This window comes from Ascaphus truei, chromosome 3 (genome assembly GCF_040206685.1).
Source record: "Ascaphus truei isolate aAscTru1 chromosome 3, aAscTru1.hap1, whole genome shotgun sequence".
NCBI classification, from domain to species: domain Eukaryota; kingdom Metazoa; phylum Chordata; class Amphibia; order Anura; family Ascaphidae; genus Ascaphus; species Ascaphus truei.
This window is the reverse complement of record NC_134485.1, coordinates 33341624-33413712: the sequence shown is the minus strand read 5'-3', so window position 1 is coordinate 33413712 and position 72089 is coordinate 33341624.

Below are 72089 nucleotides of genomic sequence, written 5' to 3'. Positions count from 1 at the left end.
CCCCAAAAAGCCTAATCAGCCACACCTTTCAATTACTTGAAACAGGTGAAAATGGTGTGAACTAAGTTGACCCTAAAATGAGGCTGTAATTAGTGTGTGTGCTGAACCCCACCCCCTCTGTTGAAGTGTATGCTGTGATGAGATATTAATTGCAGCTGCTTTAACACAATGGTAGATGAGCTAAATAGTCGTGTGCAGTTTTTAAGTTATGAAAACAATGACATAAAATATGATACGTGTGCCTCATTATGCTGTCTGTATATGACTTAAAGCAAAAATGGACCTTTTCATAAACAACTATAGATGTGTTAGTGCAAGTGATGTTTGTAGGCCGTTGCATGCAATATATTTGATGCATGCTTAAAATAGGCAGTAATGTCATGTTTGTCGGAGTAAAATAAATAAAATACACAATAATATTATACATATTTCTGTTCTGTACCTGTAGCTACTAATAATTTCTCATTAACATGTGTTACACATGTGTACTACCCTGTTGTTCCCCATCTTCGCCCACCATCAATTGCTTCCACTGCAGCAATGCATTTTGGGAATTCACATGTAAATGAGCACGCAATGGCACGTGCTATATTAGTTACTGCTTTTAGTAGGACTACAACATATATGTCTATTTTGAGATATATATATATACAGAATCAGACATATACATATATAGATGCAGGTATGCTTATATTGTGAAGACAGTATAAAAAGCAGTGTAACTATGCAAAATAACTGTAAGCAACGACACGCCTAGTACAGTAATATTTCTCACCTGGTGGAAATTGTGAGGGGTAAATTCCTATATCACGGTCACCAGGTAAGCCTTCCACGACGACGGGAAGTAATTTTGCCCGAAGCAGCTCCTCCAATGGACTTAATATGAGACGTTGTGGTGTGGGCCCACCTCCAGTGCCAGTAGCATGCACGCGTTGGTGTTGTATTTTCTTTTTCAATTTGGACCTAATATCATCAAATCTCTTGTGACAATTCCGCTTGTCCCTCACATGATTCCCACACGCATTGACACCAATGACTATTGTGTCCCACATTTCTTTTCTGCTTGCTGAACTTGTCCGCCCTTGAAAAACATATCAAATATATGAGGTAAATGAATAATAATAGAAGCACCAGTTTCCTACACTGCTAGCTGTTCCAAGAGATAGCAAACATGCTGTTTTATGTGTAATATGTGAAGCACATGAGCATTCACTACTAAACCTATACATGTAAGCAAGGTTGCATTCATATTGTATGCAGTTATGGCAAATTGACCGCCTGTGTTTAGTTGTCCTTGTAAGGCATGATAAAAAGCTGTGTTTCCAGACTAATTAACATAGAAAGATATTGTGAACCCATATTTGCATATGAACAAAACTCAGATGACCTAGGATCACATGTATTTGAATAATAAATGTAAAGGTACACTTACCTAGTAAATGTCCATATATACTGTCATAGTGCTCCAGAATGCCAGTGACAAGAGCTGTATTTTCCTGGTCATTGAAGCGAGGATTACGTGGCTTCTCCACACGTTTCTTCCGAGCAGGTTTAGGGTCAGAGCTTGGCTGGTGCTGACTGGACTCTCCTTCTTCCAATGGAAGAGCCTCCAAAAGCTGCCCACCAGCAAGCACGCCACCACCATCCACCCCATCAGCAACTGCGCCACCAGCAGCACTCACAGCACCAGCACTCCAACTCCTAGCACCAGCACTCCCACTCCCAGCAACACCACTCGGTGCACCAGCAACATCACTCCCCTGAACAGTACGTTCACTCCGACGCGTACTCGCACGAGTAGCACTCCCACTCCCACCAGCATCACTCTTCCCACGCTTTGCGGGCATACTTCCAGCACTCACAAAAAACAGACAACTAATGTACAGCCAATCACACGAAACACTTCCACATATAAAACAAGACAAAGATGTAAACAAAACAACAATGGACAAAGCTCACCCAATACACAACAAGTCTCTCCGTCAATATGCAAATGTTCAATCAGCCAGCTCTGTGCGTCTCTCTCTCTCTCACTCCCAACAACACAGAGAATGATTAGCAGTACACGTTGCCTTTAAATATGGCGCGCAATCCAAAACATGCTTGTTTCGCCTGATTCAGCAAGATTTGTGATTGGGCAACCTATCAGCACCCCGCCACGCACGCCGATACACCTGTGTGTGATCGGCTAATCATCGTGAGAGTGGGCGGATTTGTTTTCGGGTTGATTTTGAATGTATTCGGCACTTACTGCATACGGAGAGGAAAAATCGCCATTAACATAACTAATCGGTAAGCTTGCCGATTTCACTTAATCGACGCTTACTGCATGAGGCCCTTAGACAAATAGGATGCTGGGTTCTATGACAACACTATGCTTGGTTCATGGAAAGTTAATTAACTTCCTCATATTGTGAATTTTTAACCGCTTAACATTAAAACATGTTATTTTTCTACTAAAATTATTAATGGTTAGATAGTTGGAAAGTTGTGTTGCTAAAGATTTATAGTATAGAAAATGCCAGAAGGCAATTGTAAGTCTTAATCAGAACACTTTGTATCCAAGAAGAACAGTGTGCTTTATTTCACCATCAATACAAGTTTCATCATCAAGGAAACTAACTTCCCTATCAGTCTCCTGTCTGTTTTTTCTTTGGCAGTCATCTTTGGCAATGCCAGTTCCTATCCACATAAAATGTAAACAGAAAAATGGGACATATACAGTAGTGATTTCAGATATGGATAAGAAACAATATTGCAGTCAAATTATACACAGATGTAGCATAGACTTACCATGGAAAAATAAGTGAAATCCCGTTGTTGCTGGTCAACAACCCATCACACCGGCTGAGCTGTGGCTGCCCCGGTGATGTCTTGTGGCTTCCGTAGTTGTTTGAATTAACGATTGTTTATGCTAGTGTATACTGTAGGTAAGTTAAATTAACTGGACACTAGTCTTAGTCTTTTTCTACAGTCATGAAAGCAAACACAGATTATTTTCTTATTCTTTATTCGCGTGCTACAGTACCCTGGGATTAGGTTTATTAAGTACAAAAATAATACTTATGTATAGCAATAGAGACAGATAAAGCAATCCCGTTGAGATACGGTACACTACAAGAGATAATTTGATACAGATGCAGTAAGATTTACTTTTTTTCGGTGCAACGAACCAACATCCTAAAATCAACGACTATCTATGGCACCACAAACAGTAAGGTCTGCAGCCCAGAATTTTTAACACGGTGGGGGTACATGCTTCTGATTGGGACCCAAACAGCATTAATACTTCACTTTATGGTCCATCAGCTGAGGAGATAAACCAATAATAACCTTGTGGAGAAGCAGTCTCCGGTCTTTCTAACCCCCGGTTGATGTAGATGCCTGAATATGGGCCTCGGCATCATAAGGGGGAGTACTGTAGGACCATATTCGGTTTTGTACAGGTATGTCATCAAGGAGAACAGAAAAAATAGGTGAAAAGTGCACAGCTAATAGAACTTCACTGTATTAGGACACAGTCAGTGACTGAAATATGGAGTGCATACCCATATACCCAAAACATATAATTGAAAAAGTGATAAATACACAACCGTAATAGGTGAATAAGTTTAGCGTCTGCAGCCGTATCAATAGAGTGGCTCACACCCTCTGCACTAATAAACAAAAACACAAGAAAACAGTGCAAAAACTCACATAGTGAAGTACATAAAAATGTGGTTTATCAATAAAAAGGTAAGTAATCTACGTACATCAGATAAATTGGATAAAAGCATTGACAGTGATAAACACAGAGGTTACCAATCAGCAGGTAAGTACACGACAGGGGGTCATCTCATAGCGATGGTAAGGGGATCATCACGGCTCGTCTGTGGTGGTGGCCTTTCTCACTAGTGGCACCAAAGATCCGTCTCAGAGCTGGCGTCACTTCTATCGAGATGGTGTCATTCCGGTCAGGTGTATACCAGGGAACAGGGGATGAGAAGTCCTTCCAGTGTGTGAGTCACATCCAGTGGCGACTAGTTCAGAATGTCCATACAGATGGGTTACCCGTGTGACACAGAGCAGTGGGAAACCCGAGTTGAAGCTGTGCGTGTAGTAGACCAGTCAATGACGTCACTGTTACTCGCACAACCTCCTCCCCGAGCGTCGCGTACACAGAGCGTCAGACCCGATATCGGTACACACCAAGTTCCTCAAGGGGATCACAGGGGAGATCACAGGCTAGGAATATACAGGTTAGTGGCAGTCCTACGCGTTTCGTAGCGGCAATGCTACTTCTTCAGGGTAGGTCACTAATGATTCAGAGGATGTTAAATACCCCGCGAGGATCGCACATTGGCTGGCACAAGGGGCGTGCACATCGAATCAAATGAGCATCAGAGGCAATCACATCAAGTGAAGCATAAATAGTAATTGGATGAGAAAATACATAAACGAGGAAAGAAATGTGTATATAAATAAATTCATACACATGAAATTTATACAGAGACAATAAAAATACAAAATAAAACCTAATTGGACCCTAAAAAAGTCGTGAGAGCACGAGTGAGACAAGCAACAGGGATGTGAACATAAGCTTGGAGCAGAGTTACAATGCCAGGAACTATTTATTCCTGGACTTAAATAGGACTCAACTAGGAAGTGGGATAATCATCATTGTCACTGTGGTAAGATAAGTCCACATCATCTTCCTTTCCTTCTTTCTTCTCCAACAGGTGCAGAAGATGTTAATCCACCAGCTTCTTGGGGTCAAATGAGACGTGACAGGCCATATACAAGAATTTTTTTGGAAGTTTTTGTTATTTATGTTCTTTTATAAAGTCATACATATTGTAATAAAACATTCACTGATGTGCACTATGTTTCTGTAATTTAAAGTAAAACTGTAAATTACAGAAACACAGTGAATGAATTTTACTGTATTTTAATGGGCAAAAGCACTAGTATCCTTATTGGGCTACTAGGACATTTGCCCATTCATTTGTAGGGAGAGTAGGGGTTTATTGGTGTAGAGGGTGTGGTTGAAGGGGGTAGTTGCCCTGGGGTGGGTGGTTTGATATTTCGGATGGATACTTGGATGAGGTAACCCCTAACTACTAAGTAACTGCTAATGTAATGAAGGGGATAGCCCCTCTCGCATCCTTCCCAGTATGCCTAACCACCTAACCTGGGCCTAACCTGGGGCAGCTACCCACATCACCCACCCCTCTACCCACATCCTCTGTGTTAATCCTGATAAACAATTAGTCTAGTCGCAGGGGATTCCATGAGCAGGTGGGTGACAGGACCATACTATTGGCAGATTTCGTGCTGACTATTCACTCTACCATCTGACGAACAGATACTGACATTTCAATTGAAATTAAGAAAATAAATAAGAAAACCGTGGGGATTTTGTTGCCATGATTCCCGTTAACAGTGAGTTATTCTACAACTGTAGGCCTGAACTGTTAATTGGATGTATATTGTGACAAGGTGTCAAAAGTAGGACACTTTCTTTATTACTGTACTACAGTACACTGATAATTGTCCACAACTTGCATAAGTACTCCGAAATGTACAATATAAAGTATATTTGAAATACCAACAATGACCTCTAATTTTTATAAAGAGACTAATTGGAAAATATTGCACATGTACATCAAGGGAGTCACAGCCACAAGAATACAATGGTGGCTGCAGCAAGGGGACATCCAAGTGACACTCCGTTGCATTAGGCATCATGCTCAAGGGAAGACAAATGTTGCATAGGATGGTCAGCGAGGTCAGAACTGAGTAAATACTGTACACTACAGAGCACTTTACTTCCTCTTATGAGCCTTTAACAGTTCTGCCTCCTATATTTTTTTTATAATCTTTCCATTTGGGGGTTTATACACACTGACGCTAATTGGCAGGTGGATGAGATCAGCTAGGAAAAATATGAATATTCTGCCGCAAAAGCATGATTTTCCGGTGTCTGAGTGTAGCATCAGACAAATGGGACATGATTTGGGCTGGACCTTTGGATGTGTGCAGTAATGTACAGTTTGTTTCTACACATGAAAATTAATATACATTAACCTTATAAAATATTCCTGTTCTAAGCACAATTATTTTTTTTTTATCATCGGAGAGACCATCCCATGATATAAAGTGTTAACAAAATGATTCAAATTCAACAAGCACCTGCCTGGATCAAGACTGGAGAACAGTTTGAGGATGTAATCTTTTTAGATTAAACCTCTTTCACCCTTTGAATGTTTCTCTACTCTGGCAGTCTGAAAAAAATTGTTTTTTAAACCAAGACCTAAGCATCCACTAAAGGTTCATGTGTGTGGGGGCAATCTGCAGACTTGGCCCAGGACATCTTGTTATATTTGAAGGCAACCTGTTTTTGTTTTGGGAACATTAACTGTATCTTAGTGTGAGCCTGTCTGTTTTGCCATCTACTCTAACAGTGTACCATTGTTTTGACAGATATGGATAAAAACTACATGTAAGAGATCATTATAGCTCAGGCAGCTGCACTTTTCATTTCCAAGCACTTCCCATCTGGTCACCAGTACTTTCAAGATAATGACCCAAACACAGTGTGTTTGCCACTTTAATAAAGGGCAGTGACATCAACTGGTCAGAACACCACCAGAGTAAGATTTTTGTCACTTGCACTGTATTTTTTATGAACTATTGTGTGTTTTTGTGTCATTAATCACATAAACTGTATTTGCCTTATTACTTAAAGTTCCCCTGATCTGAACCCCATTACATTGGGCTGGCATGCTTAAAAGAACCACCTGCACCAATATGTGAAGCAAGCTAACAAAGATGGCCTAGTGAAGGTGAAAAATAAATACTGAAAAGAATGTCTGAATTTTGAAACATGCAATAATTATATCAACTGTACTGTACAAGAAATATGTTACCGATATTATAACAATAAACAGGATGGTGATTGGGATGTAAAAAAAGCACTGCATTTCACTGTAAATCTTGATACTGTTTTATTTGAACAAAATAATCTGTATTCAATTCTGTTGTACTGCACCTATATCAAGTAAAGCAAACGTTGTTTTGAATATTTAGCGCCCAGTTTATTTGCTTAAGGACCTCACCGTGGTCTGCTTTGTTTGCTTTATTCACATTTATTTAAACACCGAATCCACAGACAGAAAGCTGACAAAGTGGTAATAGCTCTGTACAATGCATTTTTCAGTGTATTGTAGGAATATATTCAAATGTATTGTTTCATGATTCTTACACAGGCAGAAGACAATTCCTACACAGCTAAGACAGGCATTCTGGGGCCAGTCAGACCATGGGGGTGTTCCAATCTTTACTCTGACAACAGTGTCTGGTGTGCAAGCACTTGTTTGATGGGTAGAGGAACCAGCTGTCAAGATTCAAAGGAGAATGTACGAGGAGAACCTGTAATACCGGATCAATAGGGATGCTCATTGATAGCTGGAACAAGGAGTCTGTAATACCGAATCAAAAAGAAAGCTTGTTGATAGCTGAAACTAGGAGCCAGGATCCACGGTGCAATGTGAGCAGAGAGTTCAGGAAGGAGCAGGCAGATGGGATACTCATATGATCAAAAGTTAGGGCAGACCGTAAACAGAAGAGTAGTCATCAAGCAAAAGGTCAGAGAAGGAAGTAAGCAGCATTTTTTTTAAATGCTTTTTAGCTTGTACAAAAATATATATTTTTTATTTTAACAAGTTTTCTAAAAATTATTACAAACAGCTATTATCAACTCCTTCAAAATCCTGCAGACAGAGTGCTGTACAACTCTGTAAAGAAAACAGATTTTCCAGTAATGATGGTTCAAAAGCAGTACAATATCATGGTAAGCAACATCATCATTTAGACACAGACGGCAAGCAATGCCTTTTCCCAAGAAAAGAAAAGTATTTTGGCTACACATGAGAAAATGTTTGGGGTACACATACCGTATTGGCCCGAATATAGTGCGACCTCACAAATAATATGCAAGTTTTTAAGGTGTTCTACTTGAAAATAAACGGTGTTAGTCTGCGAATATAATACGAATACAGTTTTCGGAATTACATTTTTAGGGGGAAAAAATAGCACTACATTCAGGCCAATACAGTATTTCCTTTAAAGGGATTAAGAAGGCTATCACTGTTGAATCAAGACATATTCATAATCACATACATGTACACTATAAACATAATCTGTACTAATATTTGTCTGTAGACGAATCGCACACTCCTTCAAGTATTCAAACTTTTTCCTTTGCTGTTTCATTCTCCAAATAGGCTGAATAACCCGGGCTGGTTAACTCTGGTGAAAAGCAGACAAACATTCCTCCTCTATAGGCGGACTGTATGGCGATAGTTGCAGAGCATTTACGCAAATAGCTTGCTGTCGCCATCTTTCCTTGGATAAACCTTCAGTAGCATTTCCATTTCTGAAGTGTCAGAATGTTTTACTCTATTTGCAGCAGGTTTAGTTAATCAGCGAGAGACCTCTGTTTCTTGAGTGCATCCTGCAATTCCCCTCTCAGCTCTGCATCTCTTCCCTGTGCTTTTTCTGAGTTAACATCACTGCATCCTTCAGCATATTTTTTAGCTCTGCAGATTTCATCGCTAGGGTCGCTGATGCTTGCATTTTCCACACCTCTCCTGGGCGTACTGACTTTTCGGAATGGAGCAGCCTCACTGCTTTATTAGCTTTACACAGCTCAGTGATCCTGATTTGGTTTTGTGCCTGAGTTTCGTGGCTTTACCCATTTTCTTTTACTGACCCCCAGAGGCGTAGCATCCCACCCAGTTCTCGCTCCAGTTTCTGGATACTCTCCTGCAGGTTCACAGTCCTGTAAGCTCCTCCTCCAGTAATGCTCTGGTGACAGTCAGCGTGGCCTTCAGCTCCTCAAGCTGCTCTGCAGGGGGACACTGGATACTCAGATGCTCCTGCAGCACTTTTACTTCATTTACAGCCTGGATATTTTCTTCCTGTAGAACTCGCTGCTTCTCCTCAGCATCCGCATGTTTCTTCACGGCCTCCTGTAGATGCGTATGCAGCTCTTGCAGCTGGCTCTGCCATATGTGCTCTGCTTGTGTGTACTACTCCAGGGAGACACATAATTTTTGCAGCGCTCTTTCGGAATTCACCAGTGTTTCCTGCACATCTAAGTTTTCCTGCACCAATTTTTTCTTCACTTTTTCTCCTTGGTGAAGCTTCTCATTTCCTTCACTGACTTGGCCAGTCAAACATGAAACCTTTTCTTTTAGGTTTCTGTTCTCGCTTTTTACAGGCTTTATATCACTTAGGACCTTTTCATATTTCTGTTTCAAGTTAGAAGGCATTTTATCAGCTTGCTTTGCTTTTGCTCCGTTGTGGCAACTGCAGTATTTGCCCTCTCCAGACTTGTCATCATCTCCACCAACTCAATGCATAAGAGACTCCTGTTTTCTCCTAGCTGCATTCTCATGTAAATCTGGGAGTAGACACCTCTGTAACACATTGTTAACCTCTGTGACTTGGTGTTAGCCTCCTGTAGCTCAGCGTTAACCTCCTGTACCTTGGCATTAGCCTCCTGTACCATGGCGTTAGCTTCTCGCTCCTTATCCAATTGTTCCTGCAGGACATTATAATCAGATTGGAATGCATAACTTAAGGCATATTTATCCTAGTTCAAGTATTCAGCTTTCTTTTGACCCTCCTTTTTCTTTGCCGTCGTTCTCATGACTATTCTGCCTGCCACTCTGGTCTGCAGCACATCTTGATTCCTTTCTGACCCATGTTGTCCTGACATCACAGGCTGATCAAGTGTTTCGGTCACTTCCTCTGTGAGTTGAGACACACTTTTCAATTTTCTTCCTTTTTCTCTTGGCTTTAGTGGCTCCTTAGACATCAGTAGTACCGGCGCACACTCACTGTGACCAGCTTCTGCATCTTCCTTGCAGGCATTGCTTGCTGTTGCAGCTGTGGGAGACAATATTCCTCATGCTGGTCTTATAGCTCCAGTTTCTACCGTTTATATTCGAGAATTTGGGGACACAATTCTCCTGTGTGACCTTTTTTCTGACAAGCCCTTCCTCATAGCCGGCACGGCTCCGAATTCCTGGTCACTGGCTCGGTTTATGGGGTCCTGCAATCTGGACCCATGTCGCTATTGGAACTTTCATCTGTGGGTATGGCTCTCTTCCCAGGGCCACATACAAGTCGTCATCATCATCGTCTGAAGTGACACTGTTTCATATGTTTCATATGTTTACCTACATTGCAAAACAAACATTTCACGTTGGCCATTTTAAAATCCTTTTTTTTTCTCTCTTGAATCTGCTGGGGCAGACTTTACACTCAGCACTTGATTGTCGCATTTGCTCTACACAGCACAGCTATCTTGATTTGGTTTTCTGCCATTATTTACTTCTTCTTTTCACACCTGACAGGGCAGACTTTACAGCTAGCACTTGTTAGCCATGTTAGCTTTACACAGCTCAGCGATCCTGGCTTTGTTTTGTGCCTGAGTTTTGTGGCTTTACCCGTTTTCTTCTACTGACCCCCAGAGGCATAGCATTCCACTTCAAATACCACCTGTGGCAGGACAGCCTCGTGGTGGGGTCAGTAAGGGTCTTAGACAGTGGGTTAGGCTTGAAGCTACAGTGGTTTATTCTCTGCAAACACCAACATTGTCATTGTACACTGTCTTATAAAGGCATAACACAAACCAGAAAATAAAACCCTACTCCCCTTGGGAGTCATTCTAGATCGCAGAGGCCCGATCTACCTGGATGGCCAGCTATGCCAGATACCAGCCCCAAATCATACAATACAACATCAGGGAATAATATGAATGTCCTTATCTGTTAAATGGTGAACACTGAGCCAAGCAAGCTCAGGCAATCCTTCTGGGCATGTTAGAGATATGCTTCCTCCTAAAGTCAGGAACGGAACTTCTTTGGAGCAGAGCCACGTCCCGTGGCTTGTTCACACCCATGGTGCTTCTGTCTACTGGGTGTGATTCCCAGATGGTCCCAAGACCCTGCTCACTGTAGGCCCATGGACCAGACCAACCAGTATCCCCCTGTGAGAGGAAAATCAATATCTCATTAGGCAGCTCCTTTCCTGCCTCTTATACTCCCCCCCCCCCCCCCCCACCCCATGTATTCAGGAGTTCAGTCTTAATTGTCTGAACCTTCCTCCCTCTCCAGGAGGAATTCACTGCCTGCATGGTGGAAAGCACATCTACTGTACTATACTCCAGCATATAGAGACAGTGACACTGTCACAGCTCCAAAACAATGAAATTGGCCCTGTATGATATTGTTTATAAATAAACCCTTAAAAACTCTGCCGGGAATTATTAAGCTAATATCACAATTTTATTCTCTCTTAGAATAGAGATAAACTTTTAAAAATCAGAGGTTCTATTGTTAAGGGGGGGCAAGGCCGATACACAGGCTAGGAGAATACCATTTAGAGCAGCGAAGGACTCCATTAATTACTTAGGCATTGTCATCCCCACGATTTATCTAAATTATACTGTATATGCTAAACTTAAAGCCTATCATAGAAAATATCACGAAAGACCTAGAATCCTGGAATAGACTTCCACTTTCTCTATTCGGTAGAATTGCCTAATTAAAATTGAACTCTTACAGTTGCTTCATCTTTATTGAAGAGAAAGGACATTTCTTTTATCAATAAGATCTTCACAGATTTTGCCTAGAGAAAACAAAATCACAGAATCAAAATTGTCAAACGTTGGCCAGACAATGATATTAGAAGGACCAACTTTACTAACGTCAGAGATTTCAATATAGCCCAATTTATTGTAGCTTAGTACAGTATGTCAGAGACTGACTTTACAACACCTCAGTCTTCTATAACTATTCTCTTGAATTTGTCATGGCAAATCACATTTCTTTGCATATTAGCCGCATTTTCCATTAGTATCTTTGTCAAACAAGCATTTCATTATGATTTTTGCAATGCAGCAACTGCACTCTCAAGGTTTTTACTGAAACACCCGAATTATTCCAACTTGGACAACTTAAAAACCTCCAATTTTGAGTTTTGTCCACTGAAAGAACAGATGCCTCTTTGGACAAAGATACAAGGAGTAGCACATTTTTACAGAAATGGTAACCATTCATTCTGAAAACACAAGGGGAGACCAGAGATTACATTCTCAAATAATTTGAATATACAAAAGAGTTCACAGAGGCTAGACTACGACACGAATGGCAGAGACATCCAGTCTGAACCCCACCCACCTCATCCCAGTCAATGGCATCACATCTCATTCCATTTTTAAAAGGTTACAATCAACAAAATATATGTCCCTTGGAGACAGTAATAGTGATACTACTACCCATAAGGTTTTTAAGCTCACACTCCTAGAGCTGCTGTCCTGAATAACAGAGGTTGTATGGGTTCTAATACTATTGGGTCTGACACCAGTACACCATTCCAGTTACTAGGTGCTTTAGGTTTGCTAACTCAATATAGTTTGAATATGGAAATCCTTTTAAGAAGTATGGGATGTGAATCATTTGAATATACGTTGCATGTCTCATTAACATATATTCTAGGTACCGCCATTTTGAGCATAGAGTTCTATCCCTAGGTTATTTAGAGGGAGCTTTGAGGGGTTATACAGTATGTACAACTTGTGACACTACTAAATTAAATCCCTCCTCCTCCCTTTCCCCTCCAACATCCAGTGTCCAAATAAGGAACAACCTGTCCTTTGGGGATTATTACTTAATTAATGCCCTGAATTTGATCAAAGAGTGGGGATTTCATTAGTGCCTATCATTTTATTACTATTTTTACATATATTACATAAGAAAATATAATGAAAAATCTGGTTAAATACCAATTGTTCATGCTATAAAACATTGCTTTTGCATGTTTTATTAACCTTTAGTGAGAATTGATCATTAACTTTAACTAGAAAACTGTAACATAGTCATGTTGAAAGACTTGACATTGACATTGTTATTATACCATAAACAATCAATGTATTTGTGACATCTGATGCTGATAAAAAAAACTGATTAATTGATTAAGCTGTTGAATTAGGCTGTTGAAAAACAAAAAATGCTAGTACAGTAGTTCCCACACAAATATGGACATGTCATTAACAATAAGAAGTATGCTGTAGGAATCCCACATCTTCATTGAGTTTGTTACCAAACTAATCTTCCAGCCTCTTGGTAATATTCTGCTAAATGCAGATCATGATTTATAAACATAATATCAGTTTACAGTATACAGTATGTCTGGACAGGGCTACTAACATCTTTTTTTGGCCCAAAACAATTATAAAAATGGGCCTTTCCGGCACCCTGGCAAGCCACAGCCCCCCCAAAAATGTAGCATTTAATATAATCTAGTAATATTTTACACTTTAATTCCTACTGAAAATAAAGTAGTCATGTCTTTACATATGAATACAGATATACACATCCTCTAGGCCTGCTTCTTCCCTCTCACACACATTAATTCACAGGGTATTTTGGTGCAACTTGACCCTTACATATATTTGTGGGGCCAGTCCCAGGTGTAGCCCCCTGCCAGCAGCCCTGCATTTGTACACTTAAGTGATATACAAGCAACACATTGTACTTAAGATTATACTACACAGAACATAAACAGGACAGTGGTCAGTGGACTTTTGAACACTCAAAGGAAATATTTAAACACTTTGTTAGAAAGCCTGGTTTTCCAAAATAATAATGTATTCCAAGCTATTATGTAAACTCTGCTCCCATTTGTGAGCTGAAGTTTCATGATTACTGCCTCCTGTACTTTACATGCCACACCGGGGCTGGGTAGCCTACTCCAGAGGATTTAAGCAAAATATAACATAAGACTAACATGTAAAAAGATCTTCTTGATTATAGTCATGTAAAACAGAAACTGCCAGAGTGTTACTAGGTTTGATATATTAAAGTGTGATTTAAAACTTTTCCGTCCATCAACATTCACATATTTTTTTGGATATTATGTGCATCCTGGGAAATTAAGATACATTTCTTAGATGTAGTTTAATCTGTATCAGATCAGAGGAGAATGTTAGTTTCTCTAATTTCCAAACCATTTTTGCTCTGTTCTGTACAGTAACAGTAACAGAAAAGCATATGGTGGTGACCTCACTTTATCTAAGCACAAAAACATATCAGACGTATGAAAACGAAGTCAGGCAAAAAGATGTTTGCCTTTTCAGCAAAAAATTGTTAATACCTGCAGAGTTGGGATAGGCTATAAAAGTATTAAATACCCCACAATTAGGCTGATCGATCAGCAGGGTCATTTTATGTGTCTTACATAAAATTACATTACATATTAAGATTAGTAAATATATTTGAGATTTTATGCAAATTAGGCTGATCGATCAGCAGGGTCATTTTATGTGTCTTACATAAAATTACATTACATATTAAGATTAGTAAATATATTTGAGATTTTATGCAAATTATCCTGTGATTAAAGTCAACTTATTATTCTCCCCTTTCCTATACAGATGCATGCACCAGTGGTTGCAATAACGTGTTAGGCTGGCCCTTTTTTTGTGCGCTGATAATTGTTTTGCAATGGTGTCTGTGGGGTGTGTCCCGCTACAATACACCAGCAGAAGTAATAATGGCCGGCTACATCTGTATATACTAAAAACACAATTCTATTTTCTCCATCTTATTTCCCCCTACCTATGCCATGTACAGTATACAGTATAAAGCCTAAACTGAGAACAAAGAATGATATTGGTCGGCGCTTCCACACAAAATACAGTGATCAAGTGTTCTTAGGTGATTAAGTAATAGTAAAATACAAATGTGAATTGTGAACATACTGTATAATTTAAGTAAATGGGTGATGATGCTCAACAAACCTCTAGTGGGGACTTGTTTAAAAAAAGTCCTCCTCCGCAACAGCTCTTCACAGAAACCCAAAGGAGCAGGATCAACCCAAAAATGAAAACTAATACATAGTGTGTATGTACTGTTGTGACAAAAAGTAAAAGGTGAGTGGAATCTGCTCATAAGAAGTACACAAAGTAGATGTAAATAAAGCCTATCTCCAATCTGTGGCTGTGGTATTTATTTCTTGATGACGTGTGCTGGTGTACCTCAGAATAAAATAATTGGAATAGACAAAGTGCAGATAAAAATATCACCATTTATAATAAAATATGTACAGTACTCAATGTACTCACATTCTGTACGGGTATAAGTGGCATACAAGTGAGGGAATCTGGGCTGGTCACATCACTTTAAGAGATGATGTCACATCCTTTTGAACTAATGTGACCTATCACATGGTATAGCAATCAATGGGATTGTCTTCAATCCAATTGGCTTTAATACCATGTTATATCCATATAGTTTTATGGATGTGATGTACCTCCCTTTGTGATTGCCCATTGAATGATAATGTATTAATGTGTGCCCCTTTAAGGTACAGATAAATATAGTGACAGCCAATTAATTTTTTTGGCAAATGTTTGTTTTGAATTCATTGTAATTTTTTCTATTTGTTTTTATTGGTTGGATTCAATTGTTTGGAAATTGGATGGCTTGTTTTTAGTATGTTTTAGGATTAGTTAGCATTTTAAATAAATTATTTGTTTGGTTGGATACTGGTTTAAATTCATTAATTGTTTTTTTGGCTAGTGTTTAAAATTAATTAATTGTTTTGTTTGTTAATGCTTTTATTTGTTAATGCCCCAGAGAGGCTTCAGCGCCGTTGGGCTCATCTTGGAAACTATGGTTCCATCAAGGCTCTGGATCTCTTGGGCTTTGAAGACTTCCGGTCCGACAGTTCTCAGGTTAACTGCAATCGTAATGTTGGCGTCTAATCTCACGTATGTATCCTAGTCCCTGCTCGCTCATTTTGCTTCCGAATTTAGTTATCCCCTCTTGTTGATCATATTCTATGTCTCCCCGTCCCCTACACTCATCAAAGGAGAACGCGCCTAGAGCTATTAGAGCAGTATGTTGGAGGCATTGATCCCTGGGATATCGTTCAGGTCTAGCCATGGAGACCAGACTTTTAGAAAGTTTGTACCGGTGTCGTTAACCAGACTCGTTAACTGTTTCATCCGGCAAACGTGCCAAATTCTATTCCTGATTTTTGGGATATTTGGTAGTTCCGACTGCTTCCACAATGCTGCGATTTCGCACCTCAGGGCAGTTGCAAAATGTGCAATCAATTTGTGCTCCGACCTGTTTAACCCCGGGGTGCGTCTGGCCAGCAGAAACAACCAGGGGTCTAAAGGGATCGCGCAGTCGAGAATTCTCTGGAGCCAATTTCTGATATCTTCCCAGATTGGGAGTATCTTGGTGCAACCCCACAGCATATGTAGCAAGTCTGCCTGCTCCCCACATTGTTTAGGGCACAATGGGGGGGTACCCCTGACAAACTTTGACAATCGTAGTGGGGTCAAATACCACCTCATCAGGACCTTATACGCGTTCTCCTTTAATGTCGTGCAAATTGAGCTCTTAGCTGCCGCCAAGACGATATAGTCCCATTCCTTGTCCTCTAATGTGTCCCCTAGGTCTCTTTCCCATCTATTCCTATATTTTAATGTCACGTCGGCGTCAGGATTCGGACAGACCACCGCTTTGTACATTGTAGAGATAAGTCCCCTGGTTCCTGTTCCAGTAGAACAGAGCTGTTCAAAATTAGTGCGTTGAGCCCGAATGGGGAATTTATCATAAAAAGCTCTTAACTGGAGGTATCTAAAGAATTCTGAGTTTGGAACTGATTTTTCAGACTTAATTTGCTCAAATGGTTTGATAGAAATTCTACCCTCCAGGTGTAAAAGGCGAGTGTAGCCCTTCTGTGTCCAAATCATGAAATCCTTCTTCTGCAGGCCCGGAGCGAAATCAGGGTTTCCCAAAATTGGGGTCATCAAGGAGTGTTGTCTCATTAAGACATGTTTGTATTTGCTTTTGTCCCATACTGCCAAAGAGCCGACAATCGCGGGGAGCGGGTGTGTGAAGTCCTTACGGACCTTATTTGGAAGCCAGATCAGGTCCTGCAGCGCCACCGGGGCACAGCAGGCCGCCTCCAGCTCCACCCAACGCCTTCGACTAGGGTGAGTGTGCCACTGGATGATTTGGGTTAATTGGGCCGCTCTATAATACGACAACAGGCAAGGTACCGCTAATCCTCCTTTTGTTGTAGGCCGAATTAGTGTACTAGTTTTGACGCGGGGGGTTTTATTACCCCAGATAAATTTCACCATTGCGGACTGTAACCTAAGGATCTCTTCCCTGATTATAGGGACCGGAAGAGTCTGAAATAGGTACAGAATTCTGGGAAGGAGATTCATTTTTAGAGATTGAATCCTGCCAATCCAGGATATGTTGTACCCTGCCCATTTCCGGAGATCTTCCTTCAGTGTCCGAATTAGTCTGGGGTAATTAGCTTTATAAAGGGTGCCTGACTGTTTCGTGATATTGATTCCTAGATATTTTATGGAGGAGGTTTGCCATTTGAAATCAAAGTTCACCGTGATCAGTTTCTCGGTAACTTTAGGTAAATTGATATTTAGGGCTTCTGATTTTGCCTGGTTAATTTTAAACCCCGATAACGTATTAAATTCCCCATATATTTGGAAAACGTTCGGCAGAGAGGTGAGGGGCTGTGATAGTGTGAGTATCACGTCATCAGCGTACAGGGCCACCTTATGTGGCTGGTCACTAATTTGGATTCCTGCTATATTCGGGCTAAGGCGGATGTGCGCCGCTAGGGGTTCAATACATAGCGCAAAGAGAAGGGGTGACAGAGGACAACCCTGCCTGGTGCCGCTCTTTATCTGAAATTCTCCCGAGGGGAAGCCCTGGTGTCTGACCTTCGCCGTCGGTCCCCGATACAGAGCGAGAATTGCCTCTATCATTCTCCCCCCCAATCCGAACGCCCCAAGCGTCTCTCTCAAGTAGGGCCAATCAATTCTGTCGAACACTTTTTCTGCATCTAAACTAGGCACCATAGACGGGATATGTTTTTTTTGCGCCAGATCAATCAAGTCGATAATCCGTCTGGTGTTATCAGCTGCTTGTCGACCGCATATGAACCCTACTTGATCGGGATGGACCAACTTGGACAACACCTGGTTAAGGCGGTTAGCTAAAAGTTTGGAAAATATTTTTGTGTCTGAGTTTATTAACGAGATGGGTCTATAGCTTTTACAGTCCGCTGGGTCTTTTCCTTGTTTGTGGATTACTGAGATAGACGCCTGGAGCATCGAGCTCGGGATGGGGGCACCATCCAGAAAGGAATTACATAATTTTAGTAGGTGAGGAGCTAATATTTTGCTGAATTTCTTATAATAGAGATTGGAGAAGCCATCTGGGCCTGGGGCCTTGGCTGCCTTTAATGACTTCATTACCTCTAGGAGTTCCTCGGTAGTAAAGTCTGCCTGTAGTGCGTCCCTCTCCTCTCTGGTCACTTGAGGCAATTGAGCCTCTGGTAAGAACGTCTTTAATCGTGCTTTTGTGGTTGTGTGTGTGCCACCTTCGCCCTATCGTAGAGGGTCTCGTAGTATATTTTGAATTCGTTAACTATTTGTTTGGGGTCAGAGGTCAGATCCCCCTGCACTGTTCGAATTGCCTGAATTTGGGAGACTTGTTTTTTGTCTCTAAGTTTGTTGGCAAGTAGGGTATCTGGCCTGTTTGCTTTCTCAAAAAATTTCCTCTTCGACCATGTCAGCTCCTTTTCAGCACGGGAAGTCAGCAAGATATTTAGCTTAGTTTTAGTGTCTAGCAACTCCTTAAGGGTCATTGCGTCTTTGTTAGTTTTATGTCGAGCTGAGAGGACTGCCAATTCTGCTTGTAATTGATTGATTTTCTTGTCCTTCTCCCTCTTTCGTCTACTTGCAATCCTTATGAGCTCTCCTCTCAGAGTCGCCTTATGGGCTTCCCATAAGGTAGCCTGCGAAGACACACTTCCCGTATTCTCCTGAAAATATTCCCTGATTCTATCCCCTACATTTTGTGCAATTTCGGGGATTTTTAGTAAGACTTCATTGAGCTTCCAGTTCGCTCCTGGACTGTCTAGAATAAAATCAGAGCACCGCAGCTCTATCGGTGCATGATCTCACTACGAAATATCGTGGATGCCCGTGTGGGAGATCTGTGAAACCATTCTACTGGATACAAAAAGGTAGTCTATCCTACTATATCTGTCATGTGGGTGGGAGTAGAATGTAAACCCTTTATCCTGTCGGTGCTGTTCTCGCCAAATATCTAAAAGGTTATTGGTTCTCAGCCCTCTATTCCAAGTTTGTCTTATCCTTGAGTTAATTTTACCGCTCGGGGTGCATCTATCTAGTATTGGATCTAGCGTCTGGTTAAAGTCGCCCCCAAGTATTACACAGCCTTGCGCTATCCTCTGAAGGATAGAGAAGAATCTTTCTAGGAACGTTTCCGTGCCTTCACTTGGCGCATAAACGTTTGCCAGCGTGATTGGTTGACCTCTTATTTCGCCGCTTATAATTAGGAATCGGCCGTTGTAGTCTTTTTTAATAGTCTTAATCGCAAAGGGCAAACGGTTATGTACTAGAATGGCCACCCCTCTCTTTTTTTTAGTGGCTGAAGCTGAGAACCAGTTCTTAAACCTATAATCAATATATTTCGGTGAACTTGATTTAGAAAAATGTGTTTCCTGTAAGAGGATGATGTCAGGGTCAGTTTTTTTGTAGTCCGCCATAGCTAATCTGCGCTTCCCTGGATTGTTAAAGCCTTTCACATTATGTGATATAATAGTAATCCCTTTACTCATGATTGCAATTCCACACCTTTTCTCTTGCGTGAGCAGCCGTCGGAGCCCATGATGTCGGCGGTGAGGATGGCTGGTGCTTCTGGGGCTGATTGCACCTGACAGCGAGCTGGATCTGTGGCATGGGAATACAGCAGGGGACACACTGGAAAGACACAAAAATACACAAATCAATATTCATTCCAACATTTAATAACTGTCCGGGGACTGGGCGGGAACTAGCTCCCCCAACCTCCTTCTTTGCCCTCTCCAGGCGTGCAGCCTGGGCGGAGTTCGGGATGGCCCTCCATCCCCCTCTCCCGCCCTGCTCGGCTGGCCTAGACGGGGGACTTTCATGGGCCACTCGTGGGTCTTCTCTCCCACGCCCATGTGGAGACTCATGCACAAAGCCTTCGCGAGGGACAGCATCCCTCCCCCTCTCTCCTGCCTGTGCAGTGTAATGGTGTAACGACAACTGTTCATTATGTAGGTTCTTAATTTTAAATTCAACTGTTAACTTTAAAATTCAAGTGTAAGCTTCAGAGTGTAACTTCTTGCCCTTGACCGCTAGTCGCTCGTATACATTCCTGCCTGCCTCTGTCTTGGTATGTGCCTCTACAACATGCTGTCCTGGGATGAGGTATGCTCAGCTAGTCTCCTGCTCCTTGTCTGGGCCTCCTTGTTTCTCTAGTAGTGGCCCCTGGGCCTAGCTGTGTGCTGTGAGTGATGTGTGGTGCGTCCCTGTTTATTAATTACTGCTGTAATGCCCACGTTATTATGTCCCACTCTCTATTATCCCCTTCTATCTTTTATCTGGGCATGTGAACTTCCGCCCCCTCGTCGCCTCCGATGTCCGCCTGCTTTCGTTGCACTGTGTGCCACCTTTGGCTCGTCGCTCTTTCCTCTGCATGTCTCCGAGTTGTAGGTGAGTGTCTTGGCGTCGCCACGCCAGTGTGCGCCGGTACTCGCGGGTTTGCGGCCTCTTCTGGAGCGCGATGATGATGACTTCCGGTATCGCCTTTAGTCTGCCTCCTCCAAGATGGCGCCCGCTCTATTTCCGGCGCCGTTCTTCCGGCGGCCGCCATTTTCCCTCAGATAGCCCGCGAAGAAGGACGCCTTCTCACCTGCTCCCACGTCTGGAAGCGCTCCACTTCCGCAACGAAGCCATGCGGTGAGGCGCTTGTTGTGGCGCCATGTTGGATGCCTTGCGTTCCACTGCGATCCGCCATTTGCAGCAACAGGTAGGGGTTTGAATTTTTGTTACTTTTCTTTTTCTTTTGCTTAGGAGGATTACGGGTTTCCCGTAGAGTCCTTGGTGTCTCAGAGCACTCTTGATACAGGGCGCTCTTCCATGATAAGCAGTCCAGCACTCTTAGTGGCATCAGCAGCAGGGTATTGGCCCTGTCAGGCAAAGCGGCAAGTTCTCTTCTTAACCAACTGTTGGGTAAACCTGTACCCTAACTTTTAGACCGTGTATTCAGTCAACTGTATTTAGGTATTCACCTCAAATTACTGCGGGTATCGCCGGGTCTCGGGGTGATTTGGAGGGACCTACAGTGTTCCACTCTGTCTCCTCCCGTGCCTCTCTCCTGGGGCTTTTTGTCGGGCCCTCCTTCAGCCCCAGTTTATTGAGGAAATCCTCACTCTCTCCCGGGTCCTTCATTGATATGGCCTTCCCGTTCCTTATGACCAAGAGGCCGAACGGGAAGGTCCAACGATATCTAACTGCCCGGTCTCTCAGCAGTTTAGTGACGGGTTGCAGTGCTCTTCTCCTCGCTAGTGTGATCGGGGATAGATCTTGGAACAACTGCATCGTGGCTCCCTCGAACCGGCAGGCCCCCTCCGCTCTGGCGCATTTAAAGATTGCGTCCCTTGTCTTAAAGTAATGTAGCCTAGCGATAATATCACGTGGTTGCTCCATTGCTGCAGGGCGGCTTCTAAGGGCTCTGTGACAGCGGTCCATGGCTCTTTCTGTTGCCGGTATGTCGGGCAGGATTGTTTCTAGCCACCTTGATATGAATTCCTCCACATCAGTGATTGCCTCCGGGACCCCGCGCACTCTAATATTGTTGCGGCGGTCCCGGTTTTCGGCATCCTCCTGCCTATCCAGTATCTCCGCTATCTGGGTTTGCATATACAAGGTTCTTTTGTCTGTTTTCTTTATCTGCTTAGATGTGGTCGCCATCTTTTCCTCGAGGGCCCCTGTCCTCTCCCCCAGGCCCTGTACCTGTATCGTTTTTTAAGTCCTGGAGCCCGACTTAAATCATATTTTTCATGTCCTGGTATAGGCGATCAAAATCGCAGATTCGGACAGGCATCTGTGTGGGCTCATTTGGGGGGTCCTCTTCCCTCTCCGACTCAGACCCCGCTGCTGATTCCGGCGCCCTTGCTGTAGCAGCGCCTCGTGGGGCAGAGCGGCCCAGATATCTCCTTAAATCTCCCTCTTTCTTTTTCTTTGCGGTGAGTGGGGCCATCACGGGAGTATCTGCCGCACTGTCACTACTTTTATTGGGTATTTTTGTTGTCGATTACTGCCTTTTTCGTAATGTTATGGGAGGTGGGGGATGGAGCTCTGATTCTATGCTGCCATCCGCTCCAGCCTCGCGCATGCGCCTCCAAATTGTCCACTTTTAACGGTTTACATGTTGCTTCATAAATAGGCAGAAAATCTTTATAATTGATCACCATACATTCCTGTGCATGTTACTAAGATATCAGCCATCTGCTCCTGCGCTCCATTCATTCCTGTGATTGCTACAGTTCCAAGACAGCAGCCATTTGCGCCTTCGCTAATAAAATTACTGCCCACGTTTAAAGACAGAATACAAGAACCGGCAAAATTAACAATGGACTGAGAAGGAGTTACAGTATGATGCACACTTTGATGGTGCATGTGACAGAAAATACAAACAACAGAACAGCGTCTAGGAAATTTGGTATAAATGAAAATAATGGGAGGTTAGGGCGGAAACACAATATTGAACTCCCAAATGCACATTCTACAAAAAAAGCATTGAGAGTAACTAAAAAGGGGCACTATGAAGATCTTGATGGACATGTTGTTCAGTACATTAGGGAGATGCGTGATAAAGGATGTCCCATATGTAGCCCCCTGTAAACAGCACAGGCTGTACATATCTTTCTCCTACTGTGGTAAGTCCTGTTAAGGGCAGGCGCCAGTAGTAATCATGGGTTTTCCCCCCTTCATGCCCTGCCCTGAGTGATAGATGCAGACCCCTGACTCTGCTGCACGCAAGAGACAGAGGGGAGGTCCTGCTGACATCATAAGGGGTGGGGCTGGCTCTATTTAGCAGCCAGCTCCTGTGAGTGTCAGAGTCTACTTGGAGTCTACTTGGAGTCTACTTGGAGTCAGTCAGTCAGTCTAGTCCTAGAGTCTACTCTAGGAAGTCTGTTCTGGGAGTTGGAGGAGAGAAGGAGGTCGAGCTCTCTCCTGGGAACAGGAGAGACACTAAGAGAACTCTGGCCTATGATAGTCAGGGAGGGAGCAGAGCTCCGGTGGGACCAATGCCCCTCACCCTGATGAGGGGGAGATGGGGAGGATCTACCCCCGCCCAGAGGGGACCCTCTGAGGTGGGCACTGGGGTATTGAGACCCATCACAGACTATCCTGTGGGAGTACTTCGTGGAGGAAAGGAGAGGAGAGGAGAAAGTAGGTACACCTTGGGATTTCTGCTGTGTGCTGCTGCTATTGCTGTTGTTGTTGCGGCTGCATGCTGCAAGGCTGCTGTGTGCGAGATAGAGCCAATAAAGAGAGACATTGCTGATCTTACTAAGGACTGTTGTGTGATTCGGGAGCATCCACCCTGGGACCAGGGTCAATTCTTCTATACAGGTCCTACCCCACATCCCTGGGAAAGTATAGAGGATGGAGGCGCTGCACTACCACTAAAAGAATGAGGCAAAAACCCCAGAAGCCTGGTCCTGTATCCCCAACAACATCGCGAGAAGCTCAGGCCCTCCTGTTACCGGCAGGTATGCACCACTCATACACGTGTAGCCAGCCCTCATACACCCTAGATATAGTATCTGTGTCTGGGGGGGGGGAACATGGGTTACACATATATGCAGTTTATATCCTATTATCCGGTTCAAATGATGTGAAATTGAGAAAGATTTAAAGATACCAGAAACTAAATTAAAAGCCAGCTTGGGATGGTGTCGGAGGTGACGCTAAAAAATGGGTTAACTCTGAGGTAACATACAAGTTTGTCACAGAGGTTACCACAGGATTTCAGTGAAAAATTGATTTAATTTCAGTGCCATGTTATAGGCTTAACAAAAATGCTCTTAGTCTTATAGCTAATAAAGATCAAACTCCAGTGTTTTTGACATTCCTATATAGGTTGCTATTCCCTATAAAGGAAAAACATGAGTGATGATAAAATCTACTGGCATTTTAGAGTAACACATATGCAGTTGTAGCAGATGGTTCAAAACTTCCACCATACTGTACATAATTTTCAACAGAAAAATTACATTATGCCGAAAACAATGTTACCTTCTGGAGTGATAGTTTATGTGCAGGAAAACAGGTGAATGGAGGAAATATTTGTTTGGCACTGGCTTAACGTTGTTTGGGGAAGATCAATGCTTGCACTGGATGCATTTAAGAGACATCCAACCCCAAGTGTCAGAAAATAAATAGCTTAAATGAACACAGATTTGGTTATCATCCCTAGAGGTATGACCTCCCAATTACAGGTTCTAGATGTGTCTGTTACGAACCATTCAAAGACAATTCAATAGAGTACACAGATTGTTTTTTATCTTGTGACCATACTCTTACTTCCACATGTAAGATAGGAAAACCATTGGTCAGTCAAGTGTGTGTTGGGGTGCTTCATACTTGGGATATAATTTCCCCACATTTATATTGTTTATGGCACCTAGATACTGTATATTGAATTGACAATGCAATGAATGGTTCTGAGGATGATCTTTTGTGTCAGCCCACATTACAGGACAGCATACTGTAGGACGTGACTCAAGTGAAAAAGAGAATGACAATGATGATATTTTCCTGAATGAAAGTGTTGTATTGTTTTTTATTTGTTTGCATTTATATTGGAAAGTAAAAGTAGTTTCGTCAAATTAAAACATGTTTCGTCAAAATGACCCCAGGTGAAGTCATTTTGACGAAACATGTTGGGCCTTTTGATCCTTTGAGGCCCCCGTATCAACCCTCTAAGGAATCCTGATTGGGAGACACCAACGGAGGAGACTACAGCCTGTTCCTGCTTTTGCATGCTGAGTAGCTAAGCAGCTGATCCGGGAGCAATCAACATGGGAGGAGGGTTGAAGAGTGCCCAAAGTCACTTCTTGCTCATATACCAGCAGGGAGAGTGTGAGTTTGTTACCATTCCCCTCTGTGTTGTTGGTCTTCATGAGTAAATGTTAATACACTATACACTCTGCATTTGTGTTCTTGTCTTCATATGAGGTTAACTAGGAGTCCGCAGACCTGAGGATTCACTATATGGAGCAACAGTACTTTGTGTATTTCAGTGCTATTTATCACTGGGTTTATTTGCACATTTAACTGTGTATTGCTGAGTGGTGTAAAAGGATGCTTATAGGAAAGGAGTTCATGTGAACTGAGAAGTGAAGAAGCAAGAATTCTGTTGATGGAGATATATGAATGGAGTTAGAGAAAAAGTGAGGATGGTAGAAAGAAAATTGTAATTTTAAAAAAGTGAGATAGAAGCAAACAGAAAGAATTGTATAGGAGGTATGTTAATAGTACTGTTGCTAGGTAAGTGTTGAGAGTTGTGTGAGGGCTGGGCAACTGAAGTTAAGGTAAAGTTAAACAGCAAGATGTGAGGGCTAAAAGAGTAATATAGAAATGGTTCTTGAATGTTGATAGAAGAGTTGTTTTTGACTCACGATAAGGAAGCTGTGTATTCTTGAGTCTTTGCTAGGTTTCTTCTTGCCCAATACAGTTAACCTCCAGATTAACTCCATGTCACCTACAGCAGGGGAGCGCAATCTTTTTCCCCTGAGCCCCCCTGCCGTCTGTCCCCCTTCTCCTTGCTACCCCCTCATACCTTGCTTCAGACACCCTGGCATCATGACGTCATGATGCCACGGCAACGCGATGTCACATGACCCCGTGGCGTAATTTGTCGCTGCGTTGCCATGGCGATGCGTGACTAGGAGTGTCTGAAACAAGGTAAGTAGAAGTTTACAGAGACCCTGCAGCTCCCCCGGCATTAATTTAAATGCATTCGGGAAGTGTGCGGGGGTCTATGTAAACCCTGCATCCCCTTTTTATTTTATTATTTTAGTCTTTCATTCTTATGACACGTTATTTAAAGCTTATACAATGGTAGAAAGAAATTAAAGGATTTCAAAACAATAGTTTTAGATATTCAACATCACAAATTTTCTTGAAAATCAACCTATTAAATTTAACGTCAGAAGCATTTACAAAACACTCAATATCAAGTATTGTATTGTATTGTATGTCTTTATTTATGTAGCGCCATAAATATACATAGCGCTTCACAGTAGTAATACATGTTGTAATCATATAAATAACAAATAATATAAATAACAGGTCATGGGAATAAGTGCTTCAGACATAAGAGTAACATTAAGGAAGAGGAGTCCCTGCTCTGAGGAGCTTACAATCTAATTGGTAGGTAGGAGAAAGTATAGAGACAGTAGAAGGGAGTTCTAGTAAGTGCGTCTGCTGGGGGCCAAGCTTTATGTATCATGTGTCCACAGTGCTATTCATATGCTTCTTTAAGCAAATGTGTATTAAGGTGGGTCTTAAAGGTGGATAGAGAGGGTGCTAGTCGGGTATTGAGGGGAAGGGCATTGCAGAGGTGCGTGGCAGTCAGTGAGAAAGGTTTAAGGCGGGAGAGGGCTTTAGATAAAAAGTGGGTAGAAAGAAGACATCCTTGAGAAGACCGCAAGAGTCGGGATGGTGCATAGCGAGAAATTAGGGCTGAGATGTAAGGAGGGGCAGAGGAGTGTAAAGCTTTAAAAGTGAGGAGGAGAATTGAGTGTGAGATGCGGGATTTTATCGGAAGCCAGGAGAGGGATTTCAGGAGGGGAGACGCGGAGACAGATTTAGGAAAGAGTAAAGTGATTCTAGCAGCAGCGTTTAGGATAGATTGTAGGGGAGACAGGAGAGAGGCAGGGAGACCGGACAGCAGGAGGTTGCAGTAATCGAGACGGGAGAGAATGAGGGCCTGAGTCAGAGTTTTAGCAGACAAGTAAGTCTAAAGAAAATCTTCCAATAAATTGCATCTAGGACCTTTCACCGCCACCACTCTGCTGCTGCAGTTAAGCCGCCGGCTGTTTCACCCCCAAGGTAATGTATACTGTAAAGCCCTAACCTTACCCTAAAAACCCATAACAATAACTCCTTACCATAACCTGTTAACCCTTTACCCTAAACCTCTAACCTTAACCTGTAATGCTAATCTTTTCCCTAAACCCTTAACTTTTATCTTAAAACCCCTAAACTTAACACTAGCCTTACCCTAAACAGGTTAACCCCTTACCCTAAAACCCCTAAAGCTAACCTTTGATGTTAACGCTAATCACTTACTTTAGGTGCAAAATGGCCAGTGGCTGGCGGTCCTTGGTGGCTGAATAGCAACGGTGAAATATTAAATTCCGCAATAAATTGCCCTGCACTCTCAAAGTTCATCGATCTGTTCCGGTCCATTTGATCTTTCAACTAACACTAGAATGCCTGATGGCATTTACCATGCTGCTGCTACTTCTAAGTGAATTTACAGTAATCTCAGCCAGCTGTGTATACCCAGATGCTACCAGAATAAAAAAATAAAAATCACCACTACGCCCCTCAGCTCTCCTATTCTAAAATCCATCCACAAAATCTGTCATCATTCATTAATAAATCAGCAAGAATTGGAGTCCAGTCAAAACATTTAACCTACTGAGGAACTACAGTAATTCAACTTGAAGCAGACCTCTCTAGTCAAAAGCAAAACAACTCACTACCCACCAAGGTCTTTCTCTTGTGAGGTTTGTCAAGCTTTGAAATGCCTCTTCTCTTAGTATACCTAGATTAAGGGGGACTCAACAGCTTTGGTTTTTCTCTTTCGAGTGTTATAAGGTAAAGTCTTTGACCCAGATCAACGATATGGTGCTAAGCTTTAGAAAAGCGAAGCATGCTAAAGGTTAGCACCCTCTTGAGATCTGTTCCTTGGTAAATTGAAGATGTATTTTTTGAACCCTCTTTAATAACAGATAAAAAATGAAAATCCAGTTTAAATCAGTATGTAATTGTTATTTTACATACAATTTCCATAAAACATTAAACAAGTTATCAATTAATTTGCTCCTAATTTGGAATCTAGCATGTATCTGTGCAACAGCAGTAATCACAATGTCAAGATAAAGCCTGCACTTGTAGGCTTATGGATGAATATTCATCCCTTTAAACACACTCTGAAAATATTTACAGTCTACCTCATTTCAATCCGCCTACTCCCTAAAACTTTTTTAATGGTTAAGAAAGGCCAATTTCTGTTAATATTTTAATTTACAATGAACATTCAATTACTTTATCAGTTCAATTACTCAAGACATATAGGACCCTATTCACTAAATGCAAATAAATTGTGGAAAAAAGCCAAAGCCATCTTCGCTCAATTAAATAAATGGTAAAGAAGTAACTAAGTAGCGCCATGTAAAACTTTGGAGCTGTTTTTGTCCGAATGCAATTTATCATGCAGATTAGTAGTTTTTCTGAAATCACTCTTTCACATGGTATTGAATAACTTAGGAAAGCTGTGATAAAGTAATTGCAACCCTTCGGATCCCTTTTTTTGACCGTCCGTAGGTAAGAGGCAACATGACATTCCCAAATATAGAAAAGAGAGAAAATTTGGCGCCTAATAATACTAAGTGAACATAGAAAAACTATGTGAACTAAGTGTCCAGATAATAAATAAAAGGAACTCCAACCATAAATAGTCCAATGGCAAGATGTAGCAAACCTCCAATGTGTCTCTTGATAGTGGTTTCACAGCACATGAAAATTAAAAATAAAGAATATCATAGTGCAAAACCATACAACAAGAAAAAAACATAAATACACAAATAATAACAGAAAATAGATATAAAATAAATATGAATGAATATTAATACTAAAAAATAACCAATGAATAATAAACCACAATTATTACCAATATATAAACAAACACACGTGGCTAGTGAATAGCTAGGAAGACTAATATATTTAATATAAATAAAATAAATAAAACAGACAAATGCCTTCACAAAGGGAAATACTGAGACGGTGATTCACTTCCAGAGGGTTAAAATTAAAATCCTACTCACGACAGGGAAAAGTTGTACAAGCGTCCTGAACACATGGAGGATCCAACTTTGGATCAATACTGACAAGCAGCTGCCTTTGCCTCATGAACACACACCTCAGGAACAGAAAACCAGTCCAGCTGTTCCGGCGCCCCATTGTGATGTCACAATTTTGCGACTGGAGACTGCAAGTGTCCTTATCGTTGAGTGAAACAATAATGAAAAGTATGACTCCTTGCGTATTCACCCACTCAGTTCTCAGTATTCACCCACTCCTATATTCCCAAATATAGGTTAAGCCCACTTGCTGCCTCTGCCAGTTTAGATGGCGACACACTGCATGAGTTACTGTGTCAACCCTCAATTGGAAAATGTCCCAGTTCTGGTAATTTTTAAATTCAAGTTTGTGTGTGTTCATACATTTTGCCCTTTATTGAGTTTATCTGTGGAACTCATTGTATGCCTAGGCCAGTAATAATGACTGAGTACAAGATATACAGTGAGTGAGGGGGGAAAGTAATTGGGTGGGCCATGTGCTAGGCTAAGAGACAATGGGGAGCTAGGTAATGAAGCTCCCGCCTTTGGGAGACTCCACTGATTGGTCAGCCTGTGGTTCTCAATGTTTCCAAACGGAGACCATGAAACTATAGTAGCCAATCTGGGCTCCACAGTTTTTACAGTTATTGTAGTTTGTCCTAAGTTTGTCTCGGTGTCGTGAGAACAACTATATTGTGGACTGTATGGACCTGTGGTGGACTTTCCTAGTAACCTTAAATGTACTATGGAGGGAGCATCCAGGGTAAATTAGCTTCAACACCTAGCCAGGTATGAGTACCCTGATACAGTACGTCCCTGCTTTGTATGGTTTTTGTTGTGACTTTGCTTGTGTTGCTCCTTGATGGCTCCAACCAATTAAACTTACATTTATTTACTCTTGTGTTCTGCCTAGTGATTACGATCCCTAGTAGTCTGGTCAACCATAAATCTTGACAGGCACCTTCTCGGCATCACGTGCAGAGTTATTACACATACAGAACATCATGTATGTTGGTCGTTAATGCAGTCTCAGGATGAAGATGTAGCCTCAAGGTAAAAGAAGGCATACTGTATAGTGCTCTACGTCTGGAAGCGTAGAGCTATTCTTGCGGGGAGAGCGTTCAGTAGGCGAGCTGCTGGAGACTGCATTGCCGAGGACACCGGAGGCAGAGAATCTCTCACGGATTGAAGTCAGACGCCGAGGATGTCAGCGTGGACACACCACACGTGGAGTGTAAACCCGATAACAGCTACAGGTCTACAGGACTGGCTGGAAACCGCTTCTGTGCGGCATATAAAGGCTTTAACTCTACAGCTACAACTATTATACTGCCTGTGAATATACCTCAAAGTGTGAGTAAAATGTGTGTATGTTTGCACTAAACATTTGTCTTGTATTGGTATGTACCATATGCTTTCTTTTACCTTGAGGCTACATCTTCATCCTGAGAATGCATCTATTTATTCAGGGGGTCAACAGTATCGTTTGCATGCAAGACCTGGGGTCCAAACACCATCATAATATTAAAAAGTCACACAACCATCAGTGGTTAACTGCTTTATTATTGCTATTTTATAGCAAGTGAGCAACTATAAGAACCAAGTTTAACTCTATATTACCCACACTTACTGTACCACACAGTGTACACAATTATTAAGTTCTCGTTTTTTTGGGGTGATCCTGTTCCTTCTGGATATATTCTGTTATACCAAAAATATATGCACATAAAAGTATACACAAAATGGGCTATATTTCATACATATAACCAAAAAATTGGAAAAAGGGGAAAAGGAGGTTAAAGGATGAACAAACACAGAGGGAAGAAAAACATATAATATAACACACAACACCATGCTATTATCTTAAACAATACCACATGGCTGGTTGAGGTAAAGAAGTTTATTTATCTGTTATTGCAATATTCTCTGGAGAGAAACAGTTGAATAAGTCCAGACAGAAACTTGATTGAAAAAGATTTTTTCAAATGACAACTCAGAGCTGCAGCTTAGTCACAAGTCAAGTTATATCCAAATGTTTTAACTACTGTATTTGTATCTCCCTTCTTTCTGAATCAGTCAAAACTGTATACAAAATATTGTCTAAACAAATGACAGCCAGCACCACAAAAGACAAAACAGAAAACTATCAAAGATGAACTTGGTGCAGGTGACAACAAGTTACCCAGTAAACCCTAAATAGAATCACTGTATATAATATAGGTAACCTGCACTCAATCAAGAAAACTATGACAAACCGTTATCTTCAATCAATACTGTATATTTTACATCAGTAGAAAAATGCATATGATGTGTAGCCCTTGTTCCCCCGAACCAGGGAAGGAACAACCAATGCTGCTATTACAAATGCAGCGGCCATTATTTTAACAAATCACGGCGCCGTTTTCGTGTGCGCTGCTGTACTCCACGCGGCATGAACGCGGCCAATCGCCCCAGGGACATGTGTTTATTGCGGTTGCTTTGTTTGAATTTCATTATTGTGTGCAATTATTTGCAATTATATGCAATGAAATTAATGAATTGTAATGTGTACAGTACTGTGCTACTGTGCTACTGTGTCAATTTCAGGTGTTTAAAAGTCAGAACACTAAAATGCCATTTTCTGCACTTGCCTGCACTCGCATCTTATGGCGGTACGGTTGGGACAAATCCCGATCCATGACATGGGTATTCTGTACGTAAGAGCTTGAGAAAGGACCTTATGGTCTGAAACGTATGTTGCTCGGGAGCATGTTTGAGTTTCTGATGATGGGTACCTGGATATTGAGGGACTGCGGATCAGGTAAGATCCCAGGCGGGATTGCTGCTATAGAAATTGTGAATCGGGGCATCCAGACACTGGTTAAGGGGTTCAGGAAACTAGTCATTCATATCTGGCTTTTTTTCTAGATCCGACATTTATATAGACACACACCCACCTATGTAACAAGGACTAAGTATAGTATCATTTAATACAATAAATAAACTTATGTAAAAAACGAATGTTGCTCTTACTAGGAATTTATACAATCTATTTATTTTTTGGGGCTGTGGGTGGGACTAGGGGCGGGGCTATGTGGCGAGTAGATTTTTTGGTGATTTGTCATGCACTGTATATATACACACATACATACATTATATATATATGTATGTGTAGTGTTAATTTGTATATAATGATTTTAACCCTGATTCTGTCTGTCTTTTTCCTTGTTATTCAGATGTAATCATGAAACCTTTGAGCAGCTGCTCTAACTCTCTTCCAACTCACTCCTGATTGGAGCAATGTCTAGCCAATCTGGCTTAAATATTCAACAGAAAGTATTAGTTAGACCCCTAAGAAAAAGCCCAATACCCGGTGAAACATATGTCGGGGTAGTTCGTCTGTTTCCTGGGGTATACATATGTAACGGGTATTCCCCCACCCAATCGCATATAGTGTATGTGAGGAGGAACCTATACGTTACCAGGTGTGGTGCGCTATACCTGTCAGGCTCACAGGAGGCCTGAGCCTCCGCTAGTGAGAGCCTGGGGTGAATCCTCTGGAACGTTTCGTCAGCGCCTCCACCTATGTGAGATTCTAGCAGTGTAGAATGGCCCTCAAATAGGAACATCCATAAAGTAACCAGCCCACACCAAAGGTAATGGCTAAAAGGGTTTACTATATGGCAAATAACACAACACAACATATTTCAACAATATGACATTGACAGTGTCCGTCTATAACACTAATAGGCACAACTACCTGGTCACCACTCAGGGCTTTGTACCCCTCACGTTATATCAATAGTCCCAAATGTCCCACAATACCCCAAGTGAGTGACTGTTGGTAAAGTTGGTGCACTTATAGATACCTGCCAGGACACATGTCCGTGCCCTGGTGTGAAGCTCTTCAAAAAGGGTCTGACGCAGGAACAGGAATCCGCCTCCGCGTGAGGTGTCTCCCTCGTGGAGCGTCTCACCCACAGAATGTCTCTTGTAGTAGAGCTTATCTGAGCCCAGATGCAGGCCGCGATCACCGCATGCAACTGGCACCAGTGATATCACATAGAACTGGGTACTATAGAAAGCAAACCCCCACTTGCACTAAAAGGGGCCTTTCCTGAAACTGTCAAACTAACTGCTGTGGCTGCACTGCAAGCCATACTGTCTCTTCTTGTCAGAGCACACAGCACTGCATCTGTGTCACTGACAAGACTCAGACTCAGATAAGGGCAGGGTCCCTACCTAAGGGGCCTTCCCTATGAACTTACCCACTAACCTAGTGGGGAGTGGGGCCTACCTTGGCCTGGGAGTGTCTGTGGCCTAGTACAGCAGAGCACTGCTCTCTGTACACTACCTTCCCCAATCGCTTCCTGGATCCAACTGACAATCCCCTGTCTGCACACAACATTGTATCTTCTTTGCTGCAGGAGAAGCTTCCAGCTCTATTGGCTGTCTGGCTGCCTGTGACCAGGGTGAAAGTGCTGTCCCAGAGGCTGCTGGGAATTGTAGTTCTTGGTACAGCTCTTTCCTATGGGGGCCGCATACATGTTCTTTACTGCACATGTCTGAAGCTGTAATGGCCGCCGCTATTCTTAACTGAGCGTGCGCAACTTCCAAGAGCTCTTGCACACATGTAATGGCCACCTCTATGCTTGCCAACCTCTGTGCATTGCACTGCACAGGCGCGAACTCCCGCGACAATCTCAACATGGCCGCCGCGACTGTTCTGCTTACGCGCAAGCCTCCGCACATGCGCAAACACATTAAACATGGCGGCGTCCTGCCGCAGCTTCCACTGGGAGCCCCCGGGAATGCGCTCGCCCCCGCAACAGTACACACACAAGAGGGAAAGAAACCTGCAAACAGGGGGACCAGAGGGACCCAGGCTACTGCTGTGGCTCATCTGAGTCTAACACATCGCCGGTTTTCCCCTGGCTTTTTCCTGGAATGCGACGCACTTCACCTGGAGCATGCCGCATTCATTTTGCGTTCTCAGCCACGGGTCATGCGCGGTTGACGCGCGGTTGTTGCGTTTATTTAGAATGGTTCGGATTTAATAGGTTGCAATTCTTCGCGTGTCCGCCAGATGGCAGATATTCATGAATTGTAATGCGCATGTCTTCAATTATGTGTTGACTTGCAGGTGTTTCGTTTAAAAAAGATACCACAGTGTGCTATTGTAACTTGGCCTTGAGACTGAAGGAAGAGGTTGCAAAAATGTATCAATTTAGGCTTTTCATATTAAAGAAAGACAAAGACCAGTTTCGGTTACAGTATTCTCCAGAGACCGGCCGCCCGCCATGAGTGTTCAAGTGCAGCCCGTTTTCCAAAAACCCGACAGAAGTTACGCGTATTTGATATGGGCCGCGATTAATGCAACAGATGATAAGATCACAACAGTTGTTCAAATTTATCAGTATTTTATCGAAAACTATGACTTTTACAAATTTTCGCCAGCTCCTCATACGTGAAAGCGTGCAATAAGGAAAAGGTTATGTAGCGATCCCTGTTTTTATCGTATTGAGCCACAATTTGTTGGAGGGTATTGTTGTGTATCACCGGCTTTTTCCTGTATCTATGATCTTGCAGACGGCAAAAGGCGAAGGGTCGTGTTAAAACCAACTAAGAAACGACAATCGCCGCCAAGCAATGCACCAGCTCCGGCTTCCAATGACGGTCCCACCGTCAGTGACAACCCTATGCCTGAGCCGGATTTCGCGTGCAGTTTCGATCAAGCTTGCATGTACCTAAGCAATTTCCAGCCTCATCAGCTGACTACAGGTGGACTAGTCCCGCTGCAAACTATCGACATGGATGATCAAGAACACTGGACTGGCAGTGGATCGGCGCCGGCGCCAGCTGAATGGGAAATTTTGTGGTGAGTATTGTTGCCGTATTATTTTCTGTTTTTTTTTTTTTTTGACAATACAGTATCAATATCGGTGCAATTCAAAAGTCAAGTGATTCTCCTGTAAGCAATATCATTGGCTGAGCGGCTTCTACAGTACTGTACTGCAGATACTGAACAATTGGTGGAACGCTAGGCGCATGCGCATTGGAACCTTCTTGAAACGCATATGCGTGTCATTACATCGACGGTAGGCGCATGCGCATGTGAACAGGAGACGCCCCCCGAGAAAATTATTGGTGGGACTGGCTGGGAACTTCTTTAGGGCGCTGACCCTTACAGTAAAACTTTTCTTTTTGTTTTTCCTCAGAAAAGAAAACGGCTAATGGAGGGATTTCGATGGATAATATCGCTTTGTGTAACAATGCCTGCACATTGCTGAATCGGATTTAAAAACCCACGCACCAGAGTCTACAGTTTAGTGGCCGTTGTTATTGATTAGGATAGAATACTGTACCTGAAACAGTTTCCTGATGTTTTCTGGCCGTACAGTATACAATACTTTTTTATATATAGTATACTGTGTAATAAACCCGAAAAAATAAAAATTATGCATTTATTCTACATGTATCACATACATTGTGTCTTCTACAGTATACAGTGCCAGCACATACAGTACAGTACAGTATGTGTCTTCTATTTTTTTTAATACTCTTATACTGAGCATGCCTACAGTATACAGTGCAGTATGCCTCGACATTCTAGAAACACTATATTTTGTTACAGTAGCAAAGGAGCAATGGAACAATGTAACACAAATCAACATGTTCTTTTATTGGTGGAGTAAGTACAAAAACATTTATTTACAAATATTGTACAATGTAGAAACATTGTAAGTGCACAGCAATTCAAAACATCAACAGGTGTATGGTTTACTGCTACAGTAGTGAAAACATTTATATATAGAAAGTAAAAACATTTACAGTCAGTCAGTATGGTTTACAGTCACATGTTTTAAAAACAAATTCTTTATTCATAAAATATACAAAACCCAACATCTCCTTTATTAAAGTCAAAACATATACAGTGGGATGGTCTGCAAAACAGTCTGAACCAGTACAGTCTTCGAGGGCAGCAGAGAGGCCCGGTTTTCAGGACAACCTTGAAAACCGTGCCTGTTTGCAGCTCTCAGGGACTGGAATTGTGCAGGTCCTGTGCGTGTGTACAGCAAGTTAAAACATTTCTCTATAAATACAAGTTAAAAAACCCACAACAACATATCCTTTATTTAAGTACAGCAGGTCAAAACATGTACAATACAGTTCAGCACAACAGTATGGTCTTACCTGTGATTAAAAAAAATCTTTATTCATAAAATACACTATACAAAACGCAACATCTCCTTAATTAAAGAAACATACAGTATACAGTACAGTTGGATGGTGTGCAAAACAGTCAGTCAGGCCTGCACCACTACAGTCCTCGAGGGCAGCAGACAGGCCCGGTTTTCAGGACAACCTTGAAAACCGTGCCTGTTTGCGGCCCTCGGGGACTGGAATTGTGCAGGTCCTGTGTGTGTGTGTACAGCAAGTTAAAACAGTAAGTTAAATACAGTTAAATACAGTCCAGCACAACAGTATGGTCTTACAGTTCCCGTGATTCAACCATAAAGTCCACCATAAAGTCCACTACATTGTCCGTCCATGCCGATTCCTTGCATGGCGCAAAACGCTTTAATGCAGTCTCGAACGCCTTTCATTACAGGATCTGTAATTGGATAAAAGCGCCGCATTTCTTCCCGAATGTTCTTTCTTAAATTGGCAGGAAGTGCCATTTTTACGCGATTTCCGACGTTGTTCACTCTGAAGGCCCAGTCGCAGTACAACGAGTAGGGAACATGGTGCTTAAAAAGTAACAAGGCATACTTGTGGGGTGCACCAGCACACATCACCCAATACTTCTCACTGAGCGCCGGTGGCAGATCACACAGGGTGATGTCGGGCACCGTATTGATGCGAGCGAATGTAGGTCTTCTGTGAGTGGGTGCGCTTGAGGCGACGGGCGATGGTAGGTTATCTGGGAGGAAGCTTTCTTCCGGTCTTGGTCGCCGTGTTGTCTCCTGGCGTGGTCTTGACGGGGTTGTCATGTCCTCCTCAATTGCATAAATGTACACTACATCTTCTGGTGGAGGGGGTGCGCATGGTGATGGAAGGGGGTCGATGCTCCCATTCATCACATCCATGTCACCCCCCTGCTCAGGCGTCGGGGAAACAGGGGCATTAACACTGAGCAAATTATGTATACCCACTATGTCAGCCTCTATCTTCTCCATCCGTCGATCCATCCGTTGATCCATATATAGCATCCGTTGATCCATATGTATCATCCGTTGATCCTGCTAGCAAAATAGAGTTCCTGGGGAGATCCACACTTATCCCATTCAGCATCCGGTCTAACGAGCTGCTTCTTGTGCATGGCGTGTGGACATCTGGGTGGATGGGTGTAACGGAGGATGAGATGGGGGTTCCATGGAGAGAAGCGGCAGTGACGTCGAAGAAGGGTGGAGGAGGTGACCTGTAGATATCCGGTAGAGGAGAATCGGCAGCGTTGTCGAAGAGGGATGGAGAAAGTGGCCTTTGGATTTCCGGGCGAGAAGCAGAGTCGTTTAAGAGCAAAGGAGAAAGTGACCCGTGGATTTCAGAGGCGGCAGCATCGTCGGATAGAACCAGAGAAGATGGCCTGTGGGTTTCCGGGAGGGCGGCGGCAGCGTCGAGGACGAGGGGTGGAGAAGATGGGCTGAAGATTTCCGGGACAGCGGCGGCAGAGTCGTCGAAGCGTATGGGAGGTGGTGGTCTGCGGGTTCGATGGGTTGGCTGCCAATCATTTTGCGTCGAGAGTACATCACCGTATATCTTCTTGACATAATAAGGCTGACGTCTATGAAAACCCTTAGCCTTTGGGGTCAGCAGAATGTTTTCTTTATTGGCCTTAGCCTGTCGCTTTTGCCTTGGCGTGGAAACGGCAACCGCCTTTCACTTTTTCTGCTTGACAGGCATGGCAGAGTTGAGTGGGTTCCTGTGTCCGTAGAATCGGGGTTGCTCCATGGAAGCAGGTGGCACAATGCAGTATCTGGACAAGGGCAAGTTCAGATAAAGATCATCGAGTGGTGGGCTATGCAAAGTGTGTAACCTTTTATGCATGGCAGCGAGGTACAGGTATTGAAAGTGGGCGTAGTCTAATGTGAGTCATTACCGTATAAATACACCATCCATTTTGTGGATTCACTGCACATTGAATACACATCGACTAAACATCGAATATACATTCTTGTGTTTGTATTTCTTTCTACTCGCAGCAATGGTTGTTAAAAAGATTTCCAAGGATCTCAGCATGCGAATTAAGGAGATGTACACGAGCGGACAACGAATTGCTGCTATCCAATGCTGGTTAGCTACTTCTGGCCTCGTTGTGCCAGCAACCACCGTGAGCTATCATGCACACGGATAAAACAGAGAACACAAAAGGGCACCAAGGGTAAATAACGCGTAAGTATATTTAGAACACTTTAAAAAAAAAATCGATCCAAAAATGTACTGTACATCTACAGTACTGTATCTAATATTTTTGTTATTTCTGTAGATTTATATTACAACAGTATATATATTTTGTATGTTTATATTTATATTACAACAGTATATATATTTTGTATATTTATTAATATTACAACAGTATACTGTATATATTTTGTATATTTATATTTATATTACAACAGTATATATATTTTATATATTTATATTTATATTACAACAGTATACTGTATATATTTTGTATATTTATATTTATATTACAACAGTATTTATATTTTGTATATTTATATTTAGATTTCAACAGTATATATATTTTATATATTTATATTAATATTACAACAGTATACTGTATATATTTTGTATATTTATATTACAAAAGTATATATATTTTGTATATTTATATTTATATTACAACAGTATACTGTATATATTTTGTATTTTTAAATTTATATTTATATTACAACAGTATATATATTTGTATATTTATATTTATACTGTCTCTAATATTTTTACTTACCGGAATATTTTTCTTTACATTGTAGGGAGACAACTCTTCTGGTCGACAAAATAAGTGAGTAGAATGATGAGGAGAGTGCATTAAGGGTCAAATACACTCTGCAGGAAAATCATAATCTCACTGTATCTGAGACCAGCATAAAGAAGATGAGACGCAGCATTGGATGGAAATATGGACGTGTGAGGTTAGTACTGGACAATACAGGAGGTAAAAGTGTTGTTTAGGAAACTGTACTGTACCGCTAAAATTATTTATTCCTTGTCATTACAGAGCGTACCCCATGATAAGGGACGCAAACAAAATCAAAGTGTGGCCCAGGCATGGATCGACAGTGGGGAAACTTTCCAGGATTGCATCTTCACTGACGAGTCTACTGTGTCGCTGGAGAGATTTGCAAGCTTTGCATTCCACAAAAAAGGCCGCATATCTTTGAAACCGCAGCCAAAACACCCCGTGAAGCTGCATGTGTGGAGTGCCATCTCTAGGCGTGGACCAGGATGCATTGTCATCTTTGAAGGTAAAATATATCAAATATAATGTAGCCTAATGCACTGTCTTTACTAGTGTTGCCTTACTGTATGCACTGTACTGTACTATTGTGCAGTTTTTTGAGCACTTTTCTTTTCTTGCTATAGCAATCATGAATAAAGCTTTCTTCCAAGACAACATTGTGCCTGAGATAGTGCAATACATAACACGCGAGTTCCCCAATGGTCACCGCTTCTACCAGGACAACGATCCGAAGCACACCGCGTCAACAGCGCATATCCTTGAGCGCGGTATCAAATGGGTGAAGACGCCAGCGGAGTAAGTGTGGTAACCGTGTCTCATTTTTTTCCTACTGTTTTTTCTGTGTACTGTACTGTATCTCTTAAAATAATTGCCCTTTTTTTCCAATGACAGATCGCCAGACTTCAATCCGATCGAAATGGTCTGGCATCAGCTGAAGGACCATATCCGGAAAGTGGCAAAACCCTCCAAAAAGGACGAGTTGTTGAAAGGCATAATGAGTTTTTGGAATGATGTACTCACCGTGGAACGCTGCAATAAATATATAGACCATATTGCCACTGTGTTGCCCATTGTGATCGCGCGTAATGGGCAAGCATCAGGAAAATAGTATTGTGCTATAGTATTTTAAGTACAGTATGATACAATTAAGTATGGCACAGATTTGTTCTTTCCCATTAGTCAGAGTATACAGTAGTTACAGTTTTTTTCTTTACAGAGAAAGCAGCACCAGGTTACAGTACATAGTATTTTACAGTAGTCAGAGTATACAGTAGTTCCAGTGTAGACTAGTTTAACAGTACTACAGTAACTGCCTACTAACTGCTCAATTTTTTTCTTTCCAGAGAAAGCAGCACCAGCCATGTACAGTAGTACTACACATCACACAATGCCATAATACAGTACGCACATAACTGCATTCATTTTTTGTTTTCTTGACGTTTCTGGAAAAAAGGGTGGCCTGGGGGGAGGTGGGGTGTTGTGTCCAATCTAATCTGTTTGTACAGTAAAATGTACAGTATATAAACAGCAGTAATGATGTACACAAAACCTCTCCTCTCTCAATGAACTACTGTACTGTTCACAGATTGAGGAACAAGATAAAGACGGAAAAAATAATATATATATATATTACAGTATATATTATTAAATAATATTCTTATAAATGCGCATTATTCATGTTTCCCCATGTTTTACAAATGTTTTCTAAATGTTTATCCAATTTCAATCTGCTAAAAGAACTTAAAAAAGACTGCATTATGTATTATTCATGATTATTTTTATATTTTTATTTTTTGGTTCCTGATCAAATAAAATAAATATTTATTCACATTCCTGCTAATCATAATCATTCACCAATGAATAAGAATGAATGACAAAACAACATGAATCAGATAATGGTTTTTTTAACTCTCAATTCTCACAATGCTGTGCAAATCGGATTTACATTTCAAAATTGAAAAGGGATTTTCCAAAGCGTTACCGTAAACAAAGCCTTAAAGGGTTGGGGGGGGGGGGGGTTATTACACACAGGCGCACTGAGGCTTTGTAGCTCGGCTATGGACGGATTAAGAACACAATGGCAATATTCAGAAAATTAACGACTCTGTGGAGAGAAGGGGTTGGGTGACTCATGCGCAGTAAGCAGCAAGCTCCCATCTCTAAAAGGATTAGAGTACACGCAGGCGCAGTGAGGCGATTGACGCTCGGCTAGGGACGGATTAAAAACACAATGACTAACTAACTTCAGAAAATTAATGACTGTGGAGGTGTCTGTCGATAAGAGTTTGTGTGTGCGTGGGGGAGGGATGAAGGATTAGTTGTGGATAAAATAACAGTTAAAAAATCATAATAACATTTTTGGGGGGGCACTCAAGCAAGCTGTGGTGGTGAAGGTACAGGCGCAGGAGCAGGAATAAACTAGCTCCCATCTGAAAGAGGATTACACACAGGCGCATAGAGAGGTGATGTTCTGTGCAAATCAAATTCGAGAAGGGATTTTCCAAAGCGTTGCTGTAAACAAAGCCTCAAAATTCCCATCTCAAAGAGAATTACAAGCAGGCGCAGTGAGGCTTTGTAGCTCGGCTATGGACGGAATCAGAACACAATGGCAAGATTCAGTAAATTAACGACTCTGTGGAGAGGGGGGGTTGTGTAACTCATGCGCAGTAAGTAGCTCCCATCTCAAAAAGGATTACACGCAGGCGCACTGAGGCTTTGTAGCTCGGATATGGACGGATTCAGAACACAATGGCAAGATTCAGTAAATTAACGCCTCTGTGGAGGGGGGGGTTGGGTGACTCATGCGCAGTAAGCAGCTCCCATCTCAAAAAGGATTACACGCAGGCGCTCTGAGTCTTTGTAGCTCGGCTATGGATGGATTAACAACACAATGGCAAGATTCAGTAAATAAACGACTCTGTGGAGAGGGGGGGGTTGGGTGACTCATGCTCAGTAAGCATCTCCCATTTCAAAAAGGATTACACGCAGGCGCCATGAGGCTTTGTAGCTCGGCTTTGGACGGATTAAGAACACAATGGCAAGATTCAGAAAATTAACGACTCCGTGAAATTTCAAATCCTTGAGCTGCATTCGTGGGGGAGGGGGCTACAGGTACAGCTGCATGAAGTTCAAAGCTAAAGACATACTTTCATTTCAAAAGGCAATTCATCATAATAATACACCCCCAAATAGAGTACCTAAAAAGCACACAAATGAACTATGTGCAGTCAAACGCACAGGGTCGCAGTCAAAAGCTACAGCACAGATTGAATATCGTAATACAATAAGATGGTTTTTGCAGGCTTGTGGAGAAAAAAAAATTACAATAAAAAAAAATGTCTTAATTTTTTTTTGGTTACTCACTCAGGCAAGCAAGCAGTGGTGGGCGACGTTACAGGCGCATGCGCAGTAAATTCCTGCTGTCAAGCAAGAATGTGATTGAAACCAGACACACGTTCAAAGGAATGGTGTGGGAGAGATGTACTGCATTGCACAGAAGATAAGAAGTTGAAATACCCTGCAGTGCAGTTAATTATCCTGAGCAAGGGGAAAGCGCTGTATATGTCGAAATGTGACACTGTTACAGTACTGTACACGCCTATGCGTTTCAACAATTTTCAAATGAGACATACTGTACAGCAGCACAGCACTGCAAATGCATGTATACTTTAAATATGCAAATTTACAATTACTGCGCGCGCACACACAGACTGTGTACTGACGTAGGTTGAACCGCGAAGGTATTAGACTTCGAAGACAACAACTCGCAAATGCCCCCCCTGAGTTTTTACACGGCATTGCAGTATTGCAGACAGCGAGAATAAAATGCTAATATCACGAGCGCGAAAATAAGGCAGTTCACTCCGGGCGAAAACGACAAAACAACGCACCTAACCAGGATAATCTGAGAACCGCAGATATAGCCGACTTAGACTCAGATCGGCCGCCACTGTACATATATATAAATTGAGCTTGAGAATATGTCTAGTCTGAAACGTACGTTGCTCTGTTTTGGAGACTGCATGACTGTCCTGTTTTTTAATTAAACCTTTTTTCTACATGTGAGTGCTGCAGATTTCCTTTTGTTATATATATGTATATGTATATATTTAATATATAATGAAACCCCTGTACAAATGAATGGGTGAAGGGTGGGGTTACTTGCCTGGAGAGGGTGGTTAGGCCTTGTGGGTGGGTAGTGGGTAAGTGTTAACCCATTAATTACTTTCGCGGTTAGTAACCACTACGGTGATTAAGGAGTTAAGGGATATTAGAATGTATTTACAATGCATTTTTCTGGCAACGGAGGACAGAGGGAACTTGCAGTTTGAAGAGAAGGATGACCATCAAATTTGCTATGGTAAGTAGAACTGTATTTATTTACTTTATTTATGCATGCTAATATTGTGTTTAATAATGGGCAAATAATCTATTATCCATATCTGGATAATAATTATTTTGCCCATTACAGTACTGTATGTGTTTGGTGGGGGGGAGGGGGGTATTGATTTATTTAAATGTATATGACATGTTTTTTTTTTTACATACAGGGTTGGTTCCTTAGGTCTGCGGGGACCTCTGGAGACCACATGGGGACCCACGGACGCCCACGGGTACCACCTGTGGGCCCACACACAGGGGACACCTGTGGGGAAGAACCGGTGGCCCCACAGCTATGGGGCCCCCGCGGACCCACAAGGACCACCCAAGGGCCCCACACCCCCATGGGAACCACCCTCGGGCCCCAGACACCTGTGGGGCTGGCCCGGGGACCCCCAGACACCCACAGTGACCCACGGGGACCACATGGAGGCCCAAGGCATCTGGCGGTGTCTACCCAGAGACCCCCAGACCCTGTGGGCACCCCCCTCTGGTGCACTGTGGGGCCTGCGGACACGCATCGGGACCACCGGGGACTACCACAGGTCTGGGGTATTAACCCTGTATGTAAAAGAAAAAATCATGTTTTTATTTGGGGCCATTTATGTATTCTTTATTAAATATAGTAATATTTATTGTAGGGCTGTTCTCCATTTTGTTTTTTTTGTGGGTAGTGGGGGTGGGTGAAGGGGGTATTGTCCCCAAGGGTGGTAGTGTGGGTAGGCCTACCGGGTGTGGGTAGTGGGTGAGGGTGGTTAGGTCTCACAGGTGGGTAGTGGGGGAGGGTATTAGGCCTCCCGAGTGTGTGGTGGGGAGGGTGGGTTAACCCCTTAATTACTATAATGGAAACTAACCACCAAGGTAATTAAGGGGTTAGGGGACATTACATTGGCACTCTTTTTATTCTTGTGTATGTTTTGCAGCACTGGAGGGGCCCATGGACGGTGATGAGGACGGACTTCATCATTGCAGCCGACCAAGGGTGAATGCAAGATATATTTATTTTATTTATTGTGATTAATGTATTTGAAATGGGCAAATGCATTATTATCCATATGTGGATAATAGTAATTTTGCCCATTACTGTAGTGTATTTGGTAGGGGGCAGGGGGTTGTATTTAATTAAAAGTATTGATGTATTTTTTAATTATTTTTTTGAGGCACGGAATTGGTACTGCAGGCAAGCGTTGACTCAAGGGCACCTGCGGAGAGCACCCGATGGCCACCGCCGGCCTATAGTATCATTCCTGTGCATCCAAAAAAATAAATATACTGCACCGACACAATTTATTCTTACATTTGCTCGTTATGAACGGGACTTTTCTCAGCTGGCGCCAGGCTGGCGCCGAAACGGAGCGGCAAGCGAGCCGCATCTTCCCCTTCCCGTGCATTTTAATAAAAACGCTCCCCTCCTCTTCCCCGAACCCCTGGCTTCTCCCCCCGGCTGCGCGCTGCTTTGCGCAGCTTCCCCCTTACCCCTGCTGCCTCTGCAGGCTTCGGGGTTGCCGGGGGACCCTGGAATGCGTGACCGGCGCCAGGGTAACGCGCCGCAAGCGCCAGGGAAATCCCCAAATGAGCCGCCGGCTAATCGCGACTCTCCCCACACCACGGTGGCGGCCGCATTAGAATAAAGCGTGCCGCCACTGTATGTCCTGTATGTTAGGGGAGTATAGGGGCTGTTGGGGGCACAGGGGGTGGGTAGTATATTATACACTGCCGACACGTTTAAATCGAGCAGGGATAGTTCCGCAAGCCGGGGGATGCCCCGGCTTGCTAGCCCCACTCCCTCGGCGTGCCGCGCGTCACCGATGCGCGGTCACGCGTCATCGGGTGTCAGCGCCCCCTGCACGCGCGTCCAGGGCTCCCCGACGGCGGCAGGGGGTTCCGGGGGACCCGGCGGACCCGGCAGCGGTAGGGAGAGCGCCCCGATCGGAGGGCGCTCTTCCGCTGCGTCGGCGCGCGCCCGGCACCCTCCGGCGCGCGCCAGGTTACTGCTGCGGCAGAGAACGGGCAAATGCTCGAATAAACTCTGCCGCAGCAGTATATAGTAATGTTTATTGAGGGCCTAGGAGGTGGGTAGTGGGGCTGCAGTGTGTAATGTTTTTATTGTGGCTAGCGGGGGTGGGTGAAGGGGGTATTAGCCCCAAGGATGTGTGTTTAGGCCTTGCGGGTGGGTAGCGGGAGGGGTTAACCCCCTTCATTCTGTCGCGATATTAAATGCTAAGGTAATTAAGGGGTTAAGTCCAACCGCAACCCCCCCACAAGGCCTAAACACCCACCAAGGGCCAAATACCCCCTTCACCAACCCCCGCAACCCATAATAAGCCTGTCACAGGTGGTTAACCCCTTCATTGACTTAGCGGTTAGCCACTAAGGTAATGAAGTGACTGTAAATGCATTTTTCCTGCATCGGATGCATGCCTTGGAGCTCTGGTGCTGGTATTAATGAATATCATCTCCAGGACCCCTGGCATCAATCCGAGGCAGGAAAAAGGCCAAAATGCCGTCCCGCCGCTCATCCGCCTCCTCTCCCCACCAACTTGCCAACTTTTTGGGGAGGGACGGATTTGCGTGAAAATCTTAATTCTAGAGCGGCGAGTAGTGGTGAAAAGCTGTTCGGGGCTACTAGAATTGAGCGTGTTTGAAAACATGGCGAATAGCGGCTTTTCATCATGCACCAGGCGGGAAAAAAAATCACGCCAAAAAAAATAGGTGCTTTTTTTGCTTTTTGTCAGCTTCTCGGGCTTACTGAATCGTAGTATGCATTTTTTGCAAGAAACGGGCAAAAAGTGCCTTTTCACCGCTTAGTGCATGACCCCCATAATGTTACACAGGTGAAAAACAACAATATGATTAGATGCAAAACAAGATCCTCCACTCAACCTTCAAAGAAGAAACAGTTTTCGAGATTCTTCAGATAAAATTGTCTTTCCAGGGAAATCAGGGAGTGGGAGACATCAGTCATGTAATGAAGAACAAAGTGGAAAAACACTATGGGACAGTATTGTAGAAACTCCTGTGACTAAAGGCTAAAAAATCTCCAACAGTTATACTCAAATGCTGGTGAGTAACATGAGCAGATCACAAACAGTGGCAATGCAGATTGGTGGTGTGGTGGATGCAGGTGATCTCAGGAGAGTGAAAAAGAGTACACACCATAGCGTAAATATGAAAAATATAAAGCCTTTAAAAAATATACAGAATCGTATTCAAACCTATGGAATGTGCACTTACAAGAAGGCCAGTCTTTTATTCAGTAACACAATTAAAATCTGGAACTCGCTGCAAGCGGCAATCTCACTGCTTCCGCAACGCTATTGGAATTTGATGTTGGATGCCGACTGGTGTTACTTTTGGTAGCGGCATATGGTAGGCTATCTGTTGGAAGAATTGATGTCACCACAGTAGTATGTTCTATCAGCATGGCTTGGGGAGTCCTGTGCAGTCACGGGCTAGATCTATGGAGAGAGAGTGTGGTGAACCTGGATGGTCCTAAAACCTGAGTTCCGAAGATAGCATATAGCATGATGATTGGGCAGACTTTGTAATCCTGGGCAGCATGTGCCAGTGGTGTTACAGTGGTGGTAAAATAAAAGCCACTACCCTGACTAACATGTCACATTTACAGAAAACATCCGAATTTAAAATCTTAATTTAAGCCCATCGGTACTAGTGACTTTAGCTCAAATATCATTCTTCCCTCAAGTTGTAACAGGAGTAAATTCCTGTTACCTCCCCGTGGGGGGAACATGGGCTTGCATGAAAGCCAGAATGCCTGACAGGGGGGCTTTAATTACATCAAGCACCAAAAGTACAGGCGAGAGTCACCTTAATGTACTTAGCACTTGCAGCACGGCATCCAGCTTCATAAAACGAAGTGTGCAAAAGAACTGGCATATCATTTCCAATGACAAAAAATTGGCAAACTACAGTATGCAAAGCACCCCCTCTGTTCTGCTATTGGAGAGGATGCAATTTGAGTGACTTACTGACACAGTCAGACCTGGTAGTGGGGGATTACGTGACACACCAAGATGGTGAACAGCCTCCTTGAAACACGTGACTTCACATTGTTGACGGGTTAGTCCAAAATAGCCGTCAAATAACTACTTGATGGACAGCAGCTGCCTGATTTGTGGGTTTTATTCATTTTTAATTGATTCAGCCAACTGAATAATTGTTGAATAGATGATGGAATACACCTGGGTGCAGGTGTGCAGGTATACATGTTTGTCGCTTTCACTTTGTCTGTGTACTGCCTTGAGAAAGGTCCCTCTGTGAGGACTGAAATGTCAGCTGTGTGCCAGCTACCACAATACACTTTTTTGGATATCTCATGCTTGTGTGCTGTCTCCTTCCGGATGGTCTTCAATCCGGTACCATTACTGTGTGTATATATATACTGTACACCTTTTAATCAACCGTCTTCAAGTTGTCTAATACTTGTTGTAGAAGCGCTTCTTTTGATAATACTAGAAGAAACAAAACTGTTTAAAATATATTTAATTTTGGTCCTTCATTAGGTTTACTATCTTAAGGCTGTTAGGGCTCTTAGGTAGCCACGTTTTGGTTACGACAGAGATACACTGTAATTAGAGAAACTAATGTATTGTATTGTATGTCTTTATTTATATAGCGCCATTAATGTACATAGCGCTTCCCAGCAGTAATACATGTGGTTATCCAATAAATAACAGATAATGTAAATAACAGATCATGGGAATAAGTGCTTTAGACATTAAGGAATAGGAGTCCCTGCTCCGAGGAGCTTACAGTCTAATTGGACAATGCATTCCTAAGTGTACTTAACAGCTCTGTGGATTTGGGCCTTAGAGTTTCCTGGAGGTTATCATATTTCTTCCCCCTCCCCGACAAACCTCAGGTGGAGGCATTGAAGCGCAAAAGATAATAACCTATACAGAGTGTAATACAGTATGAGTGTAATATGAGACAAATGCCAAATAAAGCTTAATGAAAAGACAAAGAAGTCAGGACCTCTAAGATAATAAATGATTAACAATGTTGTAAATATGGGCCTTCATCTATTCAAAATGGTATTTTTACAAAAATATTCTTAAGATTAATTCACAATTTTATCCTAAACAATACTGTAGTAGAAAATAAAATGTAATACTAATGAAAAAGTAAAGCTCAGATTTTTTAAGTTTGTCTTGATATGTTGTGAATCCATCCAGGCTGAGTTTTAGAACAGCATCTTGTGATTTTTTAATATGTTTGAAACTAAGATGGAATTATTTATTTCTGCCATTAAATGTGCAGACTTTGCAAAAAAAAGTACCTCGGTACAGGCCAAGATTAGTGTTGGCTCAGCATATAACATCAAGCTTAGAAAAATGCCTCTGAGGAAATAATAAAATATAGTCTTATCTGTGGCATTTGGAACTTTGCAGAGGAAATGTACTACTGTATATTCTTGATAACTTTTTGAGCAATTTACAGATTCTACTGCGAGCATAACTAACTACATTTCTAATATATACATTATTTTATATGAATATACAGAATTTAATGACATTACACATTAGCACTATTTGGATTGAAGAAACACCTAGCTCCAAGAAAAATTAAACACATTAAGAGTGGCTTAGTTTAGTTTCATGTTGTTACTTTTAGTACTAGACATCATTCTGTTTTGAAATAGTAGCTTCATTAAATTCAAGTACCAATTTTTAAATAAAATGTCCAAGAAATTTCAAGGGAATTTAAGCAAATGTACATTTTCCATCTGCTGCTATTAATGCAGAAACAATTTAGCAATAAATTATCACAAAGGTACAATTTCTGTTTCGAATGACTGAATACTGTATATACTAATTTCTTTTTGATGATTATTTAAGGGATACCTTACCAGAATTCGTAGCCATTGCAATAGTTGTTTCGTAGAGGTAAGAAAAGAGAAAATGTTTTAAACTTTTAAGAAAAAGAAGGAACAGAATCCAATGCCAGTGCTTAAAAAACCTCTATGGTGCACAACATATCGTAACATTCAGATTATGATGCTATTTGAAAAATATTATTGTTTATAAATTGTAACACAAATTACACTTTGTAAAATGTACAGATATATAATTTGCATGTTCAATACTTATAAAATAATTGAGAAAATGTCATACTCACCGTTTTGACACTGGAAACAGTATGTTACAAAGATGTTGGTTAACATGATGTAAAACAACATTCAATGTTTGTCAGAAAATGTAAAAGACGTGTTGAATACTTAAGACAGTTCTTAATAAAAGGGTCACCAATAATTCCACATCTTGACATGTAAGTAACGTCTTGCATACATTGTGGGGTGTACCGTTGCGCATGCGCGATTAGTATGAGCTCATGGTGGCTGCTTCGGCCGCGTTCTTCCTTGCACTCCACTGCACACTCCTGCAGCCCTGCGATCTGGCCACTAACTGCACGAGTTGGTGCGTGGCAGATTGGGGGCATGGTGGGGGGTGTGGTTCACAAGTAGGGATGATGCAGCTCATGTGACGTGACTGTAGGTAGAATTTTACTTTTCGGTGGCGTTTGAAAAATGTCGCCGCGTCAACTCTGTACTTTGCTACAAGGATTGGTTTATATTTTGGACACTTTAATACAATAACATGAAAGAATGCATAACGTGCATACGCGCATGTCGCGAATCAGGCACTGTGAGCTCGCCAGTCAGAGATGTTAATTCGTGCATGTGCATGAGTGCGTTTCAAGCTGCTCACAAATGTGCATTAGACAATGGTGGAGATACAAATGCAACATTGTGAACACACCCCCAACCCCGCCTACAGCATGAATACACAACAATTACGGTCTGTAACAACGCCACTATAATTAAAGCTTCAATATTAATAAAATGAGATTGTTTGAAGAATACCTTTAAGTGTGAATGGCCGTGTTCATCATCATATGAAAAATATTAATTGGAACATCCTTTGTGGTTACGAGGAATACCTGCATTTATTCTATTGAAGGTACATAAATATGAATAATTGAGTGTTATTTAGACTGTATATTCATTATTCATACATATTAATAATCTATTTATTTATGGAAATAGGGTTACAATATAAGATGTTAAATTATTGTATACATATACTGTAATAGATTTTTTAAGACATGCATTGTGTAAGCTGAATTCACATGGACAAATGTAAATATGTTTTTACTTTAAGTAAATAAACAGAACATTTTAGTTTAGCCTATCAAAATGTATAATACTTCATTTTGTACATGCACAACATTCACCCATCGTGCACACATTAATGATACATTTGTACATGGTTATAACAAAGATGTTGGAGATTGACATACCATAGGCAGATGGGCACGTACATACAGAACAACTTGTACACAGAACATGTGTTCAGCCATCACTATCCTATGAAGTTAAACAATTCTACTTCAATAAAATATACACGAATGATACTATAGATTAATATAACAACATACATTATTGCTTACCTGAGAAATAGGTGGCGATTACATTCCGACGTGTCTCCACCCCCCTGCCTGTCTGCACCTGATCCCCTGCATCATGGGCAGGGGATCCTCCTCGAGAACCTCCAGAATGTTGCCGGGAAGATTGTTACGCAGTGCAATATTGTGCAGAATGCAGTAACAGATCACTATGTCAGAAACATTTTTTGGCTTGTACTTTAGGGCACCATCAGATCTATCAAGACATCTGAACCGACTTTTCAATAGTCCAAATGTCCACTCAATAACCGCTCACATGGATATGTGTGCCGCATTATGTCGCTCCTCTGCAGGGGTTTCAGGATTAGACTGTGGGGTTAAGAGCCACGGTCGGATCCCGTATCCTGAATCAGCTATAATACATCAATGTAAATTATTATTGTAACATTTCACAATGTTACAATGTTAATTAAGATTTATTGTTATTGTCCCCAAACATTGAAGAAATTATGAACAAATATGTACGATCAGATGAGATGTATTTATACATATTTGAGAAGGTCATACAACATGCACATATATTTTAAAACATTAATTAGGAATTAATAATGGCTTATTACACATTTATAGTTTAGGCTGTAATAATTCCCATGCGTTTATGTAATATATGTCGCCACAAAATATGTGTCAGCTTCTGTAACACATAACAATAGAATTTTAAAGAAAATGTGTAGGTGTTTCTATACAGTGGCATGCGATGGCTTAAGTGGTTTGGAGATGGGAAATACTCCGTGGTATCCACAGACAAAATTGTCTGCTTAATAGTTATAACTGTATTAACATGTACATTTGTATAGTAAACATAGTTGCCAATATTATAACATGTAGGTTATAGTGTGTTTTATTATACATGTGAGTAGGGCTACATGTACAGTACAGTATATACATACATGTACAGTATATATGTGTAAGTAATATCAATAATATGCATCAAAAACATACACATGAAAAATACAAAATGTTAATGCTTCATTATATTATATGTACTTACCCACCAGTCAACCATGTTCAAAATACCCAGTTTCAAAAGCATGGAAGACTTATGAGTTGATCAGAATAGAGGAATCATAGCTTGAACCCGGGATTTTGGCTACCACATTCAAATTTATCATGTTGGCATCGTATACGAGCTGCACATTGATGGAGTGAAACTGTTTCGTATTACTGTACACATGCTCATCTACAGTCGGCGGGGTGAGTGCAACATGTGTGCAATCTATTGCACCCATCACACATGGTAGCCCAGCTATGTTATAAAATGCATTCCTGAGTTCCAGCCACTCTGTTTGCTCTGTAGGTAAAGTTATTTAATTCCTAGCGTGTCTCGTAAGTGCACATAGAACCTTGGTAAAGACCAGTGAAAATGCTGAATGCGAGACCCCACCTACTATGCCCACAATGTAATGAGCACAGCATTTTAACAAGGTCCGGGACTGTATGACCTCTGCCTCTTATGGCATCTAAATCATCTCTTAACTCTGCATAAAGAGCTAAGATTGCTGCTGAACTCAAGCGATATTGGCTAATAATTTCCTCCTAAATAAGCTCCTCCAAAACTGTACGTTCATGGAATAAACATGGCCGTAGCATAACCTGTCTTCTCTGTACTCTCCTCTCCTATCTACTCTCCTCTCTCCTCCACTCCTCTCTACTCCACTCCTCTCTCCTCCACTCTCCTCTCTCCTTCACTCTCCTCTCTCCTTCACTCTCCTCGCTCCTCCACTCTCCTCTCACCTCCTTTCCTCCTCTACTCCTCTCCCTCCTCCAAAGCCAGTCTTCTCCTTCTCATTATAATATGTCTCAACTCTATCTCCATTTCCATCTCTGCACCTGCCATCTCTACCTCGAAGTAAGTGGGCAATTAATTGGTTTAAGTATCTATGTGATGACGACACGTGACTTGAAACTATGCAACAGAAAAAAAGAAATAAACCCAACATGTGTGTTTCTAATCAATTAATCTGTGTTCATTAGCATGAAAAAGCCATATAGTAACCACTTCGTAATGTCAGCGTTGACACAATAATATCAGAAATATAAACTGTGACATTTACAGTATTACAACTACTAGTTTCATAAAACATGGGCTCATAAAAAAACCCAATACGAGTTCACCTCAAAAGCGTCAATGCTTAAAACATATGTCAGACAGTTGCATTTTTTTTTCTAAGTCCCGTCTCACCATTTCTCGGCAGCTTCTGACCACCTTCTTGCCAACTTTTCCTGGCGAGGCGATTCTGAGAAGAAATCTCAATTCTAAAGCAGCGATTACCATCGATAAGCTGATCATGGCAACTAGAATTGAGCGAGTTAAAATAACAACCGATAAGTGGGCTAAGTTCTGGACCTTAAACCAAATACGGGCCACTGAGGGCAAGACCACCATATGTGCAGGTGGTCTACCTCTTGATCATGTTTTTTTGGACAGAGGGGAGAGGTATGAGTGAACGTCCACGAGAGCTGTTTCAATGTCATGTACCACCTGTAGAGGATTTTATATGCATTTTCCTTCACTGTTGTGCATAAAGAACATTAAGACACAGCCTCAAAAATGTCTCCCAATCCCGTGCCTCTAAGACATCCTGAGACCCATTCCCATAAAGTCTTTTTTATGGAGTGATGACAAAAACAATACTCGATATTGAAGGTGTAGTCTTACTAATGCTTCATTTGGTGGCATAATTATGCTTTCTTCCTTTCCCTCCATACCCCATTTAATGCAAGATAAGATCTTGTTTTCCTTTGCAGCTACTGTATGACTTGGCCACTATTGCTAAGCCTGCTGTCTACAAACACTGCTAAATCCCTTGCCCAAGTTTCCAGTTTATCCAAGTCCTTCTGCAGAGAAATTACATCCTGCTCTGATTTTACTACCTTACACAATTCAGTGTCATCAGCAAAAATTGAGACTTTGCTCTCTATAGCAACCTCAAGGTCATTAATGAACAATTTAAAATGCAGGGGTCCCAAGTCCAATCCTTCAGATACTCCATTCACAACTTTAGCCCACCCTGAAAGGGTTCCATTTATGACAACTCTCTTTTGACAACTTTTATCTATCCATCAACCAGTTTTCAATCCAGGTGCAAATATTTTTCTAGAGACCAATTTTCTTTATTTTGTACACTAACTTCTTGTGTTGCACTGTATCAATAGCTTTTGAAAAATCTAAGTAGACCATATCCACTGCATTACCCTCATCTAAATCTTTTCTTACCTCCTCAAAGAAAAACAGAAAAGACTTGCGCTCATATGTGGTCTGTGATATAAATAGTGACTTAGAAATGAGTTATACAATACAACCTCAAAGAAAGTAATAAGGTTAATTTGACATGATCAATCTCTCATAAATCTATGCTTGCTGACTACTACTAATAATATTGTTATCCATTTGCTACACCTGATATTATCCAATACTAAATCTTTAAGTAGTTTCCCCACTATTGATGTCAGGCTAAGAGGTCTGTAATTGTTCAGTTGTGATCTAGCTCCATTTTTAAATATAGGCACCATGTCTGCTTTACATCAATCTTGAAGTACTGAGCCTGTGGAAATGGAGTCCTTAATTATTAAGCATAATGGCCTGGTGGGAACAGCTATCAGGCTATTGCACTTTCTTGAGGGTGCCACAAGTTGCAGTAACATTGACTAAATCTGTATGTAACACATTTTATTTAAAAAATTACACTCTTTTGGGGTATTCATCATTTTCCAGTTATTCCTAACTAAAGATAAAATACAAAAAACTGTTCCATACTACCGGTCATGAATGCATGTCACTGATGTAATTTTACCGTATCATGGGCATGTTTGTGTTATAAAAGAACACTGTGGTAGATTGAGGGGGAGAGGGAAACACAAACCACAAAAATGTAGTGTGTCATTCTTGTAAAAATGTTTCTTTTAAAAGCACTCCTTTCAACTTTTTAAACATGTACAGTAACTAATAAAGTAGTTTATAGGTTAGCATCCAAAGAAGCTTGTGTTTCTTTTATTAATATACAGAAAATAAAAATAAATTTAACAAAGTGAACAAACAACGAAGAAAAATGATGTTCATGAAATTCTTTACTCTGATCATTAAAACAAATCACTAAACTGATTTTTTTTGTCTGTGTTGAAAATCATCCTTAATGTTTTAGCATCATTGCTGCAGTGTTCTTATATAAGTTGGAAAATATACCATACTGTATCTACAATTGTTTATATTTTCAAAGTGAATGTGGGTCTCCAAGTGACTGTAATTCTTATCACTGGTAATGAATGTACTGTAACTGCTTGACCAATGTCTTCCTGTCCTTGGAGATATTAACTTTTAAAACCATCTTAACATGCTTGAAACTTTTACTCCTTTTTTTGTTGTTGTTGTTGTTGTTGCATTATTAAGAAATACAATGTGGTTGGTGTTTTGTCTTTGCATGGCAATTATTTGCCTAATTATCTGCAGTTAGTGATGTATGCTGACAGACTGAAATAAAATGTAAATGCCTTCCCAGATGGAGATTTCAAAATCAAAGAAAGGAGTTCTAATTACAAGTAGAAACAAAAATGTTTTGCAACTTAATTTACTGAATGTCAGCAAACTTCATGTCACATTTATAAAAATAGAACTTAGACAGAAATAATATCTAATTTTAGCTTTGTTTAGTGTATGACTGTAAATACCACTTCTTCCAAAAGTACTGTAAATCAAAACAAATGGTATATTTAAATGCTGAGACTGCATTCTCAAGATTACAAACTACTAATACAGCCCTTACAGCAAGTGGTTTAAGCATCTTTAAGTTTTTATGAAGAAAGCAAAGTACAGGAATGTATGATTTGCTTTATGCACCTGCTGTTTTACTTTGAGCTTTTTCATTAAAATGATTGAATTGGTATTAGTAAATTAATTTAAAAAAAGAAAGGGTTAATACTGAAAATTAATTACAGGCTGTAATCAAGTAATGATGATCAATATATGCATGGGGTATTTGTTGTTTGCTTGCCATACAGTATATTAGTTTCACCTAGTAGTGCTCTAGTTATCATTGTGGATTATATGTGTACAAGCATTTGTGCACGGCTTCGCCCTGGGAATGTAATATAGAATACATGTTCCCACCCCCCCTTTCCACCCCTGCAGCCGGCACATCTCCCCGGGCCCCCCCCTCTGCCCCCCCCTGCTGCTGGATGTAGTGCGGGGTGAGATTAGTTTGTCTGTGTGTTTCTGTGTGTGTGTGTCTGTGTGTGTCTGTCTGTGTGTGTCTCCCCCCACTGTCGGAACATGTCTTTGCCCCCCCCTCGCCCCCCTGCTGGCAGTACATCTCCCCGCGCCGCTGTGGCATGACCTCTCGCTGCCGGCACATCTCCCCGCCTTGCCCCCTGTTGGTACATCACCCCTCGTGGCCGGCAAATGTTCCCGCCCCCGCCCCCCCCATTGGTACATCTCCCCCCACTGCCAGCACATGTCGCCCCCACCCCGCTTCTCCCCCTGCTAGCAGGCACATCTCCCCCCGCTAGCTGGCACATCTCCCCCGGCACATCTCCCCTGCACATCACACACACACAGCCCTGATCCAGGCAAGGGCATGCCCCCTACCTTAGTAGCCACGACCCCCGCCTGCTCCTGCTCTTACATTAGCAGAGGGAAATTTAGAATGTCCATAATTTGGGAGGTGAGTCACATTGGAACCTCAAAATAGTTGTGTTGACCTACAAATCCGCCGCAGAATGTACAGTCCAAGTTGTTCTACGTGGTGCCGTTTGTGAGATATCGATGCTTCGGACAAATGGAAAATGGAATCCAACTTAGATTTATTGTATAGATAAGCTTTGCCCAATGAGTTATATTTATCGCTATGGCTGCAGGTTATAATTAACATGATTAGTCATAATACAATGCAGATGTGGCTTTGTACTTTGCAATTGTCTTTTCCTTCCCTCACAGGGCCCGATCACCAATATTCACAACCATTCAATAACCAAGTGTAATGTCCACAGCGAGCTCTCGGAGGTTTGAGACAGTAATCTATACAGATCTTGTACACTAACTGTTTATTGTTAAACTCAGATCTACAACTTTTAGCATAGACTCTGACATCCTACTGAATACAGGAAAAACTACAGCTGACAAATTTTATATCACATGCTATGTTCTTAAATACTCATATTCCTTACTACTCACCTCACAAAGGAAGGAAAATCAATACTAACAGCAGAAAAAATTAGAGAGAAAGACCACAGCCTTATTATTGCCCCCAAAACACTAAGCATACCAAACCATTAGAAACAAGCCAACAACCTACTGTACTCCAATCACTAACTTGCCCAGGAAACCCAGGCACTTCACAGTGATGATGCCTTTTAAACATTGCCTTATGACATACCTGTGAACCCAATATTTGTTAACTTTCCTATTGGACCAGCCTGGCAATACACCTCCTACACAACTGGGATGCTGAAGCATGCACATCACAAAACAATGCTGCCGGCAGAGTTGGACAGCCAGACATGCAACATCTCTCCACTCATTGACCATCGCAACATCTCTCTCCCCTTACAACAAGTTAGCCATCACAGCCCCCCCTTTGTTCAACAAGTAGGCCAGACTCCAGGTGAAGGTATCAAAATATAAGCAATACTTCATAATATCAAAATGACCAACATTAACTTTCCTCTTTTGTTTTTTTTAGAAAATAATTTGTTTACCCGTAATAATATATACGTTATATATATATATATATATATATAGTATAAAAGAGCAGATGGCACACAAATATAGATGTATTTATTATTCCTAGGACCGAAACGTCGGTGAATGTGCCTGCTGTTCAAATACACGTTTTCATTATTACCAAGTGTGCTTTCTCTTCTTTGCAGTGTGTCCCTTGGATTCCCTGGATTCCATTGTCTGCCTGGTAAGGAGTCTTTCATTATATATATATATATATATATATATATTGTGACAAACGGCTTACTCCGGGGCTCCGCCGTCTGTCCGGGACTGTTAGAACACGGTCTTTTAGGGTAGGTTAAATGATGAGACGTCACGTACTGTTCCTTTAAACAGGCTATGCCTGGTTTATTCAGTCCCAGGCACTGAGACTGCCACAGTTTAAACAGAAAACAAAGCCAAACAAAAAGCTGCTCGTCTGAGCGATAACTTAAACTTAGATGTCCCTGACTCAGAGTTGGAAGTGGCTTGTCCCCTTCCACCAACAAAATAAGTACCTTTGCAGTCTTTAGACAAACTAACAGAATGAATGAAGCGATTTGGGAAAGAGGCTTTCTCACCCCTCTGCAGTTCAACAGCCTTCCAGGCTCTTGGGCGGGGCCCAGAGGAAACAGGAAACAGGTCTTATATACCTGAACTCTAATCAGCATGACAGGTGACAGAAAACAGGCAGCAGACAAACTGTGGAATGGAGTGCCTGTACCACGAGGCTGCCCTGTTCAGCTTAGACAGGACAGAAACTGTTCAGTATCCTGGAGCCCTGTATATGGAGTTTATTACCAACCCCTGGTTTCTGTCACATATCCTCCCCCCCAGCTCAGACCTCGAGGGGTGAGCGACCATGGATATTAGGGAGTGCATCCTTGACAACCCGTCGGCATTGCCATGTTTGTGCCCCGACCTGTGTTCCACAGAAAATTTAAAGGGCTGTAGGCTTAGGAACCACCTGGTCACCCTAGCGTTCTTCTCCCTATTTTGACACATCCAGGTAAGGGGTGCATGATCTGTGACCAATCGGAACTTTCTCCCCAACAGATAATACTTGAGTGTCTCTACAGCCCACTTTATTGCGAGACACTCTTTCTCGACTATGGAGTAATTTTTCTCCTGGGGATTTAGTTTCCTACTTAAATAAAGGATGGGGTGCTCCTCCCCTTGAGACTCCTGGGAGAGTACCGCCCCCAGCCCTACCTCAGATGCGTCGGTTTGGACTACGAACTCTTTGGAGAAGTCAGGTGTGACCAACACTGGTTGGGCACAGAGAGCTTCTTTCAGGCTTCTAAAGGCCTGTTCGGCTTCGGGGGACCACTTTACCATTAGCGGTCCTCTTGCTTTTGTGAGGTCGGTTAGTGGGGTTGCCTTAGTTGCAAAATTGGGAATAAACCTCCTATAGTAGCCAATTAACCCCAAAAAGGTCCTTACTTGTTTTTTTGTGACTGGCCTTGGCCAATTTTGTATCGCCTCTACTTTGAGTGTTTGTGGTTTGAGTAACCCTCTACCAATAGAATACCCCAGATACTTGGCCTCCTCCAGACCAATAGTGCATTTAGCGGGGTTAGCAGTTAGTCCAGCAGACCGAACTGCGTCGAGCACAGCTTGGACCTTTGGAAGGTGGGACTGCCAATCTTCACTATGGATTACCACATCATCCAGGTAGGCGGCAGCGTACCGAACGTGTGGTTTTAAAATTTTATCCATCATTCTTTGGAATGTGGCGGGAGCTCCATGTAAGCCAAAAGGCAGCACCTTATATTGAAAGAGGCCGTCTGGGGTTGAGAAGGCTGTTTTTTCTTTTGCCCTTTCTGTGAGGGGAACCTGCCAGTACCCTTTTGTTAGGTCTAGGGTTGTGAGATATCGGGCTTTGCCCAGTCTCTCTACAAGTTCATCCACCCTGGGCATAGGATAAGTATCAAATTTTGACACCGCGTTTAGTTTCCGGTAGTCATTACAAAACCTTGTTGTACCGTCTGGCTTTGGGACTAAAACTATAGGGCTGTTCCACCCACTTTGGGATTCCTCAATTACGCCTAGTTTTAGCATTTTTTTAACCTCTAAACTTATAGCTTCTCTCTTGGCCTCTGGGATTCGGTACGGTTTAAGGTTAACTCGGACCCCCGGTTCAGAGACTATGTCATGTTTAATTACGTTAGTTTTACCTGGCTGTGTAGAGAAGATTTCTTTGTTCCTTCTCACTAAACTCTGGACCTCTCGTTTCTGATGCACGGACAGTGTTTCAGCTATGCTAACCTCTGGGTCAGTTTCTTGATTCTCTGACGGACCTGGGGGTACTAGGGTTAACAAGACCTCTCTATCTTTCCAGGGCTTGAGTAGGTTTATATGGTAAATTTGCTCAGGTTTCCTCCTACCTGGCTGCCTTACCCTATAATTTACTTCTCCCACTCTTTCCAAAACCTCATATGGCCCATGCCATTTAGCAAGGAATTTACTCTCCACGGTGGGAACCAGAACTAGTACCCTATCACCTGGAAAAAAAAATCTGACCCTAGCACCCTTATTATACGTATTCCTTTGTGCTTCTTGAGCTTTCTCCATGTGTTCCCTCACTATGGGTAGGACTGCAGCAATGCGGTCCTGCATTTGGGCAACATGCTCTATTACACTTCTGTAAGGGGTAACCTCGTGTTCCCAAGTTTCTTTGGCTATATCCAGTAAGCCTCTTGGATGTCGGCCATACAATAGTTCAAACGGAGAGAAGCCTGTGGATGACTGGGGAACTTCCCTAATGGCAAATAACAGGTATGGTAACAAACAGTCCCAGTTTTTCCCATCCTTATCGACCGCCCGGCGTAACATGCTCTTTAAGGTTTTATTGAACCTTTCCACTAAACCATCTGTTTGTGGATGATAGACTGAGGTTCTGAGATGCTTGATTTTTAGGAGTTTACATAGCTCTTTTGTTACTTGGGACATAAATGGTGTTCCCTGGTCAGATAAGATCTCTTTAGGAATTCCGACCCGGGAAAACAGAAGTACTAACTCTTTTGCTATGTTTTTAGCAGAGGTGCTACGTAGGGGAACTGCCTCCGGATATCGGGTAGCATAATCTAATATTACCAATATATGCTGATGTCCCCTAGCAGACTTTATTAGGGGTCCTACTAGATCCATAGCAATCCGGTCAAATGGTACCTCTATTATGGGAAGGGGTACCAATGGGCTGCGGTATGCTTTGAACGGGGCGGTGATCTGACATTCTGGGCATGAGGAACAATAGTTTGTAATTTCTGCCAGAACCCCAGGCCAATAAAAGCTTCGGAGAACCTTTTCTTTTGTCTTTTCCACCCCTAGGTGTCCCCCCAATGGATGACTATGTGCGAGGTGTAATACTACGTTACGGAATGTCCGTGGTACCAACAATTGTTTCGTTGTAACTGATTTTCTTTTATCAACCCGATATACTAGGTCGTTCTCTACCTCGAAGTAGGGGTAAGCAAGTGACCTATCTGGTTGGCCATGAGTACTATTCTGGTCCCGTATATTTCCCCTTGCTACCGCTAATGTGGGGTCCTCCCACTGGGCCTTCTTAAAACTCCCAGGACTGACCTCTAGGTCAGCGAGGGTCTTATCCTGTACTGGGGTGGTAAGTGCCTGATCAACATCTTGATTTGGGGTATTCCCTACCAAAGTAGTGATGGGGAAGGGAATTTCACAGCACTCCTCCTTTTCCCCTTTCTTATTTGGGCCCTCGTCAACCTCCATTTCTGAAAAAGGGAAAGGATTTGTTTCTTCTAACACTTCGTTATGGTCTGCTATTGAACTCTGGGCGCTATTCTGAGCTGGGGACCACATTTTTAGAAAATGGGGAAAGTCGGTCCCTATTAACACATCATGTGCCAGTTTGGGTACAACACCCACCTTGAAATCTAAAGAACCAAATTCTGTTTCAAAAAAAACATCAACAGTGGAATATTCATGATTATCCCCATGTATACAACAAATTGCCACTCTTTGTGAACTGTTTACCTGTTTTTTCTTAATGGGCAATAGGTATTCGGACACTAGTGTGACCATACTCCCAGAGTCAAGAAGTGCCCGAACCCTCTTACCATTAACCTTTACAAATGCCCACAGATGGTTATTCAAGGGGTCCTCTGGGCTAGGGCCCATACATTGGGACAACAGCGAATAAGGTTCCACGCTGTTGCATTGCATGGGCTCCTCATTTAGTGGGCAGATTTTTGCTGTGTGGCCCCTCTCATGACAATTTACACATTTAGGTACATAGTCTGTGTCCCACTTAGAGCCTTTTCCCGGCTCCCCATGTTGGCTATTGCCCTTAGTGTGCGAACCACTGTTGCTGGTGCTGCGTGAAGGTGGTCGCCGCTCTTCAGCTCCCCTTAACCCCGGTACCCTTTTACCGTCTCTGGAAGAGTCCTGGAACCTCGGGTAGTGGGGTTGCTCCACGACTGTGGGTTGCGGGTGCTCTCCTGCTGCATTGTACCTTTCTACGAGGGCCACAAGCTCATCCGCATTGTGGGGGTCACTCCGACTGACCCAATGGCGTAAGGCAGAGGGAAGTTTCCTCAAGAACTGGTCCATGACCAACTGTTCCACGATGTGGCTTGCTGAGTTGATCTCGGGTTGTAGCCACTTCCGGGCGAGGTGGATGAGGTCATACATCTGGCTTCGGGTGGCTTTATCCATCGTGAAGGACCATGCGTGAAACCTTTGGGCGCGAACAGCCGTGGTTACGCCGAGGCGGGCGAGGATCTCAAACTTCAATTTTGCATAGACGTTAGCTTCGGCTGGCTCTAGATCAAAGTAAGCCTTCTGGGGTTCGCCGCTTAGGAAGGGTGCGATTAGACCAGCCCACTCAGCTTCTGGCCATCCCTCTCTCTGTGCCGTGCGTTCAAACGTGAGAAGATAGGCTTCCACATCATCCGAGGGTCCCATCTTCTGAAGGTAGTGGCTTGCCCTGGTCATTTTCGGAACTGGGGCTGCCGCTGCCAGTGGAAGGTTACTGATAGTCTCCCTCAGGATCTCGAGTTCCTGCTGTAAGCCCTGAGCGAACCGCTGTTGCTCCTCTTTCAGCAAGCGGTTTGTCTCTTGCTGGTTTGCATTCGCCTGTTGCAGGGCTTCATTCGCGTCTCTCTGGACAGCGACATTGCGTACCAGCGCACTCACCACGTCTTCCATCTTGTTTGGAGAGAGAGAAAAAAAAACCTTTTTTTTTTTTTTTTTCTTTAAAGTTCTTTAACCCCCAGACCTTTTAGTGTTCTGCCCGCATTCTCCACCATATGTGACAAACGGCTTACTCCGGGGCTCCGCCGTCTGTCCGGGACTGTTAGAACACGGTCTTTTAGGGTAGGTTAAATGATGAGACGTCACGTACTGTTCCTTTAAACAGGCTATGCCTGGTTTATTCAGTCCCAGGCACTGAGACTGCCACAGTTTAAACAGAAAACAAAGCCAAACAAAAAGCTGCTCGTCTGAGCGATAACTTAAACTTAGATGTCCCTGACTCAGAGTTGGAAGTGGCTTGTCCCCTTCCACCAACAAAATAAGTACCTTTGCAGTCTTTAGACAAACTAACAGAATGAATGAAGCGATTTGGGAAAGAGGCTTTCTCACCCCTCTGCAGTTCAGCAGCCTTCCAGGCTCTTGGGCGGGGCCCAGAGGAAACAGGAAACAGGTCTTATATACCTGAACTCTAATCAGCATGACAGGTGACAGAAAACAGGCAGCAGACAAACTGTGGAATGGAGTGCCTGTACCACGAGGCTGCCCTGTTCAGCTTAGACAGGACAGAAACTGTTCAGTATCCTGGGAGCCCTGTATATGGAGTTTATTACCAACCCCTGGTTTCTGTCACAATATATATATATATATATATATATATATATATATATATAAATATATATTTATACTCATTACCATATATGTTTTGTCAATTTGTGTAGCATTGGGCACCCGTGTCTTCTGTTGTACGTATACATTTGCCACGCTCAGTAGCACTCATTTTGGCATAAATATATATTCATGATGTGGTGGATGTAGGAGTTTGAGCTATCTGGGAATGTGTATTAATCAATTTCTGACTGGTAACAGTCTATGGAGGTTAGGTGGCACCTCCCCCCAGAGCTCGCCCCTCCCCACCTTTTTAACTTGGGAGGTTCTGGCAACTTGCTGAAATGGACAGGACTCACTGCAGTTCCTTCCCCTCATACAGAGGTAACAGGAAGGGTTCACAGTTTTAGTGTTAGGACCTGCATTTTTGGTTTACCTTGACATTGGAATGCAGGCTTATGACGCTTTGGCAAAAGAGTTTAACTAAAAAAACAAGTAATTACAATTATTATTCAAGTATTTAAACTTTATACTCATTACCATATATGTTTTGTCAATTTGATGTAGCATTGGGCACCCGTGTCTTCTGTTGTACTATAAATCAATATTAATTATATCATGTGTGTTGTTGTTCATCTGAGGTTGTATTTACCTAATTTTTAGACCTGCTAAGGAACAGATGATTGTTATTATGTCCTGATATGTAAAACCATAGACTTCAAAGAGGGTGTACTTTCTTTTTCACACAACTGTATATAGATGTAGAGGTATCTGTACCTTGATAGCCGAGCTTTAATAATCAAGAATGAATAGATCATACCATTCTGTGGCTAACTAAATGCTTTTATTAGTGCGAGCTTTCAAGATATACTGATCTCTTACTGTATATATTTATACAGTAACAGTAGCACTTCTGATATGTCATAATAAAAAACAATAAAAAACAATAGGTAGCGCTGATGAAAATAAATAAAATAAAAGAAATATAAATTGGCCACGTGTAGCTGCCTAGATACGTCTCTGACCCCTCGTCAGACAAGAGTATGTCACTGGAATAGTATCAATGGCGCTAAACACAATCTACAATAAATGATCGTATAAATATACAAATACAATGAAAATATAAATATACAACCGGATGGAATTGATGGGTGATCTCGGCCAACGTTGATCAAACATGAAATAAGAAAAAGAAATACATAGTGTAATACTGATAAAACATGTGAAAGACAAATACCAACAAACAAACAAACAAACAGACAGACAAGAATTAGCAAATATTAAGATATACAATTAGCAAATATTCGAATAATAGTGTAGCTGGAACATACAATGGACTAAAAATGATGAATTTAATATATTATAAAAACATGTACAACAATTAAGCACAATTAAAGGACCCAATCGATATCCGTCCGAATTGCCCGCTTACCGAAGCCAGAATGTATAACCGCAGTGGATATTTAAAGAGAGTATCCCCTCTCACAGTGACTGGTTCTCTGACCGGCACAGCTGACAGATGGATTTCAGGAATCGCCGCGTGCTGAAGGTGTAGAAATGGAGAAAGCGTCCCTCCACGCGGTAACAGGGCAGGAGATCACTGTCTTGATGTGAAGCAGTCCGGGCATGCGCAGAAGCGCCCGTCACAGTATTGACGGCACCGCAAAATCTCCTGCTCCTCGCGGTCACGTATCATCCAAATGGCGGCAGATTCAAAAGTGCTGTGTGTCACAGAACTGCACGGCTGGGCTGGCAATGGAATAGGGCAGCTGACGGCAACGGGGGGATAACGGGGACCACCCAACGCGTTTCAGAAGCAACGGCTTCCTTCATCAGGGGTTGCTTCTGAAACGCGTTGGGTGGTCCCCGTTATCCCCCCGTTGCCGTCAGCTGCCCTATTCCATTGCCAGCCCAGCCGTGCAGTTCTGTGACACACAGCACTTTTGAATCTGCCGCCATTTGGATGATACGTGACCGCGAGGAGCAGGAGATTTTGCGGTGCCGTCAATACTGTGACGGGCGCTTCTGCGCATGCCCGGACTGCTTCACATCAAGACAGTGATCTCCTGCCCTGTTACCGCGTGGAGGGACGCTTTCTCCATTTCTACACCTTCAGCACGCGGCGATTCCTGAAATCCATCTGTCAGCTGTGCCGGTCAGAGAACCAGTCACTGTGAGAGGGGATACTCTCTTTAAATATCCACTGCGGTTATACATTCTGGCTTCGGTAAGCGGGCAATTCGGACGGATATCGATTGGGTCCTTTAATTGTGCTTAATTGTTGTACATGTTTTTATAATATATTAAATTCATCATTTTTAGTCCATTGTATGTTCCAGCTACACTATTATTCGAATATTTGCTAATTGTATATCTTAATATTTGCTAATTCTTGTCTGTCTGTTTGTTTGTTTGTTTGTTGGTATTTGTCTTTCACATGTTTTATCAGTATTACACTATGTATTTCTTTTTCTTATTTCATGTTTGATCAACGTTGGCCGAGATCACCCATCAATTCCATCCGGTTGTATATTTATATTTTCATTGTATTTGTATATTTATACGATCATTTATTGTAGATTGTGTTTAGCGCCATTGATACTATTCCAGTGACATACTTCTGATATGTCGCCATGAGCACGTACTGTATATAGCAATCTCAGCAAATCTGTGAAGTCTAAAAGAATGACGACACAGCACACAAGTATTTAGTGACAATTATATCTAATATTGTACAAGCGAAACACCAACATTTTGGCGCAAATGATTTTAGACCTAACGGCCAGAAAAAAAGTGAAAAAATCAAAACCATAAAAGTCTGCAAAACTGCAGCCTCACAGTGCCAGTTTGCGTAGCAAATGAAGAAAACAAACAAACATTCAAAAGCGACCAAGCCTGGTATCATCTATCTGGGAAATCAGATGCAAGTGCTGAACAAGCAAGTGGAACAACACATACTGTAATATAAATGGGGGGAAAAATTTGAGTAGCGCCAACCGTGTCTAAGATCTAAATGCAGATATACAATAAAAACACAAAAGGTTCCGCAGCCAGAGTCCATGGATGTGATTCAAAGTCCTCCACACAAAGTGAATCAAAAGGAAAAAGGAGTCCTCCGGTGCTTGGTTATAATTGTGGTCCCCAAATCATGTAAGGAAAGATTAAATAAAACAACAAACCACAGAAAAAAGGTGGTTAGAATTGACTCATATGTATGTAGCACCTGTTCCCCCCTGCCACCGAAGAACTGGCCACTACATGAGTGTTTCCCTTGGTACTGAAGCTCACCTGCTGTTTCAGGAAGTCTTGGTGGTTTCGCAGTTGAAGTTCGGGAGCAGCAATATGGCAGGCTTTCTCTTGGCTCTTACTGTGCAGTGCCTCCATCCCATGAGGATCCTGCTGCATGCAGGATGGTCCCCACAGGCAATACTCCTTTCCTATAATCACACACCATAGTTCGTCCATCTTCAGTTTTATTGTATAAAAGCATGATCGTCCTTCAGCCCTGGAGCAGACCCCAGGGGCTTGAGGCCCCAAGAGCCCCTCCTTATTTCCTTGACCCTTTGGTAGGGAAAAGGGTATCACACTGTCCCATAATAAACCACACTCAATTTGGTGAAGTGTCAGCTTTTATACCCAAGGGGAAGGTCTTGCAAAAGCCCCATAACAGGGCAGGTCCAGGTACTGACAGACATCACACCATATACATGTGACCCAGTCAGTACCCTCCCAAGGTATGACACTCCAACTGCCGATTTAGGCCTGCTCCTGAATAAGCAACATAGTTCCCATCCAGGCTGCAACTGCAGGCTAGGCCCTGTGCAGGAGATTAACCCCACCACTACCTGTTCCTATCAGGACTTTTAGTGCTGAGGCCAGTAGAAGGCTATAGCCAGGGGCACTTGGATACATCCTCCCTCTCATGAAAATCCTCCTCACAACCCCATATGAGGAGCATAATTATGCACCATCAATAATTATGTCGGCCTACAGAATTATAAAACGCATACTGATGCAGCCACGAGTATTAGAACTCTTGATTTGGAAATTCTGGACCAGTCTCACAGTAAATGCCTCAACATTGCTGCAACGTTGCCTCAACATTTCTGTGAGATTCTTAATGACCGCTCGGATTAACTCAGCAGGGGTCCCTGCTGTCCCATTATGTTTGCATGGGACTGCAGGGACCCCTGCTGTGTTAATCCTATGGGCCATTAAGAATGTCACAGAAATGTTGAGGCAATGTTGAGGCATTTACTGTGAGACTGCCCCAGAATTTCCCAGGTACAAGTGTTCTAATACTCGTGGCTGCATCTGTAGCATTACAATACATTACAATACATGGTTGCATAACTGGTTCCTCTTAGCCAAGAGAACCTTTCGCCTGGGTGCAGTACCGTTCTTGTTGTTATACCTTCTAGCATATTATGCAGTATATCTCTGTTGTATCTCCTTTTTCAATTTGCAGTACCGCCACTGCTGTATCAATAATAATGGTCAGGGTCTGGCTTCCAGACAAGCTTACACTCCTTATCGTGCATTGTATCCCAGTAACTACTATGCTGGCGCACAATTTCTGTGGCTTGTTCAGGGGTGTATTCCTCTTCCTCCCACCAATGATCTACTGTACCTGGTCTTCCCATATAAATATATATCAGGTTTTCCCCTTATGAGGCACGTACCCCTGTTTCTCCATGGCTGATAATTTATTACCATCTAGTTGCATGGGCTCAGGAGTATTGGGGTGCAAGGATTCCGGAATGTTGACCTGAAGGGAAGAGACTCTCGGCGAGGGTATGCGATGGCAGGATCTCTCAAATCTTCTATCCTGTAAGCGTTGATTCAGACAGATGCAGATAGCGATAAGCTCTTCGAGATCGGTAGAATGGTCTTGTGCTACGAGTTCATCCATTAATGTCTCAGAGAGACCTTGCCAAAAGGCGGCTGATAACGCCTCATTGTTCCATCCAGTCTCAGCTGCGATAGTACGAAATTCCTGAGCGTATCTATTGACAGGACTTTTTCCCTGGGAAATGTGGAAAAGAGAGGAAGAAGCAGTTACCTTGCGACCAGGTGTGTCAAAGACTCTGCGGAATTCCTGGGTGAATAGTCCAATGTCCTGGGTGAGGTCCAAATTTTCCTCCCAGATGGGGAAAGCCCAGCCAGTGCGTCATCGGTGAGTAGCGAAATTATATACGCCACCTTGGATCTTTGAGAAGGAAACTGAATGAAGCATTGATTTAGAAACCCTCGGCATCCATGGATCTCCAGTGTAACGAGTGAGAGTCGGAAGTCGGGGTTCAGCCGTCAGGGTCATAGGCATAGACATGGTGGTAGCTGGAACAAGAGGAACAGAAGCAGGAGGGGGAGCTTGCGCCTGAACCGATAGAGACTCTCCTGCATCGGTCATTCTGCTCAAAATATCTCTCAATCCTCGAGAACATGCTGGCATGCGTGCTCAAGACTCGACCCACCACAGCAGGGTCCATGTTTGTGGGACTAAGCATACTGTAACGATGTGCTCACCACAAACAAGGCATGACCGCGAGACCAATGTGGGGATTTGATAAACACCAACCCTTGGCGCATCTGGAGTCTAGATTGGTCAAGGTAGCCGGGTCGGGGTAGGAGAAGTCAGGATGGTATACAGTTAGGTCCGGAAATAATTGGACACTGATACAAGTTTTGTTATTTCGGCTGTGTACCAAAATAAATTCAAGTTACAGTTAAATAATGAATATGGGCTGAAAGTGAAGTCTATCAGCTTTAATTTGAGGGTATTCACATCCAAATTGGAGGAAAGGTTTAGGAATTAAATCTCTTTAATATGTAGCTCCCTCTTTTTCAAGGGACCAAAAGTAATTGGACAATTGACTCAAAAGCTGTTTCATTGACAGGTGTGGGCTATTCCTTCGTTATTTCATCATCAATTAAGCAGGTAAAAGGTCTGGAGTTGATTCCAGGTATGGCATTTGCATTTGGAAGCTGTTGCTGTGAACCCACAACATGCGGTCAAAGGAGCTCTCAATGCAAGTGAAACAGGGCATCCTTAGGCTGCCAAAAAAAAGAAAATCCATCAGAGAGATAGCAGGAACATTGAGAGTGGCCAAGTCAACAATTTGGTACATTCTGAGAATAAAAGAACGCACTGGTGAGCTATGCAACACAAAAAGGCCTGGACGTCCACGGAAGATAACAGTGGTGGATGATCATACGATCCTTTCCATGGAAAAGAAAAATCCCTTCACAACATCCAGCCAAGTGAAGAACACTCTCCAGGAGGTAGGCATATCATTATCCAAGTCTACCATAAAGAGAAGACTTCACAAGAGCAAATACAGAGTGTTCACCACCATTCATAAGCCTCAAGAATAGAAAGGCAAGAATAGACTTTGCCAAACAATATTTAAAAAAGCCAGACCAGTTCTGGAACAGCATTCTTTGGACAGATGAAACTAAGATCAACCTGTACCAGAATGATAGGAAGAAAAAAGTATGGAGAAGGTTTGGAACGGCTCATGATCCGAAGCATACCACATCATCTGTAAAAAACAGTGGAGGCAGTGTGATGGCATGGGCATGCATGGCTTACAATGGCACTGGGTCACTAGTGTTTATTGATGATGTGACAGAAGACAGAAGCAGCCAGATGAATTCTGAAGTGTATAGGGATATTGTCTGCTCAGATTCAGCCAAATTCAGCGAAGTTGATTGGACGGCGCTTCACTTTACAGATGGACAATGACCCAAAACATACGGCAAAATCAACCCAGGAGTTTTTTAAGGAAAAGAAGTGGAATATTCTGCAATAGCCGAGTCAATCACCTGATCTCAACACGATCGAGCATGCATTTCACTTGCTGAAGACAAAACTTAAGGTAAAAAGACCCACGAACAAACAACAACTGAAGACAGCTGCAGTAAAGGCCTGGCAAAGCATCACAAAGGAGAAAACCCAGCGTTTGGTGATGTCCATGCGTTCCAGACTTCAAGCAGTCATTGCCTGCAAAGGATTCTAAACAAAGTATTAAAAATGAACATTTTATTTATGATTGTGTTAATTTGTCCAATTACATTTGAGCCCCTGAAATAAGGGGAGTGTGTATGAAAATGGTTAGAATTCCTAAAGGTTTCAAACAATATTTTTGTTCAATCCCTTGAATTAAAGCTGAAAGCCTGCATTTCTATTGCATCTCGGTTGTTTCATTTCAAATCCATTGTGGTGGCGTACAGATCCAAAATGATGAAAATTGTGTCAGTGTCCAATTATTTCCGGACCTAACTGTATGATACTTGCCGAGGTCTGGATAGAAGAGGTACGGATCATTGCAGGTACTAGCCAAGGTCGGGATTGGAGAGGTGCGGTAAGCCATGGTCAGGAGCGGAGAAGTACGGAATCCAAAAAACAAGCAAGGTCAGAAACTCTGGACAAAAGAGGCAAGGAACAGACAGCAGGCAAGACTGTAATGAACACTTCGCACATACACAAGGTTATGCTTTGCCAATGTACCAGAGGGCAGGCTGACATATATAGGGAGAACAGTCAAATGAGGAGGGAGCATACTGCCTAGTAAGCTTGGCTGTGGTTGGCTGCTGGAAAACACAGGTGAATCCTATTGTGCAGTGGAGCGAGATTGATTTTGCGTGCATGCCGTGCATAGCGGGTGCGTGATTGCGTCACCGCGCGAGCGAAGCCTGGAGGCGGGGCAAGCGGAGGTAGCATTAGAAGCCGAGTGAGATCCGTGCGTGCCCCTAGGAGTTACTCTGGCCATGGTTGGTCTATGAGATATGCTGCAGAGGCATCCAATCGTGGGTGTAGGTGAGTAGAGAGCATGCCAAGAGGGGAGCGGATGACGGATCCTTACAGTTATGCAGTACTGTAGGTGCAGCTACAGTACAACCACCTGTGATCTATGGTTAATATCTAAATATACAGTACCCAATTTTGAAGCGTCTCTACTCTGACGGTGTCTAAAACTGAATAAAGGCACAAGATATCACCCGGAACATACTATGTATGCGAGTAGATGCGTTTTATGATAGCATTTGAGGTTCCACATACATTTTACCGATGGTTCCTTTTTCCCTTACTGGCTAATAGAAGCATTTCATTAAATATAGTGGCGCTTCTACAGCTGAAGCTAGCTGTTGCCGAAGCATTTGCCGTGCGAGTTCTGCACAGGAACCACTTGTGTTTTGTTAACCTCTAGCATGTTGCAAGGTTTTGTCCAGTGATTCAGTTGAAAGCAGCAAGCTGCAGCTTTAGTATGCATTTGATAACCATTTTTTATGCCACCCTTGATTTACAGTGTTCACTTTCCATCTGGCTTCATAGCTTTACTAGTTTCTGCATGTGTTTTAATCAGTCCCTTTTTTCAGCGTTTCTTAGTAAACTGCCCAGGGAGCATTTCTAATAATGTTTATCATTCTGATTTGTTGTCTTTTGATCCTGATTATTTGTTAATTTGCAATTGTTTCATTTATTTATTAGTTGTACACAGGGCTTCAATGCTCTGCATGTCGCGTATACTGTATATGTTTTGCATCTGAAGATTCTATATGATTACCTGTATCAAGTCTTCCATATAAGTTGATGCTTTGTACTATGTTACATTGTGTGCTTTTATTTTGTAAGTGTGTGCACTTGTATTCAGGTAGTTGTTGTTGTCACCGTAC